Source organism: Dendropsophus ebraccatus, chromosome 8 (assembly GCF_027789765.1).
Source record: "Dendropsophus ebraccatus isolate aDenEbr1 chromosome 8, aDenEbr1.pat, whole genome shotgun sequence".
Classification (NCBI taxonomy): Eukaryota; Metazoa; Chordata; class Amphibia; order Anura; family Hylidae; genus Dendropsophus; species Dendropsophus ebraccatus.
The window spans coordinates 125858036-125930124 of NC_091461.1; the positions used below are offsets into that span (position 1 = coordinate 125858036).

At 50.2% G+C, this 72089-nt stretch overlaps 1 pseudogene; it reads left to right on the forward strand.

The window, feature by feature from the left end:
* The first annotated feature begins 20767 nt into the window (after positions 1-20767).
* On the forward strand, positions 20768-51333 carry LOC138800125 (streptococcal hemagglutinin-like; annotated as a pseudogene).
* Positions 51334-72089: the final 20756 nt, after the last annotated feature.

Below are 72089 nucleotides of genomic sequence, written 5' to 3' on the forward strand. Positions count from 1 at the left end.
CCTTGATCCCCCCACCACAGGGGCCCCATAGCAGCTGCGTGGTCTGCCTTCATGGTAGCTACGCCAGTGCCCGCACCTACATGTTATTATTGGGGGGGGGGGGGCAGTGTGGACCCATCAGCCATTTCCATTCCACATCATAGACTGTTGGATTCTGACGCCTTAGAAATAATGTTTGTTTTCTTCTTTTCTCGCACTTTTTACCTACAGTAAAGCTTTTATTCTCATACTTTTATAAGTCCCTTGATAATGTGGCTTTTTACAGATTCTGGAGAAGAGAAACACAATGGCAACTGCCTCAACTCCCAAAGGTGCGACGTATTTCTCTGCTCTTCCATTATTGGAGCTTTAGTGGAATAGGAAAGTCTGGTAAAAACGTGACTTCTACAAATACGATGAACGTGGGTCACAATCGCCAGGACGCGGGTCACAATCGCCAGGACGTGGGTCACAATCGCCAGGACGCGGGTCACAATCACGGGGACGTGGGTCACAATCGCCAGGACGCGGGTCACAATCACGGGGACGCGGGTCACAATCGCGGGGACGCGGGTCACAATCGCGGGGACGCGGGTCACAATCGCCAGGAGGCGGGTCACAATCACGGAGACGCGGGTCACAATCGCGGGGACGCGGGTCACAAAGGTCACCGCTATCCACATTACTATGACAGCATTTGCTCGTCTTGACCCTCCATTACCTGGATTCATGGATGAAGGTTCAGTATCTATCAGCACAAAGGGAACAGAAGAACTTTGGAAGCCTTTGTTACAAGTCCCATAGAGGTGGAGGCCCCCATGGCTGGGAGTGGAGGGGTATGCATGAGCACCCCGACTAAAAGCTGATCAAACCTTAATAAATCAAGCCAGTACCATTAGTGCTCAGCTGCCACCAAGACAAATGTCACCAAGAAGAAATTACGGCTTTCTGTATCATTCAGTAACAATTGAATCAAGAAGCTTTCAGTGGAAAGAAGAGGTCACGCCGCAGTAAGCGTGTCACACGGGGAAGAGCTCCGAGTCAGGAGACGCATCACACTCAGACAGCAGCACAATAACACAATTACATTCACCTTCTCTCCCATTATAGTAAATAAAATAAAATCACATAATGTTTCTCAAAAAAAAAAAAAAATCTAGAATAGATAAAGCAGCAGATTTCAGTATTCACCCGAGGTTTTTATTCTGCTCAATTTACCGACATTCTACAATAAACGGCAAATACAGACAATGTAAAGTAGTGTGATGGTCCCTGGGAAAGTGCTGCTTACCATGGAGGTGATGAGCCATACAGGTGGGGTATACAGGGGAGGCGTACAGATGAGGTATATAGGAGGGGTATATAGGTAAGGTGTATATGGGAGGCATACAGGTGGGGTATATAGGTGAGGTGTACAGTGGAGGCATACAGGTGGGGTATATAGGTGAGGTGTACAGTGGAGGCATACAGGTGAGGTATATAGGTAAGGTGTACTTGGGAGGCGTAAAGGTGAGGCATACAGGTGAGGAATACAGGTGAGGCGTACAGGTGAGGAATACAGGTGAGGCGTACAGGTGGGGTATACAGGTGAGGTGTACAGGTGGGGTATACAGGTGAGGCATACAGGTGGGGTATATAGATGAGGCGTACAGGTGGGGTATATAGGTAAGGTGTACTTGGGAGAGGCGGCGACCAGCCGACCAGGACAGTATATACCACGGTGAGGCGCCAACCAAGACGGTATATACCACGGAGAGAATTGCGGCCAGCCGACCAGGACGGTATATATCACGGAGAAGCTGCGGCCAGCCAACAAGGACGGTATATACCACGGAGAGGCTGCGGCCAGCCGACCAGGACGGTATATACCACGGAGAGGCTGCGGCCAGCCGACCAGGACGGTATATACCACGGAGAGGCTGCGGCCAGCCGACCAGGACGGTACATACCACGGAGAGGCTGCGGCCAGCCACCAAGGATGGTATATACCACGGAGAGGCTGCAACCAGCCGACCAGGACGGTATATACCACGGAGAAGCGGCGACCAGGACGGTATATATCACGGAGAGGCGGTGACCAGGACGGTATATATCACGGAGAGGCGGCGACCAGCGCACCAGGACGGTATATACCACGGAGAGGCGGCGACGAGGACGGTATATACCACGGAGAGGCGGCGACCAGTGCACCACGACGGCATATACTACACAGAGGCGGCGACCAGCCGACCAGGACAGTATATACCACAGAGAGGCGCCGACCAGGAAAGTATATATCACGGAGAGGCGGCGACCAGCGCACTAGGACGGTATATACCACGGAGAGGCGCCGACCAGGAAGGTATACACCACGGAGAGGCTGCGGCCAGCCGACCAGGACGGTATATACTTCGGAGAGGCGGCAACCAGCGCACCAGGACGGTATATACCACGGTGAGGCGGCGACCAGCCGACCAGGACAGTATATACCACGGAGAGAATTGCGGCCAGCCGACCAGGACGGTATATATCACGGAGAGGCTGCGGCCAGCGCATTTGGCCAAGACGGCTGAGACAGATTAACCAATAATTGCCGCCACATTCCACCACGTTCTCTGTTATTGATGGAAATGGATTCCACGTCCTGTTCTCCTATAGAGGTGAGGACGTCGCCTGATACCTGCGCCAAACAACTCCACGGACATCGCCTGATACCTGCGCCAAACAACTCCACGGACATCGCCTGATACCTGCACCAAACAACTCCACGGACATCGCCTGATACCTGCACCAAACGACTCCACGGACATCGCCTAATACTTGCGCCAAACAACTCCACGGACATCGCCTGATACCTGCACCAAACAACTCCACGGACATCACCTAATACCTGCGCCAAACTCCACGAATGCACTGTGCATCTCAGAGGCTTTAACCCCTCGGTTTCCCGGGCTCACTGTGTCTCTCAGGTTCTTTAACCCCTCGTTTCCCGGACGCACTGTGCATCTCAGAGGCTTTAACCCCTCGGTTTCCCAGAAGCACTGTGCATCTCAGAGGCTTTAACCCCTCGGTTTCCCAGAAGCACTGTGCATCTCATCCTTTTATTGCTCATTTTGTTTCTTACGTCCCCTGACGCAGATGTGAGAGGAAACGAGATGGACTGGTGGGTGTCAGCCCCAATCTCATCAACAACGGGAGAAAATCAAAGCAGCGACAGCCGAGACTCATCCCTCGCCAGGCGTCTCCTCGTCCTTCGGTAAAAAATTGCGTCATAATAAATCAGTGGCCATGTTCTGTATCTGGTGTATACTGTGTATAATGTATACTATAAATCCGGTGTATACTGTGTATAATGTATACTATAAATCCGGTGTATACTGTGTATAATGTATACTATAAATCCGGTGTATATTGTGTATAATGTATACTATAAATCCGGTGTATACTGTGTATAATGTATACTATAAATCCGGTGTATATTGTGTATAATGTATACTATAAATCCGGTGTATATTGTGTATCGGGTTTATATGTTGCATCTGGTGTATCCTGGGTGTACGGTGTATATAGTGTATGCGGTTTATCCGGTGTATACTGTGTATCTGGTATATACTGTGTATCCTGGGTGTACGGTGTATCTGGTGTATTCTGTGTATCTGGTGTATACGGTGTATACGGTGTATCTGGTGTATACGGTGTATCCTCTGTATACTGTATCCGGTGTAGCCTCAGCCGTCGGCTTCTCGCTAATGACGTATTCCATATTCAGATGTGATTACTATGCAAAACACATTGGATGGGAGATACATTGTTTCCACGCCGTCCTCATTAGGAGTCCACACCTGGTGTAACATGGCGGCCGCGCAGCCCAGTCCCGGCCCCGTACCACCAGTTTGCTATTAATAACACTGGCAGAGATAAACGCCGTCCTTATCAGTCCCCGCAATGTAAAATTCAGGTTAACAGCTGTGTTAACATTTGTTACTTTGCCAGTTGTGATGGGTCGTGCGTTATAGATATTCACACCAATCAATAATCCTACCGCAGGGCGATGGCACCAACGCACGCGGTGCCCAGTCCGAACTTCAATAGACGTGAGTGACGGGAGGCAGAGTGTGATCCAGCGGTATTCTACTGGTCTATAGTGTGCGGCCACGTGAGTGTCTATAGTGTGCGGCCACGTGAGTGTCTATAGTGTGCGGCCACGTGGGTGTCTATAGTGTGCGGCCATGTGGGTGTCTATAGTGTGCGGCCACGTGAGTGTCTATAGTGTGCAGCCACGTGAGTGTCTATAGTGTGCGGCCACGTGAGTGTCTATAGTGTGCGGCCACGTGGGTGTCTATAGTGTGCGGCCATGTGGGTGTCTATAGTGTGCGGCCACGTGAGTGTCTATAGTGTGCGGCCACGTGAGTGTCTATAGTGTGCGGCCACGTGAGTGTCTATAGTGTGCAGCCACGTGAGTGTCTATAGTGTGCGGCCACGTGAGTGTCTATAGTGTGCGGCCACATGAATGTTTATAATGTGCGGCCACGTGAGTGTCTATAGTGTGCGGCCATGTGGGTGTCTATAGTGTGCGGCCATGTGGGTGTCTATAGTGTGCGGCCACGTGAGTGTCTATAGTGTGCGGCCATGTGAGTGTCTAAAGTGTGCGGCCATGTGGGTGTCTATAGTGTGCGGCCATGTGGGTGTCTATAGTGTGCGGCCATGTGGGTGTCTATAGTGTGCGGCCATGTGGGTGTCTATAGTGTGCGGCCACGTGAGTGTCTAAAGTGTGCGGCCACGTGAGTGTCTATAGTGTGCGGCCACGTGAGTGTCTAAAGTGTGCGGCCACGTGAGTGTCTATAGTGTGCGGCCACGTGAGTGTCTATAGTGTGCGGCCACATGAGTGTTTATAGTGTGCGGCCACGTGGGTGTCTATAGTATGCGGCCACGTGAGTGTCTATAGTGTGCGGCCACGTGAGTGTCTATCCAGCTGTATCACCCTCGTGCCCTCACCGTGACCACATTATCCTACAGCTGCCCCGGTTCCTGCCTGTTAGCACCATCTATACTGCGGAGTGGCCCCTAGGGGTCAGGGTGCTGCACACCCGCAATGTGTTCTGCTGAGCACGGAACCTATATACTGTATAGCAGCTGCTGAGCACGGTACCTATATAATGTATAGCGGCTGCTGAGCACGGTACCTATATACTGTATAGCAGCTGCTGAGCACGGTACCTATATAATGTATAGCGGCTGCTGAGCACGGTACCTATATACTGTATAGCAGCTGCTGAGCACAGTACCTATATACTGTATAGTGGCTGCTGAGCATGGTACCTATATACTGTATGGCAGCTGCTGAGCACGGTACCTATATACTGTATAGGAGCTGCTGAGCATGGTACCCATATACTGTATAGGAGCTGCTGAGCACGGTACCTATATACTGTATGGCAGCTGCTGAGCACGGTACCTATATACTGTATAGGAGCTGCTGAGCACGGTACCCATATACTGTATAGCGGCTGCTGAGCACGGTACCTATATACTGTATAGCAGCTGCTGAGCACAGTACCTATATACTGTATAGTGGCTGCTGAGCATGGTACCTATATACTGTATGGCAGCTGCTGAGCACGGTACCTATATACTGTATAGGAGCTGCTGAGCACGGTACCCATATACTGTATAGGAGCTGCTGAGCACGGTACCTATATACTGTATGGCAGCTGCTGAGCACGGTACCTATATACTGTATAGGAGCTGCTGAGCACGGTACCCATATACTGTATAGTGGCTGCTGAGCACGGTACCCATATACTGTATAGGAGCTGCTGAGCACGGTACCTATATACTGTATGGCAGCTGCTGAGCACGGTACCTATATACTGTATAGGAGCTGCTGAGCACGGTACCCATATACTGTATAGTGGCTGCTGAGCACGGTACCTATATACTGTATAGGAGCTGCTGAGCACGGTACCCATATACTGTATAGTGGCTGCTGAGCACGGTACCTATATACTGTATAGTGGCTGCTGAGCATGGTACCTATATACTGTATAGCGGCTGCTGAGCACGGTACCTATATACTGTATAGTGGCTGCTGAGCACGGTACCTATATACTGTATAGTGGCTGCTGAGCACAGTACCTATATACTGTATAGTGGCTGCTGAGCACGGTACCTATATACTGTATAGCAGCTGCTGAGCACGGTACCTATATACTGTATAGCGGCTGCTGAGCACGGTACCTATATACTGTATAGTGGCTGCTGAGCACGGTACCTATATACTGTATAGCGGCTGCTGAGCATGGTACCTATATACTGTATAGCAGCTGCTGAGCACGGTACCTATATACTGTATAGCGGCTGCTGAGCACGGTACCTATATACTGTATAGGGGCTGCTGAGCACGGTACCTATATACTGTATAGCGGCTGCTGAGCACGGTACCTATATACTGTATAGCGGCTGCTGAGCACGGTACCTATATACTGTATAGCGGCTGCTGAGCACGGTACCTATATACTGTATAGTGGCTGCTGAGCACGGTACCTATATACTGTATAGGAGCTGCTGAGCACGGTACCTATATACTGTATAGCGGCTGCTGAGCACGGTACCTATATACTGTATAGTGGCTGCTGAGCACGGTACCTATATACTGTATGGCAGCTCCGCACATAATGAACAGAGCGATGTGTTCGGACCTCATCCCCCCAATTATTCATAACCAAGAAGTTAGGGTGATTGGGAGATTGCAGAGGGGCCTGGAGGTCAGAACCCCTGTGACCTCACATTTACCCCCTATCTATGGGATCGGTTGAATCGCCTTTCTATACGGACACGTTCACACGGCTAAAATCCAATCCATAATGGAATCTTCACCAATTCCGTCATCCAGCTCCGCCCATTCCCACATGGATTTGTCTCTTATTGACTTATCGCTGATCACCAACCACTGGGTGTTACACTCCATGAAGACTGCTGTCGGCTGCCCGTTGTTGGAGGAATTCTGTCTTCAGTAGCTAAGAGACAGGAAGTGAGGGCGGGGCTTAGCTAGAGCTATGTACAGGAAAGAGCCGGTACTGTGTAGCCACATCCTGTCAGCCTGTCTACCTCCTCCCGGGGGTCCATGCTGTGTATCTGTACTGGACTGCACCATGTCAGGGACTCTCGCACCGCAGACGCTTCTATCCGCTGCTTGGAGAGCGAACGCAGCAGATGATTTCAGTGTATTCTTCGTACATTTGTCATGTGACCAATCCCTCCTGTATTGTCTGTATTGTAGTCATGTGACGTGTGTCCATAGAGGAACAATAACAGCAAATGCTGAAGGATAAATCCTCATCTCCTGTCAATGATGCAATTAAAGCTGAATAAACACAAGTCACAACGTCCACGAGCATCGTAACGCGGGGACATCAATCTGAAGAACCCCAGTCGGGTCAAGGGAGGCCATTGTATAGCGTACATGTTCTTGTGTAGCCATGGTAACCAGAATGAAAACATCCATTGTTAGCGCTGCTGAGCGGCATTTAGTCCTGGTTGTATAAGGAACGTCCCTGCCTAGACATAGAGACGATATAAGGGCCGACAGAGGGAAGGTGCTACATGGTGACCGGCTTCTGTACTTACCTGTAGCGGCCAGTGAGTGACCCTCAGAGGTAGCCGTAACACAACGCTCCGGGAGCCAATGGCCACACTGGGGGCGGGGGGGGGCATTGTTACTTAGTGATGCCCGTGCCAGGTAGGCACAGAGGTGTGAGGGCACGCCTGCTTTTATTTGACAAGGCCGGTTGTACCTTTTCCCCCTGTGGTCGGTGTCCTGCCGGGCTGCTATCGGGTCCCTTGGGATAGGATGATCACGGATGGCCGGAGTGGTGTAGTGACCCTCCCGGACTATCGGAACCACCACCCATAGAGAGGGGAAGTGTCCCAAGGTTGCGGTGTGTGCTGTGTCGGTGGATAGTGAGAAATCACAGAGTCTTAATGTGGATAAGCTGGGCTTACTAGTTGCAGCAGGTCATACAGAACCAACAGTATGAGGTTTCTCTGGATAAAGCACTTGCTAACACACTTGACAATAGTCCCGACTAAATACTTGATGATACAGCAACCAGATGCAGGGCTGCTTTAACCAGAGGGCACATGGTGCATGGGCACCGGGCCCACTGGTTAAAGGGGCCCACCCTGAGCAGGCCGGCCGTTGCTATGTGCGACCAATGCTGTCGCACAGGGCTCCGGCCACCAGCCTGTCAGGGTGGAGCGCCATGGATGGGTAATCTACTTACCCATCCATGGCGCCCCCTGCAGGGCCCCCCCGCCCGCCGCTGCGCCCCTCCGCCCGGCGCTTCGCCCCTCCGCCCGCCACTGCGCTTCAGCAGGAGCAGCGGTACTGACAGAGAGCGCCATTGGCTCCCTCCCTGTCAGTCACTCTTGTGGCCGCACTTGCTGCGGTCACAAGAGGTCGCACTCTCCCTCTGGCGCCCGACATTACGTCACGGGAGTGTCGGCGCGAGGGTAAGGGGAGTGCAGCCTCTTGTGACCGCTGCAGTGCGGCCACAAGAGGGAAGAGAAGAGGAACGCGAGGACCCGGGTGAGTATAACTGATTTTTTTTTTTTTTCATGTTATATGGGAGGGGGAGCGGGAGCGAACGGGGGGGGGGGGGGGGGGGGGGGGGGTTGCACACAGCAAGGGTGCTATATACTATTGGGGAGGGCACAGGTGGGCTATATACTGTTGGGGAGAGCCCAGGGGGGTATATACTGTTGGGGAGAGCACAGGGGGGGGCTATATACTATTGGGGAGAGCACAGGGGGGCTATATACTGTTGGGGAGAGCCCAGGGGGGTATATACTGTTGGGGAGAGCACAGGGGGGCTATATACTATTGGGGAGGGCACAGGGGGGCTATATACTGTTGGGGAGAGCACAGGGGGGGGGCTATATACTATTGGGGAGAGCACAGGGGGGCTATATACTGTTGGGGAGAGCACATGGGGGCTATATACTATTGGGGAGAGCACAGGGGGGGTTATATACTGTTGGGAAGAGCACATGGGGGCTATATACTATTGGGGAGAGCACAGGGGGGCTATATACTGTTGGGGAGAGCACATGGGGGCTATATACTGTTGGGGAGAGCACAGGGGGGCTATATACTGTTGGGGAGAGCACAGGGGGGCTATATACTGTTGGGGAGAGCACAGGGGGGCTATATACTGTTGGGGAGAGCACATGGGGGCTATATACTATTGGGGAGAGCACAGGGGGGCTATATACTGTTGGGGAGAGCACAGGGGGGCTGTATACTGTTGGGGAGAGCACATGGGGCTATATACTGTTGGGGAGAGCACAGGGGGGTTATATACTGTGGGGGAGAGCACATGGGGGCTATATACTGTTGGGGAGAGCACATGGGGGCTATATACTGTTGGGGAGAGCACAGCGGGCTATATACTGTTGGTGAGAGCACAGGGGGGCTATATACTATTAAGGAGAGCACGGGGGGGCTATATACTGTTGGGGAGAGCACATGGGGGCTATATTCTATTGGGGAGAGCACAGGGGGGTTATATACTGTTGGGGAGAGAACATGGGGGCTATATACTATTGGGGAGAGCACAGGGGGGCTATATACTGTTGGGGAGAGCACATGGGGGCTATATACTGTTGGGGAGAGCACATGGGGGCTATATACTGTTGGGGAGAGCACAGGGGGGCTATATACTGTTGGGGAGAGCACATGGGGGCTATATACTGTTGGGAAGAGCACATGGGGGCTATATACTATTGGGGAGAGCACAGGGGGGCTATATACTGTTGGGGAGAGCACAGGGGGGCTGTATACTGTTGGGGAGAGCACATGGGGGCTATATTCTATTGGGGAGAGCACAGGGGGGGTTATATACTGTTGGGGAGAGCACATGGGGGCTATATACTATTGGGGAGAGCACAGTGGGGCTATATACTGTTGGGGAGAGCACATGGGGGCTATATAGTATTGGAGAGAGCACAGGGGGGGTTATATACTGTTGGGGAGAGCACATGGGGGCTATATACTGTTGGGGAGAGCACAGGGGGTTATATACTGTTGGGGAGAGCACATGGGGGCTATTTACTACTGGGGAGCGCACAGGGGGGCTTTATACTACTGGGGAGTGCACGGGGGGGCTATATACTACTGGGGCGAGCGTACAGGGTGGCTATATACTACTGGGGAGAGCGGATAGGGGGGCTATATACTACTGGGGAGAGCGCACAGGGGGCTGTATACTTCTGGGGGAGTGCACAGAGGGGCTATAGACTACTGGGGAGCGCACAGGGGGCTATATACTACTGGGGAGTGCACGGGGGGCTATATACTACTAGGGATATCGCACAGGGGGGCTATAATCTACTGTGGTAGCACACGGGGGGTCTATATACTACTGGGGAGAGCACACAGGGGGCTATAATCTACTAGGGGGAGCACACGGGGGGTCTATATACTAATGGGGGGGCAGACAGGAGGGCTGTATATAACTGGAGGAGCACACAAGGGTCTATATACTATAGGGACACCTTAAAACTATGGAGGCCAGAGGGGTGTAACTATGTAGGGGTACGGAGGGGTGTAACTACTATATAGGGGTACAGGGGACCTAACTACTGTATGTGTTGGAGCCTAAAATATTTCTCTGGCAGATTCTGGGGAGAAGATTCACAGCCAGGAGAAGACTTCAAGGTGGCCCAGGCTGGATGGAGAGAAAAAGAAAAGGTGACAGACTCTGATCGGAGAAGACGCCCCTGGTGAGTCACTGGATGTAACTGCACTCTGTTATAGGGTTGTAGTGTTAGGGGTCATGGTGTGACGGTATTATGTAATGTTATAATTGGCGATATCTTTGTTTTGTTTAGTGCAGTTTTCATGTAATATGTAATCACTGTATTGTGGAAATAGTGTTATAAGGTAACTACTGTATGTATTGGGGCTCTTAATACAGTGTGGGGGCAAATTCAGTACATTATACCATGTGCCGAAAGGGAAGAGGGGGGCCTACTCTTGAGGGCTGTGCACTGGGCCCACCAATGTATTAAAACGGCCCTGACCAGATGTGTAGTAGAAGTGCAGTGTAGGAGATAGTCGTGCTGACTGAGTAGTACTGAGTGATACCAAGAAGCAGAGTAGCAGAGAGGAGGATGCCGTGAGAGTCTCAACACATGTGGTACTGTGCTCTGCCGGGATGTAAGAGGATGAGGTAAAATACATAGAAGAAGAAGAAGACCTGTGCCTGTGTATTGCACCCCCTACTGCCCCCTAACCCCCCCCCCCCCCCCCCCCCCCCCCCCGCCGCTTCGGGGCCGGGGTGAGCGTCCGACAGCAGCAGCCAGTATCACACAGGCCTGGACCTCACAGCTGCAGCCCTGCGGTACCCCAACCTCTCTCCAGCATATGACGTGGATGCTGCGGGGCTGCAGCTGGGAGGTCCAGGCCTGTGTGATACTGGCTGCTGGTGCCGGACGCTCACCCCGGCCCCCGTAACTGCAATAGGGGGGACCAGCCCAGTCTGCCTCTCTACGCCTGTCCGCCAGTCTTCTCCCTCTGCCCCGTCCGCTTACCTTCCCCCCACATCTTCTCCCTCTGCCCGTCGTCTGCCCGCTGTGACTGATGCTTGTCACCCACAGATTGCAGCCCTCAAGATATGCTGGGAGTTGTAGTGCAGTGTAGACAGATGTATTGCTAAACGTACCAGGCTGATGGTTGTCACCCACAGATTGCAGCCACCAGGAGACTCTGCTTACAGTGGTTTATTATAGGGTTGTCCTCTCAGAGACTACAACTCCCAGCATACCCTGAGAGCTGTATAAGTGGAGGGGGTTCTGTGAGATTTAGTTCCACTGAAAATGTTATTCACAAGAGATACAGATGGATTCAGGAGAGGAGCGGGTCAGCGGGTCGTGTCTCACTGGTTCTATATTGGTGGGCCCCAGGATCATCTCCTCTGGTGGGCCCCAGGATCATTTCCTCTGGTGGGCGCCAGGATCATCTCCTCTGGTGGGCCCCAGGATCATCTCCTCTGGTGGGCCCCAGGATCATCTCCTCTGGTGGGCCCCAGGATCATTTCCTCTGGTGGGCGCCAGGATCATCTCCTCTGGTGGGCCCCAGGATCATCTCCTCTGGTGGGCCCCAGGATCATCTCCTCTGGTGGGCCCCAGGATCATCTCCTCTGGTGGGCCCCAGGATCATCTCCTCTGGTGGGCCCCAGGATCATCTCCTCTGGTGGGCCCCAGGATCATCTCCTCTGGTGGGCCCCAGGATCATTTCCTCTGGAGGGCCCCAGGATCATTTCCTCTGGCGGGCCCCAGGATCATTTCCTCTGGTGGGCCCCAGGATCATCTCCTCTGGTGGGCCCCAGGATCATTTCCTCTGGCGGGCCCAAGGATCATCTCCTCTGGTGGGCCCCAGGATCATCTCCTCTGGTGGGCCCCAGGATCATTTCCTCTGGTGGGCCCCAGGATCATTTCCTCTGGTGGGCCCCAGGATCATCTCCTCTGGTGGGCCCCAGGATCATTTCCTCTGGTGGGCCCCAGGATCATTTCCTCTGGTGGGCCCCATGATCATTTCCTCTGCTGGGCCCCAGAATCATTTCCTCTGTTGGGCCCAAGGATCATTTCCTCTGCTGGGCCCCAGGATCATTTCCTCTTTTGGGCCCCAGGATCATTTCCTCTGGTGGGCCCCAGGATCATTTCCTCTGGTGGGCCCCAGGATCATTTCCTCTGGTGGGCCCCAGGATCATTTTCTCTGGTGGGCCCCAGGATCATCTCCTCTGTTGGGCCCAAGGATCATTTTCTCTGGTGGGCCCCAGGATCATTTCCTCTGGTGGGCCCCAGGATCATTTCCTCTGGTGGGCCCCAGGATCATCTCCTCTGGTGGGCCCCAGGATCATTTCCTCTGGTGGGCCCCAGGATCATCTCCTCTGGTGGGACCCAGGATCATTTCCTCTGGTGGGCCCCAGGATCATCTCCTCTGGTGGGCCCCAGGATCATCTCCTCTGGTGGGCCCCAGGATCATCTCCTCTGTTGGGCCCAAGGATCATTTTCTCTGGTGGGCCCCAGGATCATTTCCTCTGGTGGGCCCCAGGATCATCTCCTCTGGTGGGCCCCAGGATCATTTCCTGTGGTGGGCCCCAGGATTATTTCCTCTGGTGGACCCTTAGGTATCATCTCCTCTGGTGGGCCCCAGGATCATCTCCTCTGGTGGGCCCCAGGATCATCTCCTCTGGTGGGCCCCAGGATCATCTCCTCTGGTGGGCCCCAGGATCATTTCCTCTGGTGGGCCCCAGGATCATTTCCTCTGGTGGGCCCCAGGTACCCCAGTCCGACACTGCTAGATTGCGTCCTTCCTCCACACTGTCCAACACGAAATAACCTTTTGCTCCTCCTCCACCCATGTGACTTACTTCCCTAGCGTAACTAAAGCGCGCTGTGAGTGGGTGAAGAGTGCAACAGAAGACAGAAGAGGAGAGGTGATAGGAGAGAAGAAGGACAGATTCTGGCAACACATGGAGAAACAATAACCCTTTACATCCTTCAGCCGTGCGACTTCCAAATACTCATATACAATACAGTGACATCTAGTGGTGAACTTTAGTACTGATTTCATCACCACACAAGTACAATAAGTACAGATGTTTCAGGGGGCGTATATAACTGTAAAACCTGTGGTAGGACACCACAGTAGCTAGGGCAGGTGGTGGTAGGTAGGGCAGATGGTAATAGCTAGGGCAGGTGCTGATAGCTAGGGCAGGTGCTGGTAGCTAGGGCAGGTGGTTATAGCTAGGGCAGATGGTAATAGGTAGGGCAGGTGCTGGTAGCTAGGGCAGGTGGTAATAGCTAGGGCAGGTGCTGGTAGCTAGGGCAGGTGCTGGTAGCTAGGGCAGGTGGTTATAGCGAGGGCAGATGGTAATAGGTAGGGAAGGTGCTGGTAGCTAGGGCAGGTGGTGGTAGTTAGGGCAGGTGGTGGTTGCTAGGGCAGGTGCTGGTAGCTAGGGCAGGTGGTGGTAGTTAGGGCAGGTGGTGGTAGTTAGGGCAGGCGGTTATAGCTAGGGCAGATGGTAATAGGTAGGGCAGGTGCTGGTGGCTAGGGCAGGTGGTGGTAGTTAGGGCAGGTGGTGGTTGCTAGGGCAGGTGCTGGTAGCTAGGGAAGGTGGTGGTAGTTAGGGCAGGTGGTGGTAGTTAGGGCAGGCGGTTATAGCTAGGGCAGATGGTAATAGGTAGGGCAGGTGCTGGTGGCTAGGGCAGGTGGTGGTAGTTAGGGCAGGTGGTGGTTGCTAGGGCAGGTGCTGGTAGCTAGGGCAGGTGGTGGTAGTTAGGGCAGGTGGTGGTTGCTAGGGCAGGTGCTGGTGGCTAGGGCAGGTGGTGGTAGTTAGGGCAGGTGGTGGTTGCTAGGGCAGGTGCTGGTAGCTAGGGCAGGTGGTGGTAGTTAGGGCAGGTGGTGGTTGCTAGGGCAGGTGTTGTACCTTCTCCGCTCACAGGGCCTGAGTGGTATGTGTCTTCCCCGGGTCCCAGGAACGCGCCTGATGTCAAGGTGCAAAGGAACCACAGAGCCCAGAGTAGACTAAATAGACTAGACTAAATAGACTAAATAACTTCTTAAAAGCGCAGTACACGGTAAATCCCCGTTCCTGCAATAAGGCCATGTTCACACAACGTATGTCTAGCATAAATCACGGCCGTTGTTGCAATTCGCAACAACAGCCATGATTTATGCTAAACATACGTTATATGTAAATGAATGGAATGAATGAATGGCTCCGGCTCCGGCCACACGCTCCATTGTGTGCAGTGGTGACTTGGGATGGGGGCGCCTGCATCCAAATTCGCCAGAAATGAAGATCATCCGGGATGATCTTCAGTAACACCGGCCGTTCTGTGACCCAGCCAGGTCGCAGAACGGCCAGTGTTATATACAATGTGAACATGGCTAAAGGTGCAACAGAAGATTTTTAGGTGGTGGAGTCTGAGTGAGATCCCTTGTGATACGCTCGGTACTTGAAATCCTTTGCACTTTTAATGACTGCCACACGCAGCTATATATATATATATATATATATATATATATATATATATAGAATATTATTAGGAAGATTTAGGTAAAGTCTTTGGTTTCTTTAAGTGAAGACTTGGCAGACAGTGGGCTACTTGTAGGGTGGAGATGTGTCCAGACCCTTGGGTTCTCAACTGGAGGGGCTCTAACTACCTTCAGTCAGTGGCAATAATCTGTGCAATCCCCTATAGTAGAGCCCCCTTCTGTGTAGTCCCCTATAGTAGAGCCCCCTTCTGTGTAGTCCCCTATAGTAGGGCCCCCTTCTGTGTAGTCCCCTATAATGGAGAGCCCCCCTCTGTATAGTCCCCTATAGTAGAGCCCCCTTCTGTGTAGTCCCCTATAATGGAGAGCCCCCCTCTGTATAGTCCCCTAAAGCAGTGGTCCCATATGCAAACCAGAAAGAAACAACTTACAAAGAAACTCACCTGACCGACCTTCCCTGGTAGCTGCTGCTTTTCCTGGACGCTCTTCCCCTTCTGTCTTCCAGCACACGCAGTAGGTCAGAGACATTGCCTTTGCTGTTAATCCCAACCACCTGCATGTCAATTGCATCTTAAAGGCATCCATGCAATTAAATGGTGGATTTCTGGGATGGCCCTGGTGCCATTGAGGCTCACCAGAGGATCATCCGTTTGGTCAGTCTGAGGGGCGCTGCCCGGTCTTGTGGCACTGTGCTGTGTGTGTGTCGCCCAGGTTGAACATCGGTGACGTACATAAGATGTTACTGGTGACGCCACCTCTGTGGTGGGTGGTCGGTTCTCTTGTACAGCTCAGCCAGTGATGGTATAGTGGTGACGCAATGGTCGGTGACCTGCCGGGCTGTGATGGGTCCCTTGGGCTCCTGTCACGGTAGTCCTGAGTGGCAACCTCCCCCCCCTCCCCCCCCCCCCCGCGGACTATCGCTGCCACCACCCACAGAGAGGGGAAAATAACCCAAGGTGTGTTGTGTAGTGTGTATAGGTGCCAGTGCGGAGGTAGAGATGACTGAGTCCCAGTGATATATAAATATAACAGCTTTACCGTACAGTCTCTTAGTAATACAATACACTTTGGCAGCGAATAGATACATTTTTACACAGACTATAGTGCTTAAACTCATTTGTGCTGAGGAGATGCTTGAAGATGTAGAGGTAGTTGTAGCGGTGCTGGAAGAGTTAAAAGTAGAGTAGAGTGGCATAGAGAAGAGGGGTTTGTCATGGGAGTCCTAACCCAATGTAGCATTGTGCTCTGCCTGAACTTGAGAAAGAGAAGTTACTTGTACCCGTGTATAGACTTTAGTTTGACCACCTTCTGCCCTACAGTGTTGAGTCACTCGTCCTCCTAGGGTGATACAAGCCCCAGCCATTGTTACCCGGGTGAAGCTAAGCTCACAAGGATGTCCCAGTTACCTGCACTGCGAGATAGGATACGTAGACCTTCTGGTAGCTTTGTCCTAGTGGAACGGAATGTGAAAGAAAGAAAGAAAGAGTAGAGAGCATCTTCTATAAGTCAGCGAAAGCACATGGTGCACATAAAACAGTAACCCATTCCTAATTACTGACATCTAGTGGTGAAACTCTAAAGTGCAGTCCATCACCACTTAACCTGGAGTAAGAAACTTTTGCAACAGATGCACAAGAGAAAAGAACACACATTGTGGGACACCACAGCTACGGTCAGTGATAATCTTACTGCATGTAAACCCTTTGCTATTAAACTATTGAAACCAAAAGGTAATGAGAAAACCGAATGTAAAACATAAGAATCGTTGGTAAAGAAAGCCGGAAATTACATAACATAACTAGTAAAAAGTGTAAAATTAGAATGTTATCCCTGTGAGAAATAATAGTGGAGGGGGATGAGGAAAAGGCCAATCTATTAAATGTCTTCTTCTCCAGTGTATTTACACAGGAAACTTCACCGACAGGCGACATGATCAGGGATAATGTAAATTCTTCATTAAATGTCACCTGCGTAATCCAGCAAGAACCATAGTGCGGAGCTAAAAACACAAAAACATGTGGAGCCCGAGATGTGGATGACACTTCCTCCGGTTATGGACAGACCTGGAACGTTCCCAGACTGGCACATAGCAAAGGTGGTGCCAACATAGGGAGAAGCTGTAACCACAGAGCAGTGGCACAATGGGCAGTCACACATATCAGACCTGAACGCTGGATGGTTGCAGCTCATTCTAGGTAACTAATATTTCAGAACATTCCAGAACATTAGACAATCTTTATAATACAAGGGGGGAGAATTATGAAGTGTCCGGCAGGGGCGTACACCAGGAAAAAGGTGGAGAGTCGCAATTTTTTACTGGTGTATACTGGGGCTTGCCCAATAGGGGGGCTGGGTCTTCTCACGCCTCACTTATAAAGAATTACGCCTGCTCGGAGGAATGAATCATGACCCAAAGCTACACCTGCTGGAAGCGTGCGCCTCTTGGTGAATTCAGCTGGAGAAAAGGGGGCGGGGCCTCTTCATAAATCCCCCCCCCCCCCAGGAATATAACTTATTCTCTCCAATCATTGTCGCAGAAACCTCAGGTCAGACGTAACGTCACAATACGTCACAATCTGATAACAATCCTTTCTGTATGTAAACAGGAGGACGGCCACTGCTTTACCCGGCCCGCATCCTACGAGACCTTTCTCATCCAATTCATGAACCAAAGATCCCAGGACTGAACCAACTAGGCCCCAGTACAGACCCAGAGCAGCCATGGTTCTCCAGCTCCCTGGCCCCACCAGACTGGTGCTCCCTCCTTAGGTGAAGCCTTCAGGTAGGCCCTCACCACCCAACCAGTCTTGTTCCCCATGGGCTGATCTATAGCAGTCCCAGCAGATGCCCTAGAACTGACATTGTGCCCAATCCACAACATTTCCACCAAGACCATTTACTTCCAAGTAGAAGGAAGTTTCAGCAGCTCAGAGTCCAACTATATTTTATTCAAGTTTTACATAAAATCAACATGAATCAATCTGCTGACGCACTTTGATTGTGACTGATCTAAGTCATAGGATAGTGTGCATAGCATTTCCACCAAGACCATTTCCACCATCTGCAGCTACACTATCTCAGTCTTCTAGGCCCAAGCAGTAATGGATCCTTAGGTCTTTGGGACACTCTCCAGGTCTTTCTAGTAAAATCTGTATGACATCTCGAACCTAATAGATCTCTAGGTGGTTGTGAGGTGACTGTATCCAGTGGCCGTGCAAAACGCTTTTACATGGTTCTCAGCACACGGCCACTTCCATGGGGTATAAGCCACTCCGGAGCTCCCATCCAGCCCACTCGTACACCAAGGTAATCTGTCTCCTATTTATCTATTTCAACCACAACTGGTTATTCTGTTATTTTTATGGTCTTGCAGCTAGGACACAGTTTTCATCCGGCTACTCCCATCCTTAAACCCAGCAGTCTCATCCGGCTACTCCCATCCTTAAACCCAGCAGTCTCATCCGGCTACTCCCATCCTTAAACCCAGCAGGCTCATCCGGCTACTCCCATCCTTAAACCCAGAAGGCTCATCCGGCTACTCCCATCCTTAAACCCAGCAGGCTCATCCGGCTACTCCCATCCTTAAACCCAGCAGGCTCATCCGGCTACTCCCATCCTTAAACCCAGCAGGCTCATCCGGCTACTCCCATCCTTAAACCCAGCAGTGTCCAAATATTCTGCACAGAGGTCGGCAAGATAACAAAAATAATATACAACTGTTTCTCCTTTTTTCAAATTCTGGTGGTCACAGGACCTGTATCGGCTATCCACCCTCCCCACTCCTCCTCCCTACCCCCACACCCTTCCAACCTCGCCCATCCTCTCTACCCCACCCCGCCTTCCTACCCCACATCCTACCTACCCCACCCATCCTCCCTACCCCACCCCCTTCTCCTTACCCAATACCCTCCCCACCCTTCCTCCCTACCCCACCCCCTTCTCCTTACCCAATACCCTCCCCACCCTTCCTCCCTACCCCACCCCCTTCTCCTTACCCAATACCCTCCCCACCCTTCCTCCCTACCCCATACCTTCCTCCCTACTCCATACCCTCCCCACCCCTCCTTCCTACCCCACACCCTCCCCACCCCTCCTCCCTACCCCACACCCTCATCCCCACCCCCTACTTCCTACCCCACACCCTCCACACCCCTCCTCCCTACCCCACCCTTCCTCCCTATCCCATACCTATCCCACCCCTACTCCATACCCTCCCCACCCCTCCTCCCTACCCCATACCTATCCCATCCCTCCTCCCTACCCCACACCCTCCCTACCCCATATCTATCCCACCCCTCCTCCCTACCACACACCCTCCCCACCCCTCCTTCCTACCCCACACCCTCCCCACCCCTCCTCCCTACCCCATACCCTCCTCCCCACCCCTCCTCCCTACCCCATACCTATCCCACCCCTCCTCCCTACCCCATACCTATCCCACCCCTCCTCCCTACCACACACCCTCCCCACCCCTCCTCCCTACCCCATACCTTTCCCACCCCTCCTTCCTACCCCACACCCTCCCCACCCCTCCTCCCTACTCCACACCTTTCCCTCCTCCCTACCCCACACCTTCCCCACCCCTCCTCCCTACCCCATACCCTCCCCACCCCTCCTCCCTACCCCATACCTATCCCACCCCTCCTTCCTACCCCACACCCTCCCCACCCCTCCTCCCTACCCCATACCTATCCCACCCCTCCTCCCTACCCCATACCTATCCCACCCCTCCTCCCTACCCCATACCTATCCCACCCCTCCTCCCTACCACACACCCTCCCCACCCCTCCTCCCTACCACACACCCTCCCCACCCCTCCTCCCTACCCCACACCCTCCCCACCCCTCCTCCCTACTCCACACCTTTCCCTCCTCCCTACCCCACACCTTTCCCACCCCTCCTCCCTACCCCATACCCTCCCCCCCTCCTCCCTACCCCATACCTATCCCACCCCTCCTTCCTACCCCACACCCTCCCCACCCTTCCCCCCACACCCCGGGGGTGATTATAGGGCATTCCTGTGGGGTGTTGGGGTGTAGCATCCTGATCCTTCAGACACATATAGGAAAGCTTCTATATATTTTATAAGCTGGACCCCCCCTTTAATTGCCCTTACATCACATCCCCAGGAACAGCAGAGCATTACACAATGAGCAGTGAAATCGATAGACTGTCCTTATGATGCATGGTAATGCAGCGCACCGGCGGCCTCCGGAGTCTCTGACTAATCTACGACAGTTCTGAACCAGGATCGCTCTCTAATAACTCACCATGCTCTAATAGACTATCTGATCATTGATTTTCTAAACCATGCAGCTTTAATATATAACAATCTGATCGGATCAATGGCTTCTTATCGATGACGAGAATGCTGAGGTGGGCAGATGACCCGATGCCCGACGCCGGACAGGTCCATCCAAGGCGGCCATAGAATTTATGATGCAATTAGACAGCGTCTTGCCCCGGGCCCTCCATCATTGTCTCTCGTGTCTATCACCGATCCGGCACGGACTTTCTACCCATTGGAAGGAACAAGCTGCCATTCACACTGCCAGGCAGCTATATCTGAGTGATAGGAGGATTGCAGAATAATTTATAGCTCCGATGTGTGGATCCTGATGCCGGTGACATTAGCATAATGATATATGGAGTAATGTGTCAGCGGGAGGAGGCGACTCCTAGTCAGCGACCGATTCCACAGCCTGAAAATAAACAGCAGCTTGAAAACAAAGCTCCAAGGAGAGAAGCATGGAGACCGGTGGGACGCCGCGCCAACAAGACGGAAGGAAAGGCAAGCCCCCAGGTCATGTGACTGCTTCCCGCTCCCCTCTTCTAGGTATAAGGAATAAATGCATGAAAACTGGAGGAAAACTCATGAAAAATGAAGCGGATCTTTTCCTGAGGGGCATTTCCCACATGCTGAGGATTGTGGGTTAGAACGCCAGGTTCTCTTGTTTCTCTTGTTTATTCCTATTTATTCAGCCTCTGATCCTTATTCTGCCGCTTTACACTTTGTTTTCTCATGTTATTAGTTATATCTGGAGAACACAGATGGAAAGATAGAAACCTGGAGAATATTATCAACCTGAGCGCAGAATACAGCGAATCCAGGAGCCAAAGGGGTAAAAGCCATAACAGCAGCATATGGTCATCTCCAGCCAATGTATACGCCTTACTGGTCCAAGCTGGTGGGGAGGATATATGTAAGGACTGGTGGGGAGGATATACTGTATGTAAGGACTGGTGGGGAGGATATATGTGAGGACTGGTGGGGAGGATATACTGTATGTAAGGACTGGTGGGGAGGATATATGTGAGGACTGGTGGGGAGGATATATGTGAGGACTGGTGGGGAGGATATATGTAAGGACTGGTGGGGAGGATATACTGTATGTAAGGACTGGTGGGGAGGATATACTGTATGTAAGGACTGGTGGAGAGGATATACTGTATGTAAGGACTGGTGGGGAGGATATATGTAAGGACTGGTGGAGAGGATATACTGTATGTAAGGACTGGTGGGGAGGATATATGTAAGGACTGGTGGGGAGGATATACTGTATGTAAGGACTGGTGGGGAGGATATATGTGAGGACTGGTGGGGAGGATATATGTGAGGACTGGTGGAGAGGATATATGTAAGGACTGGTGGGGAGGATATATATGAGGACTGGTGGAGAGGATATACTGTATGTAAGGACTGGTGGGGAGGATATACTGTATGTAAGGACTGGTGGGGAGGATATACTGTATGTAAGGACTGGTGGGGAGGATATACTGTATGTAAGGACTGGTGGGGAGGATATATGTGAGGACTGGTGGGGAGGATATATATGAGGACTGGTGGGGAGGATATATGTGAGGACTGGTGGGGAGGATATATATGAGGACTGGTGGGGAGGATATACTGTATGTAAGGACTGGTGGGGAGGATATATGTGAGGACTGGTGGGGAGGATATATATGAGGACTGGTGGAGAGGATATATGTGAGGACTGGTGGAGAGGATATATATGAGGACTGGTGGGGAGGATATATGTGAGGACTGGTGGGGAGGATATATGTGAGGACTGGTGGGGAGGATATATGTGAGGACTGGTGGGGAGGATATACTGTATGTAAGGACTGGTGGGGAGGATATACTGTATGTAAGGACTGGTGGGGAGGATATATGCGAGGACTGGTGGGGAGGATATATGTGAGGACTGGTGGAGAGGATATATGTGAGGACTGGTGGGGAGGATATACTGTATGTGAGGACTGGTGGGGGGATATATGTGAGGACTGGTGGAGTGGATATATATGAGGACTGGTGGGGAGGATATATGTGAGGACTGGTGGGGAGGATATATGTGAGGACTGGTGGGGAGGATATATATGAGGACTGGTGGAGAGGATATATGTAAGGACTGGTGGGGAGGATATACTGTATGTAAGGACTGGTGGGGAGGATATACTGTATGTAAAAACTGGTGGGGAGGATATATGTGAGGACTGGTGGGGAGGATATATGTGAGGACTGGTGGGGAGGATATATGTGAGGACTGGTGGGGAGGATATATATGAGGACTGGTGGGGAGGATATATGCGAGGACTGGAGGGGAGGATATATGCGAGGACTGGTGGGGAGGATATATGTGAGGACTGGTGGAGCGGATATATATGAGGACTGGTGGGGAGGATATATGTGAGGACTGGTGGGGAGGATATACTGTATGTAAGGACTGGTGGGGAGGATATATGTGAGGACTGGTGGGGAGGATATATATGAGGACTGGTGGGGAGGATATATGTGAGGACTGGTGGGGAGGATATATGTAAGGACTGGTGGAGAGGATATACTGTATGTAAGGACTGGTGGGGAGGATATACTGTATGTAAGGACTGGTGGGGAGGATATACTGTATGTAAGGACTGGTGGGGAGGATATACTGTATGTAAGGACTGGTGGAGAGGATATATGTGAGGACTGGTGGGGAGAATATATGTGAGGACTGGTGGAGAGGATATACTGTATGTAAGGACTGGTGGAGAGGATATATATGAGGACTGGTGGAGAGGATATATGTAAGGACTGGTGGAGAGGATATATGTGAGGACTGGTGGAGTCGATATATGTGAGGACTGGTGGAGAGGATATATGTGAGGACTGGTGGGGAGGATATATGTGAGGACTGGTGGGGAGGATATATGTGAGGACTGGTGGGGAGGATATATGTGAGGACTGGTGGGGAGGATATATGTAAGGACTGGTGGAGAGGATATATGTGAGGACTGGTGGAGAGGATATATATGAGGACTGGTGGGGAGGATATATGTGAGGACTGGTGGAGAGGATATATGTGAGGACTGGTGGGGAGGATATATATGAGGACTGGTGGAGAGGATATATATGAGGACTGGTGGGGAGGATATATATGAGGACTGGTGGAGAGGATATATATGAGGACTGGTGGGGAGGATATATGTGAGGACTGGTGGAGAGGATATATGTGAGGACTGGTGGGGAGGATATATGCGAGGACTGGTGGGGAGGATATATATGAGGACTGGTGGGGAGGATATATGTGAGGACTGGTGGAGAGGATATAAATGAGGACTGGTGGAAAGGATATATATGAGGACTGGTGGGGAGGATATATGTGAGGACTGGTGGAGAGGATATATGTGAGGACTGGTGGGGAGGATATATGTGAGGACTGGTGGGGAGGATATATGCGAGGACTGGTGGGGAGGATATATGCGAGGACTGGTGGGGAGGATATATGTGAGGACTGGTGGGGAGGATATATGTGAGGACTGGTGGAGAGGATATATATGAGGACTGGTGGGGAGGATATATGTGAGGACTGGTGGAGAGGATATATGTGAGGACTGGTGGGGAGGATATATGTGAGGACTGGTGGGGAGGATATACTGTATGTGAGGACTGGTGGGGAGGATATACTGTATGTGAGGACTGGTGGGGAGGATATACTGTATGTAAGGACTGGTGGGGAGGATATACTGTATGTAAGGACTGGTGGGGAGGATATACTGTATGTGAGGACTGGTGGGGAGGATATATGTGAGGACTGGTGGGGAGGATATATGTGAGGACTGGTGGGGAGGATATACTGTATGTAAGGACTGGTGGAGAGGATATATATGAGGACTGGTGGGGAGGATATATGTGAGGACTGGTGGAGAGGATATACTGTATGTAAGGACTGGTGGAGAGGATATATATGAGGACTGGTGGAGAGGATATATGTAAGGACTGGTGGAGAGGATATATGTGAGGACTGGTGGAGTCGATATATGTGAGGACTGGTGGAGAGGATATATGTGAGGACTGGTGGGGAGGATATATGTGAGGACTGGTGGGGAGGATATATGTGAGGACTGGTGGGGAGGATATATGTGAGGACTGGTGGGGAGGATATATGTAAGGACTGGTGGAGAGGATATATGTGAGGACTGGTGGAGAGGATATATATGAGGACTGGTGGGGAGGATATATATGAGGACTGGTGGGGAGGATATATGTGAGGACTGGTGGAGAGGATATATGTGAGGACTGGTGGGGAGGATATATGCGAGGACTGGTGGGGAGGATATATGTGAGGACTGGTGGAGAGGATATATGTGAGGACTGGTGGAGTGGATATATATGAGGACTGGTGGGGAGGATATATGTGAGGACTGGTGGAGAGGATATATATGAGGACTGGTGGAAAGGATATATATGAGGACTGGTGGGGAGGATATATGTGAGGACTGGTGGAGAGGATATATGTGAGGACTGGTGGGGAGGATATATGTGAGGACTGGTGGGGAGGATATATGCGAGGACTGGTGGGGAGGATATATGCGAGGACTGGTGGGGAGGATATATGTGAGGACTGGTGGGGAGGATATATGCGAGGACTGGTGGGGAGGATATATGCGAGGACTGGTGGGGAGGATATATGCGAGGACTGGTGGGGAGGATATATGTGAGGACTGGTGGAGAGGATATATATGAGGACTGGTGGGGAGGATATATGTGAGGACTGGTGGAGAGGATATATGCGAGGACTGGTGGAGAGGATATATGTGAGGACTGGTGGAGAGGATATATATGAGGACTGGTGGGGAGGATATATGTGAGGACTGGTGGGGAGGATATATGCGAGGACTGGTGGGGAGGATATATGTGACTAGGACTGGTGGAGAGGATATATGTGAGGACTGGTGGGGAGGATATATGTGAGGACTGGTGGAGTGGATATATGTGAGGACTGGTGGGGAGGATATATGCGAGGACTGGTGGGGAGGATATATGTGAGGACTGGTGGAGAGGATATATGTGAGGACTGGTGGGGAGGATATATGTGAGGACTGGTGGAGAGGATATATGTGAGGACTGGTGGGGAGGATATATGTAAGGACTGGTGGGGAGGATATATGTGAGGACTGGTGGGGAGGATATATGTGAGGACTGGTGGGGAGGATATATGTGAGGACTGGTGGGGAGGATATATGTGAGGACTGGTGGGGAGGATATATGTGAGGACTGGTGGGGAGGATATATGTGAGGACTGGTGGAGAGGATATATGTGAGGACTGGTGGGGAGGATATATGTGAGGACTGGTGGGGAGGATATATGTGAGGACTGGTGGGGAGGATATATGTGAGGACTGGTGGGGAGGATATATGTGAGGACTGGTGGAGAGGATATATGTGAGGACTGGTGGAGAGGATATATATGAGGACTGGTGGGGAGGATATATGTGAGGACTGGTGGACCAGGAGCATGAGGAGGGGCTGAGACTCACCTCGTCCGTCTAAGCTCCATGGTGTCCTGTCTATACCGTGAGCCTGAGGCCTGGTCTCCTGCTGGGACTATTGGTTTTGGTGGAGGGAGCTGGAGTACATTCTTCCTGGCTCGCGTCCAGCCCTTGGTGGTCTGGAAGCCTAATCCGTTTTAGGGTGCAGTCTCCAGGCAAAGAGTGGGACAGAGCGAGACTTGTCGGACCATTACGGTCGCCTCGAGGAAATGGCATCTCCAGTGCAGCATTCAAGGATCATCCATCGCGGGAACGGCTTTGGGAAACCCTGTGAGAGAGGGTTTGATTTTTGCCTGTCGTAGCAAGCTGCCTAGCGGACTAGAGGTCAGAGGATGCCAAGTCCCTAAGGAGGGAAGGTAACGAGTACAGTATGATGACTGTGTTGGCCCTATGGTAATATTCGTGTAATACGTAGAACCTAAAAGTTTGGTTTGGGAGAGAGATTGCTGCTGGTGTGTCTCCTATCTACTCAATACCAAGTGTCCTGACAAGGTGGATAAACCAACCCTCCTTATAGACAACTAATGTGGAGAGACTAATATATATATATGAATATAAAGGATTGACTTTGATTAACCTTACATAACCTTGCTAAACTTTACACTTTGTCTGCTGCTACTCTGTTCCTGACAACTTTATTGGCGTGGTAGTGCTGTTATGATTAAGAAGAAGGTTGGACGTACAATCTCGGCTTATTGGGCCGTATGGTTATGGTGAGCGGTATTCTGGACAGTCTTGTGTACTAACTTATTTAATACCAACTACGTGGGTGTAAATTTGGAGGACTGTATCAGGCTTGCGGGTAACAATTGCCTAATTAAGTAATTGATGGAGACGTGGATGGAGTAAAAGTGGAACTTTACTTAAAAGGGGACTGCTCGAGGTGTCTAATGATACTGCTGCAGGTTACCTGCTGGTCTGGGGTCATATAAGAAAGACAGGGGTCATCGGGGTGAACTGTGTCTGAACTCTTTAGATGATATTAAGTGTTGGTGTTTAAAAAGGAGGACAGAAAAGACTACAAGATGAGCCAGAAGGCTAACAAAGCTGCAAGCCCTATGAAAGACCCTAAAGAATAGCCCTCTGGGAAGATTGAGAAGAGTTTCTTCTCACCAGGAAGGAAGGAGCTAAGGGGGGAGGAAGAGCTTATAGGTATGGCCGGGAAAGGGGATGGTGAAAAAGCCAGTTGGCTAAGGGAAATGCCATACAAAAATGTGATTCCTCCATTACTGGCCCTGCCTGCCGGGTTGGGTCCCTGAGTTCTGAGACCTCCATAATGCGCTCAGACATGAATAAAATGAGAGAGATGTTTGGTGAGGCAGAAAAAAGGATTATTAGTTTGGAAAAGGATGTGAAAACAATAAAGGGGGGCTGGGAGGGGATGAAGGACAATTACCAGAGTCTTAAAAGAAAAACCACAGACCTAGAGGATAGAGCTAGGAGGAGTCATATGAGATTAGTAGGGTTCAGAAGGCACAGAAGGCAAGGATCCGATAGGGTACAGTACACACAACAGTGGTAGCTTCCATAATAGGTCGGATAGGTTATCTGGAAATGTTTGTATTGAGCGTGCCCGCAGGGTGCCAGCAAAGCCTCCTGCTCCAAGGGGGAATCCCAGACCACTTATGGTGAAGCTCCTAAGTTTCAGGGACCGGGAGACGATTGTAAAAAGGAGTCGAGAGCTGCGGGAAATAATGGTTAACAGCAGCAAGATCTTTATATTCCCAGACTATTACACAGGAACCCCGAAGAAAAGAGCAGCCTTTATGGGAGGTAAGAAGCGCCTGAGGCAAAAAATGTAAAATATTCTTTAATATTTTCGGCAAAATTGAGGGTTATCTATGAGTCTTATATTTTTGAGCACCTGGAGGAGGCCAATCGGTGGTTGGAGACTAAAGGATGTAATAGGCATTAAGTATTTTTGCAAGGAGGCTTGGAGGATACCTAGAAGCTGTATGGGGGGAGGGGAGGGAGGGGAGGTGATCCGCTGGTGGGGAGGGGTTCCTTTTTTAAAAATTGTCATTCTTTCTTCCGTTCCCTCTCTCCTGAATGAAAGGTGTAAAAGGGTGGGTGTTTTGAACTATATACGGAACTATATGCCTGGTATTGTCTCCTTGTTGGAAACTCACTTAATAGCAGAAACGGAGTATAAATTACATAAGCTTTGGTGGATTAAAGAATATCACTCAGTTTACTCTAATTTTTCAAGGGGGATGTCGGTGATGGTCCATAGAGGGGTAAACTGGCATGCCATGGATGTGAAGGTGGAGATGGAGGGTCGGTAATAATAATAATTTTTATTTATATAGCGCCAACAGATTCCGCAGCACTTTACATATTCTTTCATTGTAAGATCGATGGATTAGTATGTATTTTAGCTTTTGTTTAGGTTCCTCCTCCAAGTCAGAAGTGTTTGAAATATTATTTGGGTATGGCCAACGATTTCCAAATTGCCCGTTGTTGGTAGTCAGGGATCTCGGATCATGCACCATCTTTAGTAGTAATTAAACCAAATAGGGTGGTGACAACACGTAGATTTAGGATAAATTCGCATTGGCTACAACTATTAGAAGATAAGGAAAAGATTGTTAATGAGCTTAAGATTTAAGATTGGGATATAAATAAGGGCACTGCATCTCCACAGTGGGGGTGGGATACTTTAAAAGCAGGTTTACGGGAATTTTATTTGGGGGCAATATGTAATATTAAAAATAAGTTTAAAGCTGAGGGATTTAGTGGGAAAGTTAGAGGGAGAATTTGTTAAAACAGGTTCACTTAATACACACGAAGAATTGAAAAAGGGGCAAGATGAATTGGTTGGGGATTTGTTGGAAAAAGGAAATATAAGGTGTCAGGTACATTAAGGGTTATTTGCACTGATTAGAAATCAAGAGGGTAGAAATGGGATAGACGTCATTAGAACTGAACAGGGGGACGTTTCAAATAATGAAGTTGTGATTATGGAGGAATTTAGGAAGTTTTATGCAAGCTTATACACATCTGAGGTCGACCAAACCGGATCAGAAATGGAGGATTTGTTTAGGGGGCTGGAGATTCCAAAAATCTCTCGGTTGCAGGCGGATGATAAACCTCCTTGGCAGAACTGGCTAGAGCTTTGGACTCTTCGGGGGGGAATTCGGCCCCAGGAAATGACGGGCTTCCCTTTGGTATACATAGGGAGCATAAAGATTTGCTTCTACTGGCATTGTTGGAGACGAGAATATGCAGCTGGTATTGGAGCCAGTGGCCCACTCAATCCTCTCGTTGGATGCTGTGAAAGCCTTGGACAGGGTGGAGTGGGAATACCTTTGGGAAACTTTGCGGCAATTTGGTATTGGATCAGGCTTCATACAGATGGTTAAGCTACTCTACACAGAGGCTATTGCGGTGGTGTCAATAGAGGGAGGGTCGTCAGGCCTATTTATTTTAAGTAGAGGCACTCGCCAGGGTTGTCCCCTCTCTCCCTTGCTCTTCGCCTTAAGTATTGGGCCATTAACAATTAAGATAAGAGCTGAGGTGGAGGTGGTTGGCTTTGGGGCAAGGGTTTTTTAAAAGATCTGAAGGTAACTGTGCCTAGAGTTAGAGATGGTAGAGGAAGTTGGCAAGGTGTCTGGCCTGGCAATCAGCTGGACAAAATCTGTATTTATGCCCCTGGAAGAGAACTTAATTCTGGAGTTTCCCCCTTTGAGAGTCCCAGAGAAAGAGGGGTCATTCAGGTCTGGGCCTTCCAGATATAAAAGGGTATTGGTTGTCTTCTCAAATCTATTGGTTGTTATATCACAAAGAAAGCAGATTCTTTGATCTATTGGTGGAGGTTCCAGAGAAGTTGAGGTGGGATATATTTCAGAGGTTCCAGAGAAGTTGAGGTGGGATATATTTCAGAGGTTCCAGAGAAGTTGAGATGGGAAATATTTCAGAAACTTGAAGCTGGAGCAATGGAGAAGTGAAGATGTAAAAACTGGAGAAAGGTTAAAAACTTAGTGAAGGTATGGAGGCACCTGAAGACGATGCATTAAAGTTGAGGAGTTGGTGACTTTGCCCCTTTGTGGGGAAACCAATGTTTATTGGAGACGACTAAGGGTACTATTACACCAAGCAATTTTCCGACGACTAAAGATTAACGATAAACGATCTTAAACGACCACTAAGGCAAACAACCCGAAATCGTTCGCCCAAGTACACAAAACGATGATCGTTATTTATGATCGTTTTTGCGGTCGTTTAGTCGTCGCTATTTTGTACGTTTCAGCTGTGAATTCTTATTCCACCGAACGATATGCGAACGATGTGCGAACGATGAGCTAATGATCAAACGATAAAAATAGGTCCGGATCCTATTAAACGATCAACGATTTCTTGTTGGTCGTTTAATCGTTGCCTGCTATTACACGAAATGATTATCGTTCAAATCCGAACGATTTAACGAGTTTTTGAACGATAATCGTTCCGTGTGATACCACCCTAAGTTAGAGGTTTCATAAGTGTTATGGAGAGGTGGTATCCAGAAAATTGGAGATATATGGGGGGGGGCAAGGAGGTTGCCAGCTGGGAAACGGTAAGGGTTAAGTTTAATATTAATAATGGGGCATGGCTGCATTATGAGATGTTGAGATCAGCACTGAAGACAGACATGGGGGAGAACTCGCTGCAGCTTGCAGGACAGGATTGGCTAGTTGGGAAAATAATAGGACTACAAATAATAAAAAAGAGATCTCCCATATATATAACCATTTGGGGTTGAATTCTGGTTGAAGACTGGTGGAGAGGATATATGTGAGGACTGGTGGGGAGGATATATGTGAGGACTGGTGGGGAGGATATATATGAGGACTGGTGGAGTGGATATATGTGAGGACTGGTGGGGAGGATATATGTGAGGACTGGTGGAGTGGATATATATGAGGACTGGTGGAGAGGATATATGCGAGGACTGGTGGGGAGGATATATGCGAGGACTGGTGGGGAGGATATATATGAGGACTGGTGGGGAGGATATATGTGAGGACTGGTGGGGAGGATATATGTGAGGACTGGTGGGGAGGATATATGTGAGGACTGGTGGGGAGGATATATATGAGGACTGGTGGGGAGGATATATGTTCACACTACGTAAATCTACGGCCGTAGTTCTCGCCGCAGGGGTGGAACATAGCATTATTTGCTATGGGATTCCGACTGGAGCGTACACACATCGTATACACCCCGGCCGGTTCCCATACGGCGCAGCAAACAACTGACAAGTCCATTATTTGCGGGCGGAATTCAATGAATTCCGCCCGCAGAAAGACCTGTCAGTTCACACAGTGAAGCGAGCGGCTCCGGCTGCTTGCTTCACTGTGCGCTATGGGAAGCTCTGATGCGGCCGCGCTGATGCGCCCGCATCAGAGCTCTGCGGCTGGAAAGATCATCCGGCCGGTACTTAAGTAGCGGCCGAGATGATCTGGGCTGAGACCGGCCTTTTTGTGACCCGGCCGGAGTTACGGAACGGCCGGTCAAATACGTAGTGTGAACATAGCCTAAGGCTATGTTGACACTACGTAAGAGATCGGCCGTTATGTGACCCTGGCCGGGTCACGGAACGGCCGGTCTCTGGACGGATCATCTCGGCCGCATCAGAGCTTCCCATAGCGCACAGTGAAGCGAGCCATATAACGGTAAATAACTTCCATTATTTCAATATAACAGCCATTGTTTTAAAATAACAGCAAATATTTGCCATTAAATGGCGGCCATCCACTCAATTACACCATTATGTGGACAGATCCTTTCTGTGCTCTCAATCCACTCCTGGTTTTGGTTGCGATGAGGAAATGACATGAGGACCAAATACTGCCTGAAATATACTGTGTGTGAACCCAGCCTGAGTGGTGATGGGTGGTGGTCTGAGAGCCGGGGTCTCCATCAGTAATGACAACTGAGCTGCAGTGACTGCTGCTCCATCAACTTCTATGGGAGTGATGGAGATCACAGCCAGCAACCTCTGTCCATCCCTGAGCGATGAGCGGAGGTCAGCCACTGTCACCTCATGCACAGAGGACACACAGGAGCCCCGGTTCTCCTGATGGGTAGGGGGCACTGACAGCTGGATCTCCAGCAACCGCCCTGTACATAGGAAGTCAATGATTTTGGAGGGAAACCAGTTTAAGTGTTGACTGTTTGGCGCATGCGGTGTACTTGATCCAGAAGGGGTTTGCGCTGCGGCACCTGGAAGCTCTGGCGGTTTTGTAATTAGTTACTTTTGTCTCCCAATTGTCTGGAGACGGATGATTCAGTACATGGCGATTACTTGAATATCTCAGAAGGTGCCGCTATTTTTTTGTAACCTTTTATAGAGAAGCTTCACACGTTGTTGCGGTGGGTTTGATGCACATGTACGTTGGATTTATCCAGAAACCTTGGACAGGAGTTTTGTGCTTCTGTTCCTTTCTTTGACGAGAAGATTTGATGTTTTGGTTTGTTTTGAGACTTAAAAGCCAGAAGCGAAGCCGAGCGGCTCCTGTAACGTGTTTCGTCTTGTAAAGAAACAAAACAACATATTGTGGAGACTGTAAGGAGACGGGATACATCGCCGCCGCTGTTATCACACTGGGACCTGGATGTTTTTGGCCGTTCCAGGATTTGCTGTTGGCCGAGGATTATTTGCCCTTTACACAAATTTATTGTGATTTTCCTGAAAAGAAAAAAAAACCAGTGACCTGTGGGTTCAGTCTGGAGTATTGCTGGATCCTGCGATCAATCTGGCAGAAGACTGAATCGTCTCATTGTGGCCGTCACAGTCCTATGAGTGCGACGGCCGAAGAAGTCATTTACATCGGCACTGAAGCTCACAACCTTTCCATAAAGTCTGATAGACATATTGGAAGGTCCGATCAGTCTAAGGGCCCGATCCCCCGTTGATGGTTTGCAAATCATTTGCGCATCGTTCTGTGTAATAAGATGTCGTTCGGTCATTCGCAGGAGCAATGAATGCAGTAGCGACGATAGGGCGACCGCAAGAACGATCATAAGTAACAATCATCATTCTGTGTAATTCAGAGAACAATTTAAGGTCGTTCGCCGTAGCGGTTGTTTGAGATCGTTTATTGTTAAACCTCGAAAAATTGCTTTGTGGAATAGGACCCTAAGTGTCTGGGCAGGAGAAGTTCTTCCAGTGACCACCACCCTGTACTACCAGTGACCACCACCCTGTATTACCAGTGACCACCACCCTGTACTACCAGTGACCACCACCCTGTACTACCAGTGACCACCACCCTGTATTACCAGTAACCACCACCCTGTATTACCAGTGACCACCACCCTGTACTACCAGTGACTACCACCCTGTACTACCAGTAACCACCACCCTGTATTACCAGTGACCACCACCCTGTACTACCAGTGACCACCACCCTGTACTACCAGAGACCACCACCCTGTATTACCAGTGACCACCACCCTGTACTACCAGTGACCACCACCCTGTACTACCAGTGACCACCACCCTGTATTACCAGTAACCACCACCCTGTATTACCAGTGACCACCACCCTGTACTACCAGTGACTACCACCCTGTACTACCAGTAACCACCACCCTGTATTACCAGTGACCACCACCCTGTACTACCAGTGACCACCACCCTGTACTACCAGTGACCACCACCCTGTATTACCAGTGACCACCACCCTGTATTACCAGTGACCACCACCCTGTACTACCAGTGACCACCACCCTGTATTACCAGTGACCACCACCCTGTACTACCAGTGACCACCACCCTGTATTACCAGTGACCACCACCCTGTACTACCAGCGACCACCACCCTGTACTACCAGTGGCCACCACTATGTATTACCAAAGACCACTACCCTGTATTACCAGTGACCACCACCCTGTATTACCAGTGTCCACCACCCTGTATTACCAGTGACTACCACCCTGTACTACCAGTGACCACCACCCTATACTACCAGTGACCACCACCCTGTACTACCAGTGACCACCACCCTGTACTACCAGTGACCACCACCCTGTATTACCAGTGACTACCACCCTGTACTACCAGTGACTACCACCCTGTACTACCAGTGACCACCACCCTGTACTACCAGTGACCACCACCCTGTATTACCAGTGACCACCACCCTGTACTACCAGTGACCACCACCCTGTACTACCAGTGACCACCACCCTGTATTACCAGTGACCACCACCATGTATTACCAAAGACTACCACCCTGTACTACCAGTGACCACCACTATGTATTACCAGTGACCACCACCCTGTACTACCAGTGACCACCACTATGTATTACCAATGACCACCACCCTGTACTACCAGTGACCACCATGTATTACCAGTGACCACCACCCTGTACTACCAGTGATCAACATCCTGTATTACCAGTGACCCCCCCGTATTACCAGTGACCATCACCCTGTATTACCAGTGACCACCACCCTGTATTAGCAGTGACCACCACCCTGTATTAGCAGTGACCACCACCCTGTATTAGCAGTGACAACCACCCTGTATTAGCAGTGACAACCACCCTGTACTACCAGTAACCACCACCCTATACTACCAGTGACCACCACCCTGTACTACCAGTGACCACCACCCTATACTACCAGTAACCACCACTCTGTATTATCAGTGACTACCACCCTGTACTACCAGTGACCACCACCCTATACTACCAGTGACCACCACCCTGTACTACCAGTGACCACCACCCTGTACTACCAGTAACCACCACTCTGTATTATCCGTGACTACCACCCTGTACTACCAGTGACCACCACCCTGTACTACCAGTGACCACCACCCTGTACTTCCAGTGACCACCACCCTATACTACTAGTGACCACCACCCTGTATTACCAGTGACCACCACCCTATACTACCAGTGACCACCACCCTGTACTACCAGTGACCACCACCCTGTACTACCAGTAACCACCACCCTATACTACCAGTGACCACCACCCTGTACTACCAGTGACCACCACCCTGTACTACCAGTGACCACCACCCTGTACTACCAGTGACCACCACTATGTATTACCAAAGACCACCACCCTGTATTACCAGTGACCACCACTATGTATTACCAAAGACCACCACCCTGTATTACCAGTGACCACCACCATGTATTACCAGTGACCACCACCCTGTACTACCAGTGACCACCACCCTGTATTACCAGTGACCACCACCCTGTACTACCAGTGACCACCACCCTGTATTACCAGTGACCACCACCATGTATTACCAAAGACCACCACCCTGTACTACCAGTGACCACCACCCTGTACTACCAGTGACCACCACCCTGTACTACCAGTAACCACCACTCTGTATTATCCGTGACTACCACCCTGTACTACCAGTGACCACCACCCTGTACTACCAGTGACCACCACCCTGTACTTCCAGTGACCACCACCCTATACTACTAGTGACCACCACCCTGTATTACCAGTGACCACCACCCTATACTACCAGTGACCACCACCCTGTACTACCAGTGACCACCACCCTGTACTACCAGTAACCACCACCCTATACTACCAGTGAACACCACCCTGTACTACCAGTGACCACCACCCTGTACTACCAGTGACCACCACCCTGTACTACCAGTGACCACCACTATGTATTACCAAAGACCACCACCCTGTATTACCAGTGACCACCACTATGTATTACCAAAGACCACCACCCTGTATTACCAGTGACCACCACCATGTATTACCAGTGACCACCACCCTGTACTACCAGTGACCACCACCCTGTATTACCAGTGACCACCACCCTGTACTACCAGTGACCACCACCCTGTACTACCAGTGACCACCACCCTATACAACCAGTGACCACCACCCTGTATTACCAGTGTCCACCACCCTGTATTACCAGTAACCACCACCCTGTATTACCAGTGTCCACCACCCTGTATTACCAGTGACCACCACCCTATACTACCAGTGACCACCACCCTGTATTACCAGTGTCCACCACCCTATACTACCAGTGACCACCACCCTGTATTACCAGTGACCACCACCCTATACTACCAGTGAACACCACCCTGTATTACCAGTGTCCACCACCCTATACTACCAGTGACCACCACCCTATACTACCAGTGACCACCACCCTGTATTAGCAGTGACCACCACCCTGTTTTACCAGTGACCACCACCCTTTATTACCAGTAACCACCACCCTGTATTGCCAGTGACCACCACCCTATACTACCAGTGACCACCACCCTGTATTAGCAGTGACAACCACCCTATACTACCAGTGACCACCACCCTATACTACCAGTGACCACCACCCTGTATTAGCAGTGACCACCACCCTGTTTTACCAGTGACCACCACCCTGTATTACCAGTGACCACCACCCTGTACTACCAGTGACCACCACCCTATACTACCAGTGACCACAGCCCTATACTACCAGTGACCACCACCCTGTACTACCAGTAACCACCACTCTGTATTACCAGTGACTACCACCCTGTACTACCAGTAACCACCACCCTGTACTACCAGTGACCACCACCCTGTATTACCAGTGACCACACCCTGTACTACCAGTGACCACCATCCTGTATTACCAGTGACCACCACCCTGTATTACCAGTGACCACCGCCCTATACTACCAGTGACCACCGCCCTATACTACCAGTGACCACCACCCTGTACTATCAGTAACCACCATCCTGAACTACCAGTGACCACTACCCTATACTTCCAGTGACCACCACGCTGTATTACAAGTGACCACCACCCTGCTGTATTACCAGTGACTACCACCCTGTACTACCAGTGACCACCACCCTGTATTACCAGTAACCACCACCCTGTACTACCAGTGACCACCACCCTGTATTACCAGTGACCACCACCCTGTACTACCAGTGACCACCACCCTGTATTACCAGTGACCACCACCCTGTACTACCAGTGACCACCACTCTGTATTACCAGTGACCACCACCCTGTACTACCAGTAACTACCACCCTGTACTACCAGAGATCACCACCCTGAACTACCAGTGACCACCACCCTGCTGTATTACCAGTGACCACCCCCTGTATTATCAATGACCACTACTGTGGTGTGTGTTCAACCAGTCACCAGTGGAGTTGTTCCGGGTGACACCCCTTCTATGGTGGTTGGTCGGAGGAGTATAGCTCAGCCAGGTGGTCGGTTGTCGTCGGTTGTGACGCTAGTGCTGAATCAGCACACAGGTATGGAGGCACACCTGCTTTTAGTTTTTGGAGGCGAGCTATACCCTTGCACGCTTATCACTGTGGTCCGGAGTGGAGTTATAACCCACCCAGACTGTCGGCACCGCCACCCACAGAAAAGGGAGATGACCCAAGGACGGTGTAGCTGCTGTGTAGGTGCTGGTGCAATAACCACTGAGTCCTGGTAGAATAAATAAACTCTTCTTTACTGAAGGAATACTTTAGCATACAAGCGGACAATAAACCTTGGACTAGACTAGATCTGCGCTGAGAACTGTAGATTTGGATTAGCAGTGCTGACTTGGTTGCATGCTGAGAAGGTAGAGTGATTTCAGAGTAAAAAAGAGGAGTTTGTCTTGAGAGTTCAGGATAGTGGAGAGGAGTTTGTCTTGAGAGTCCCAACCAAAGTAGTACTGCGCTCTTCCAGAACTTTAGAAGTAAAAGAATACTTGAGAGAAGAATACTTGTGCCCGTGTTTTGACCTTTTGTCACTATACTACCTTTTGCCCTGCAGTGTCAGAGGACCCGTCCTAACAAGGTGACACAAGCCCAAGTCCTACCTGGGTTGAGCGAAATTTCCGAGCATTTCCCGGTGCCACCTGCATTGCAAGGTAGAGTACATAGGCGTGTGGCAACTTTGCTCTATCCAGGTCAGCTCCTCAGCTTATAGGATACAGTCCTGCACCTTTAGAGATGTTCTCGGCATGGTTTGGGGTGATCCCTGACTTGTCCTCTCTTTAGTGGTTTAGCACTGCATGGTAAGAATAAGTGTTGCTTTTAAGGAAAGAGTCTCTGTGTCTTTCATGAGTGTCTGTACACTACAGCTGGTCTGTCCCGGAGGGGGAACCTGGCAGAGCCAGGCTCCATGCTAAACTCTGCAGGAGACTCTGGTCTGTGTGTCTTGCCTCTACAAAATCCAGAGAAGAACTCCCACGCTCCAGAGAAGAGAAGTGTGACTCTACAACTTCCTACAGGGTACGTAACAGCTCCTGTGAGTGGTGGAGAAGAGAGTGCAAAGAGAGAAAAGGATAAGGATAGGTGAAAGGGAAGAATAGCTCCCATTGATGCGCAGATCACTAACAAACAGTAACCCTTTGTTCACTACAGCTGTGCAATATACATACATGAACACACATAACACTGACATCTAGTGGCAATACTTAAACAAGACTTCATTACCACTTCACTTTGAGTACAGGCTTTTGAGAGGGGTGTCTAAAGTAGCAACACCCGTGGTGGGACACCACATAACCCTGTACCACCAGGGACCACCACCCTGTATTACCAGTGACATCCACCCTGTACTAGCAGGTCAGGCTCTTAAGCTGCCGATGCCCTATGTGGATGAAGCCACACCCAGATTTATTAGCCAATAGTAATACAGCTATTTTAGCAGTATAGTCATGTGGGTGTGGCCTCATCTTCCTGTGATAGTTTGTGATTACACAGTGTCTCAGTTTTATCTAGACTCCCCCTTTAAGTGTTCTGTAATGTAAATGGTCGCTCTCTATCACTTATCGTGTCCGGGTTCATTTATTTGGGAAATTCAGGAAGAGAGAAACATGTGAGGTGAATCCGGAGGTCGTCTCTCCATATCCCATAAGGAAGTTCCCCCCAGGGAATCCCATCGGCTTCTGGAATCCTCCGGGATAATGCGCTCTCATTAACCCTTCGATCGTCCTCGTTCCCTCCTGGATTACGTTTCCTCTTTCCGGTTAATATAATCGCCACGTTTGTGCGGTGCGAGCGGCCAGGAATGGATGATGATAAATTCTTTGTTATAAAAAACATTTATCAGAGCAACTAAGTTTAGCTGTGATTTATATATAGTGTACGTGTGTCATCCATCTCCGGCGCGCTCTAATTAGCCGAACCCGCTCAGATCCAGACAATAGAAATCACAGCCCTGAGCATTGTAGCAGGAAGAAGCCGAGACCGTCGTCTGCGATAAAACATCAGGACGCGGCTGACAATCACTACACGTCCCAGCCAATAAATCCTCCATCACAGGACGGGGAACAGAAGAGATACATGGAGGGAATGAGGAAAACTGGGTATATAGTGTACAGTATATATAACGGGAGAGATACATGGGGGGAATGAGGAAAACTGGGTATATAGTATATATAATGGGAGAGATACATGGGGGGAATGAGGAAAACTGGGTATATAGTATATATAACGGGAGAGATACATGGGGGGAATGAGGAAAACTGGGTATATAGTATATATAATGGGAGGGAATGAGGAAAACTGAGTATATAGTGTACAGTATATATAACGGGAGAGATACATGGGGGGAATGAGGAAAACTGGGTATATAGTGTACAGTATATATAACGGGAGAGATACATGGGGGGAATGAGGAAAACTGGGTATATAGTATATATAACGGGAGAGATACATGGGGGGAATGAGGAAAACTGGGTATATAGTGTACAGTATATATAACGGGAGAGATACATGGGGGGAATGAGGAAAACTGGGTATATAGTATATATAACGGGAGAGATACATGGGGGGAATGAGGAAAACTGGGTATATAGTATATATAACGGGAGGGAATGAGGAAAACTGAGTATATAGTATATATAACGGGAGAGATACATGGGGGGAATGAGGAAAACTGGGTATATAGTATATATAACGGGAGAGATACATGGGGGGAATGAGGAAAACTGGGTATATAGTATATATAACGGGAGAGATACAGGGGGGGAATGAGGAAAACTGGGTATATAGTATATATAACGGGAGAGATACAGGGGGGGAATGAGGAAAACTGGGTATATAGTATATATAACGGGAGAGATACATGGGGGGAATGAGGAAAACTGGGTATATAGTGTACAGTATACATAACAGGAGAGATACATGGGGGAATGAGGAAAACTGGGTATATAGTGTACAGTATATATAACGGGAGAGATACATGGGGGGAATGAGGAAAACTGGGTATATAGTATATATAACGGGAGGGAATGAGGAAAACTGAGTATATAGTATATATAACGGGAGAGATACATGGGGGGAATGAGGAAAACTTGGTATATAGTATATATAACGGGAGGGAATGAGGAAAACTGAGTATATAGTATATATAACGGGAGAGATACATGGGGGGAATGAGGAAAACTGGGTATATAGTATATATAACGGGAGAGATACAGGGGGGAATGAGGAAAACTGGGTATATAGTATATATAACGGGAGAGATACAGGGGGGAATGAGGAAAACTGGGTATATAGTATATATAACGGGAGAGATACATGGGGGGAATGAGGAAAACTGAGTATATAGTATATATAACGGGAGAGATACATGGGGGGAATGAGGAAAACTGGGTATATAGTATATATAACGGGAGAGATACATGGGGGGAATGAGGAAAACTGGGTATATAGTATATATAACGGGAGGGAATGAGGAAAACTGAGTATATAGTATATATAACGGGAGAGATATATAGGAGAACACGATAGAAACTGGGTATATAGTGTACAGTATACATAACAGGAGAGATACATGGGGAATGAGGAAAACTGGGTATATAGTGTACAGTATATATAACGGGAGAGATACATGGGGGGAATGAGGAAAACTGGGTATATAGTGTACAGTATATAACGGGAGAGATATATAGGAGGACACGATAGAAACTGGGTATATGGTGTACAGTATACATAACAGGAGAGATACATGGGGGGAATGAGGAAAACTATCCAATCTTCTGTTCTTCATATCTCACTAGGAATAAGGGGAATATAGTGCTAAAGCTTCTCAAATCAACTCTAAATAATTATATATCCGACAACTAAAAAGATGCTGGTCAATAATCTTAGATCATTAGATTAAATCAATACTTTATTGTTACATGCAGAAAAGATATTTAAAACCATGTTAAAAACAGGGAGGCAGAGAAAATGATACAGAACATACATCAGGTGATAGAATAATGTATGCTCTATATAATGTAGTACATCAAAGGGGTAGTGCAGCGCTAAACAATTATTCACTAAATAACACACATTAAAAAGTTATACAACTTTGTAATGTATGTTATGTTAGTGAATGGCCCCCTTCTCCGTGTTCCCCCACCCGGAAGTGTAGTGCTCTATACATACCTGCCTCTTTCCGACCCCCGTCCGCCATCTTGTGCCAATGATGTCATCTTCGGACGGACGGCCGAACCGCTCCGACCGTCCCTAGTGCCGGCCGCCCTCTGCCGCGTCATCAGCTGCTCAGCCGCGATTGGCTGAGCATAACTGCCTTGTAAACCACCTGATGTATGTTCTGTATCATTTTCTCTGCCTCCCTGTTTTTAACATGGTTTTAAATATCTTTTCTGCATGTAACAATAAAGTATTGATGTAATCTAACGATCTAAGATTATTGTCCAGCATCTTTTTAGTGGTCAGATATATATATAGTGATTGATGCATATGAATTTCAGTGATTAAAAGTCCTATTTAGGTTACTTAACTCTAAATAATTGATATATATGGGACATTGTAACGCCTGGACTAGTGGATCCACTGGACCGTCACCAGCGATGGCACTAACCTCACCAGGGAGCGGAGTCTAAGGGGCCGCTGGTTTTCACCAGAGCCCGCCGCAAGGCGGGATGAACTTGCTGCGGCAGGCGACCCCCAGGTCGCTACCCCTGGCTTGGTTGCTAGTGACGGCAGGCGAGGCGTGGCAGGAGCAGTAGGCAGGAGAAGGTGCTGGCAGAGGTCTGTAGGCGTAATCGCAGGTGGCAGGCTGAACACAGGAGCAATAGTGTAACAGAGGAGCAGGAACCAGGAACAAGGACTAGGGACCAGGTAGCGGATAGGAATCAGGAACAAGGACTAGGGACCAGGTAGCGGACAGGAATCAGGAACAAGGACTAGGGACCAGATAGGGGACAGGAATCAGGAACAACAGGGAGCTGGGCCAAACGCTATGGGAAGCATGTAGAGGCTCCAACACCTGGAAGGGGGCAGAGCTGGAACTTATAGGGGAGTGATTGACATACAGGCCGATTAGGAGCGCACTGCCCCTTTAAATCTGAGACAGCCAGCGCACGAGCGCCCTAGGAGGCGGGAACGCTCGCGCCGGCCGGCACAGCGACGGACAGGAGCGCGGTGAGGTGAGGCGCCCCCCGGGGCCGAAGCAACAGCAGCGCCGGGTCCCTGCCTATGGACACCGGCTGCTGCAGATGCAGGAGAGAGGGTGCGGCGGCGGTCCGAAGCACGGGACGCCGCCGTGGCCCTAACAGACATATAGTATACAGTACAGTATATGGGATTAAACAGATGAGAAGAAGAAGAGAGGACATGGGATCTGTGCTGAAGAATGCTATCTGCCGGGATCCAAGCAAAGAATTGTGGTGGATAGATCTCCACGCTCCACGTTATCCTCCCATACTGGAGAGGTAAAGTCCACATCTTAAGGCTATGTTCCCACAACGTGAGACTCCAGCCTCTCCAGTGGGAAGCCAAGTTTGGGGACCACCGATCTAACAGATGGGAAGCAAAGTTTGGAGACCACTGATCTAACACATGGGAAGCAAAGTTTGGGGGGCAAGATCTAACACATGGGAAGCAAAGTTTGGAGACCACCAATCTAACAGATGGGAAGCCAAGTTTGGAGACCACTGATCTAATGGAATGCCAAATTGGGAGACCACCGATCAAACAAATGGGGAGCCAAGTTTGGAGACCACCGATCAAACAGATGGGAAATCAGATTTAGGGACCACCGATCTGAAGCTGTCGATGATGAAAGCTGCATCAGAAAAGAAGAAGGGTTGCTTTGATTCACAATACGAATCTGTGCGCAGCAGCTTTTTTTAGAGAACATCTGGAGATGGCGGTCCATCATCAATGTGGCGTGCTGCCAATATTGCACTGATTTATATTCATGTAGATTACAATGGTGAACATAGCGTATCATGCTGATAGCACCCAAGGAAACAAAATGTCAACTTAATGTTGTAGATTCATAATCCACTCATGTGCAGAACGTCTTCCCGTCATCTATCATCATCACATAACACCTGAACTTCTCCTACTAGTTTTCAAGCATTTTTGTAAGGGATCAGCGTCGTCGTTCTGTACCTCACCGGTAGCAGAGTGACAGCGATGGATGATCCTGTCTATTTTAATTTGATCCAAACACCTGTTCATTTATAAGAGACAGCCATTACAGGCGCCGTAACCTCAAAATGTAATTGTACAGTAGTGTCTATAATCCAGACACTGAGATCCTGCTGGGACGTCCTTATGTGTGTGGGAATTCTAGAAAACCTGGTTTAATAAGCCTCACGTGTAAATGACACAGCCACTGCTGGTTGCCTTGGGGTTCAGGGTCTCGATCCAACCAAGGGCATCATTTGACTGGAGTTTTTATGTTCTCCGCATGTTTGTGTCTGTTTCCTCTCGGTAGCATACATTGAACACCTACCAAATAACAGGGCCCCCTTTTTAGGCATTCTCTTTGGGGGAACACAATGCGCAGGGTGGCGAACATCCTCCATGCTCGGCTGGATCCATGCCTGCTGTAGTAGCCTCCTCAGTTGATGGACATTTCTTCTTCAGCTTGGGAGCAAACATCACAGCCCAAACATATTCAGCTACAGTTCTATGACTTTGGGGACCGAGGCAGCATAGTGTATTAACCAGTCCCTAGTGATGTGAGCCCGATGACAGAGCATCGTCCTACTGATGGCCCTGTGGTTGTAGATTACTTCCAGAAGATATGGGTGCAGACTAGCTAACAAGTGGGATGATGACCAATGGTCCTAGGTCATGGCAGGAAAATGCTCCCCAGACTATGATACCTCCACCAGCCTGTCAAACCCCAATAGTGCATCTATGAGCTATGGCTTCATGTTATTAAATTCAGACCAGGCTATATAGTTCGGCAAGAAACAGGCTCCAGGTTTCTTCTGCCTTCAGCATTTTTCCTTAGCCCATGCAAGGTGTTGTTTGCCATTATGCGGAGTCATCAGGGGCAGTCCTTGCATGCTACACTACAAGGTTATTATTGTGGACTTTTGCTTGATTTGTATGCTGTAGTTCTGCTGGGTCGGGTCGGTCCATTGTGGTTTCATTGCTGAATTACCAAACATGCCACCTGCTACTTGCGGCTTGGATCAACCAATGGAATCAACCCAATAGAATGTGGGGGACAAGAAATGCAGGTCCATAATGGGCAGTACAGTGGATTCCACGTATCGTTCATCCCACTTAAAGGGGTTCATCTGGGCAAAATTGATTAGAAAGGTCATTGATCACTGATGGGCGCAATCTAGCACCGGCATTGATCGGCTGTTCAGTCCCCGCACTATGCAGCGAACAGGGGTTGAAGAACTGTCTCCATTTACTGTTTTGTAACCGCACCTGGTTACTGCCATTCACTTGATCCGGAGCTGATCTGCAGTTACAAGTCCCCTCACACTATCACTAATGCCGCCCTGCGGGATCGTCCCCTACACACTGAATGGGGACAAACTGCTTTCGAGACGTTCAGGGGCTGAATGGCTGAGTAGAGGTGTCAGCCAGGTGACAGCCCCTCGTTTTATAGGACTTGTGCTTGGATCTCACTAGGCGTCATATTACCTCAAAGGGACCATGTCTACACCTCATGCATCTACCTTAAGGCCACAATCACACAACGTATCGTTTGTATTAATCGCGGCCATTGTTGCAAATATTCATGGCACCATTTCCCAGGGCTCCGCAGAGAGGGGGTGGAGTCTCATCACTGCAGATCAGCCAATGAGATCCACCGAATCACTTGGCTGCAGCCAGAGCTTAGAAGAGGGTTGGCGTCAGTTCACACCATGTGCAGTATGTAGAATATCACTGCAAAGAGAAAGAAAAGCACAACTTAGATGTTATATGAAGAGTTGAAGTCTTTAAGCTTTGTTCTTATGTTGCATTTTTGCTACATCTGTTCTGTGTTTGACCATGGCTGTGGTTAGCTGCCGAGAAGGATGGGATGGGTGATGATGTCATCAGCTGACCCCGGAGCGACCACTTCCTCAGACACATAAACCCTTGTTGTTTTCTGGTGGTCTGAGTCCTGGTCACATGACTCATCTCCAATAATGAAAGTAAAGAAATAAAAACCTAAAGCCCTTTTCTCCCTCTAACCATTTCCTCATTTTATAACCTCATTGAGTGTTTGAGCCGTTACGATTTCTGATTGTTCTTTATAGACTTATTCAGAGTTCACAAAGTTATAGAAGATTCTGATTGTCCTTTGCCGCCACCAGATGGAGCCAATGAGCTCCCAGTATATGGTTTTATTATTTGTGGTAAGCGCCCTCTAGTGGAGGAGGCTGGCAGACAGAACCATGTAACTGTCTATATCTCTGCATGAGATTTGGAGCTTTGTGTCAGTAAAGTTCCCGCCTCATTGAGATACATGAAGACATGAAGAAATGAAGGCCAGACCAGGGAGGGAAGAGAGGGAATCATGTCGGCTCTCCATGAATGTTTACCGAGAAGTAAATAAGACAAATCTGAGACGTTTTAATGATGTAGGAAAACGTTCGGCTAACGACGAATCCTTTTATTGACTTCTTCCCGGTCAGAAAAATAACAAGTGACTGATAGAAGGTGCCGGCTGCCCGTCCTCCTCCGCCGTCTCCTCTGCCTGGTTTGTTGGCTGATGGTCGGGGCTCAGTGATCCGGTGACTTTCTAGCCGGGAGACCTCCACATAGCCGGTCATGCACTAATTGTTCGGCTTTTCATTTTCCCACCTGACTGCACAATCGGTTCGGCTCCTGACCGAGTCGCTGTCTGTGCTCCACGTATTTATCATGCACCCTCCGGAGCCCGGGAATATTTCTATGTTTAATAGGTCACTCCATCCCATCCTTCATTATAGATGCAGCTGGGATGGAAATGAGAGCGCGGCTCCTTTAAATGGGGATCGGGTTAATTGTAAGGGGCCTGTTAGCGTTCTCCGGCTGCTGTCATCTTGGACTTGTGCCCTGTAAGAAGATGTATTGTCTGCGAGAGAAACGCACTGATTACCCCACAAGTCATTTTTCTTTCAGAGACTTTTGCAGAACGTCGCATCCCTGACCTATCACTAATGCCGCCCTGCGGGATCGGTGCTGGCACTGCCACAAACATTTACTTTGTGTCTATTGTAAGCGTCCGGCCCTCTAGCCTTCCCGGCCCCCACCGTCCCAGCCCTCCAGCCATCCCAGCTCTCCGGCCATCCCGGCCCTCCAGCCATCCCAGCTCTCCGGCCATCCCGGCCCCCACCATCCCAGCCCTCCAGCCATCCCGGCCCCCACCATCCCAGCCCTCCAGCCATCCCAGCTCTCCGGCCATCCCGGCCCTCCAGCCATCCCAGCTCTCTGGCCATCCCGGCCCCCACCATCCCAGCCCTCCAGCCATCCCGGCCCCCACCATCCCAGCCCTCCAGCCATCCCAGCTCTCCGGCCATCCCGGCCCTCCAGCCATCCCAGCTCTCTGGCCATCCCAGCCCTCACCATCCCAGCCCTCCAGCCATCCCGGCCCCCACCGTCCCAGCCCTCCAGCCATCCCAGCCCTCCGGCCATCCCAGCTCTCCGGCCATCCCAGCCCTCACCATCCCAGCCCTCCAGCCATCCCGGCCCCCACCGTCCCAGCCCTCCAGCCATCCCGGCCCCCACCGTCCCAGCCCTCCAGCCATCCCAGCCCTCCGGCCATCCCAGCTCTCCGGCCATCCCAGCCCCCACCATCCCAGCCCTCCAGCCATCCCGGCCCCCACCGTCCCAGCCCTCCAGCCATCCCAGCCCTCCGGCCATCCCAGCTCTCCGGCCATCCCAGCCCCCACCATCCCAGCCCTCCAGCCATCCCGGCCCCCACCGTCCCAGCCCTCCAGCCATCCCAGCCCTCCGGCCATCCCAGCTCTCCGGCCATCCCAGCCCCCACCATCCCAGCCCTCCAGCCATCCCGGCCCTCCGGCCATCCCAGCTCTCCGGCCATCCCAGCCCCCACCATCCCAGCCCTCCAGCCATCCCGGCCCTCCCGCCATCCCAGCTCTCCGGCCATCCCAGCCCCCACCATCCCAGCCCTCCAGCCCTCCCGGCCCCCACCATCCCAGCCCTCCGGCCTTCCCAGCCCCTATATAGAACACATACAGCCCCTATATAGAGCACATAGAGCCCCTATATAGAGCACATAGAGCCCCTATATAGAACACATACAGCCCCTATATAGAGCACATAGAGCCCCTATATAGAGCACATAGAGCCCCTATATAGACAACATAGAGCCCCTATATAGAGCACATAGAGCCCCTATATAGAGCACATAGAGCCCCTATATAGAACATATACAGCCCCTATACAGAACACATACAGCCCCTATACAGAACACAGAGCCCCTATATAGAACACACAGAGCCCCTATATAGAGCACATAGAGCCCCTATATAGAGCACATAGAGCCCCTATATAGAGCACATAGAGCCCCTATATAGAGCACATAGAGCCCCTATATAGAACATATACAGCACCTATATAGAACACATAGAGCCCCTATATAGAGCACATAGAGCCCCTATATAGAACACATAGAGCCCCTATATAGAGGGCATAGAGCCCCTATACAGAACACATAGAGCCCCTATATAGAGCACATAGAGCCCCTATATAGAGCACATAGAGCCCCTATATAGAGCACATAGAGCCCCTATATAGAGGGCATAGAGCCCCTATACAGAACACATAGAGCCCCTATATAGAGCACATAGAGCCCCTATATAGAACACATAGAGCCCCTATATAGAACATATACAGCACCTATACAGAACACATAGAGCCCCTATATAGAACACATAGAGCCCCTATATAGAACACATAGAGCCCCTACAGTATATTAATGTCTATAGCGGCTCCATCCCTCCCAGGTGGCGGATACATGAATGAGCAGAGCGGCAGAGCGCGGCGCCTGGGTAAGCGGAGCGCGGTATTCAGCGCACACATTATTCTTATCAAAGGAAACATTAATGGCAGAAAGAACGAATCGTCGGCACTACAAGCTCCAGATAACCTTTGATAGAAGGAACAAAGACGGCCACTTAGGCGCTGGCTCTCTGACACATTACGGAACGCGACGCCTTTGATTCCTCCGCTGTCAGACGCAACCTCGCTGTAATTTTCCATTTGTCTTACATTTCCGCATTAGCCGACCTTGTACTTTGCTTTTAAGTCGCATTGACTCACAAAGTCACCACCAGATTGTATTGTATGTCAAATCTCTCACTTTTACTGTAGACGTCCGGCTCTCTGCATACGTCCGGCTCACCCCAGTGTGGTGCAGGGAAATGGAGGGGAAGTTATCATAAAGCAGTGTGTTACATATTAAAGGGCCACTCCGGCCAAAATCTTTTTCTTTCAAATCAACAGGTGTCAGAAAGTTATATAGATTTGTACTACTTACCAGCTGCTGTATGTCCTGCAGGAAGTGGTATATTCTCTCCCGTTTTCCAGTACTTATAAGCTGCTGTATGTCCTGCAGGAAGTGGTGTATTGTCTCCAGTCTGACACCGCGCTCTCTGCTGCCACCTCTGTCCATGTCAGGAACTGTCCAGAGCAGGAGAGGTTTTCTATAGGAATTTGCTGCTGCTCTGGACAGTTCCTGACATGGACAGAGGTGGCAGCAGAGAGCACTGTGTCAGACTGGAGAGAATACACCACTTCCTGCAGGACATACAGCAGTTGATAAGTACTGACCAGACCCACAATAGTCTGACTCAGGTTTCAGGTTGCTCTACAGTTGCTCTTCAGGTCTTTAACCCTTCCATGACCATTCAGTCTTTCTTGTTGAGTTCTTTGTTACCTTCTAGTATTGGTTCGTGCTTTGTATGTTGTTTTTTTGTGTCAGCTTGTCATACAGTTTGGCTCCACTAAAGTCCTGGGGGTATCCGAGTAGTCGGGGCATCAGAACCCAGGTAAATTGACCAGCAGGCATCACTGTATATGCGTCCGTTTCCTTAGTATCCTATTACGTGAAAACGTCCTTTTACATGGAGCAGCAGGATCCCGTGTGGCCGAGCGCTTTGAAATTTGTGATTGTGGCGAAGTAACAGAATAGAACAATCAGTAATGAGGGAAATCATCTCACTATCCAGAAGACGCTTCATGTATCATGTATGACATCATCGTCCGCGGAGCCGAGCGCAGAGCTGACCGCAGAGGGGACCACAGAGCCGAGTGCGGAGCTGACTGCAGAGCCGAGTGTGGAGCCGAGCGCAGAGCCGACCGCTGAGCGCAGAGCTAAGCGGGGAGCCAAGCGCAGAGCTGACCACAGAGCCGAGTGCGCAGCTGACTGCAGAGCCGAGCGCAGAGCTGACCGCAGAGCTGACCGCAGAGCCGACCGCAGAGCCAAGCGCGGAGCTGACCACAGAGCCGAGTGCGGAGCTGACTGCAGAGCCGAGTGCGGAGCTGACTGCAGAGCCGAGTGCGGAGCTGACTGCAGAGCCGAGTGCGGAGCCGAGCGCAGAGCCGACCGCTGAGCGCAGAGCTAAGCGCGGAGCCGAGCGCAGAGCTGACTGCAGAGCCGAGCGCAGAGCTGACCGCAGAGCCGACCACAGAGCCGACCGCAGAGCCAAGCGCGGAGCTGACCGCAGAGCCGAGTGCGGAGCTGACTGCAGAGCCGAGTGCGGAGCCGAGCGCAGAGCCGACCACTGAGCGCAGAGCTAAGCGCGGAGCCGAGCGCAGAGCTGACCGCAGAGCCAAGCGTGGAGCTGACCGCAGAGCCGAGTGCGGAGCTGACTGCAGAGCCGAGTGCGGAGCTGACTGCAGAGCCGAGTGCGGAGCCGACCGCTGACCGCAGAGCCGAGTGTGGAGCTGACTGCAGAGCCAAGCGCAGAGCTGACCGCAGAGCTCACCGCGGAGCCGAGGGCGGAAGCCGAGCGCAGAGCTGACCGCAGAGCCGAGCGCAGAGCCGACCGCAGAGCCAAGCGCGGAGCTGACCGCAGAGCCGAGTGCGGAGCTGACTGCAGAGCCGAGTGCGGAGCCGAGCGCAGAGCCGACCACTGAGCGCAGAGCTAAGCGCAGAGCCGAGCGCAGAGCTGACCGCAGAGCCAAGCGTGGAGCTGACCGCAGAGCCGAGTGCGGAGCTGACTGCAGAGCCGAGTGCGGAGCTGACTGCAGAGCCGAGTGCGGAGCCGACCGCTGAGCGCAGAGCTAAGCGCGGAGCCGAGCGCAGAGCTGACCGCAGAGCCGAGTGTGGAGCTGACTGCAGAGCCAAGCGCAGAGCTGACCGCAGAGCTCACCGCGGAGCCGAGGGCGGAAGCCGAGCGCAGAGCTGACCGCAGAGCCGAGCGCAGAGCCGACCGCAGAGCCAAGCGCGGAGCTGACCGCAGAGCCAAGCGCGGAGCTGACCGCAGAGCCGAGCCAGAGGTGACCGCTGAGCGCAGAGCCGAGTGCGAAGCTGACTGCAGAGCCGAGCGCAGATCCGAGCGCGGAGCCGAGCGCAGAGCCGAGCTGACCTCAGAGCCGAGTGCAGAGATGACAGCAGAGCTGACCGCAGAGCCGAGTGCAGAGCTGACCGCAGAGCCGAGTGCAGAGATGACCGCAGAGCCGAGCGCAGAGCTGACCGCAGAGCTGACCGCAGAGCCGAGCGCAGAGCTGACCGCAGAGCTGTCCGCAGAGCCGAGCCAAACGCGGAGCTGACCGGAGAGCCGAGCGCAGAGCCGACCGCTGAGCGCAGAGCCGATCGCAGAGCTGACCACAGAGCCGAGCGCAGAGCTGACCACAGAGCAGAGTGCGGAGCTGACTGCAGAGCCGAGTGCGGAGCTGAGCGCAGAGCTAAGCGCGGAGCCGAGCGCAGAGCTGACTGCAGAACCAAGCGCAGATCCGACCGCGGAGCTGACCGCAGAGCCGAGCGCGGAGCTGACCGCAGAGCCGACCGCAGAGTCGAGCGCAGAGCCGACCGCAGAGTCGAGCGCAGAGCCAAGCGCAGAGCCGAGTGTGGAGCTGACTGCAGAGCCGAGGGCAGATCCGAGCACAGAGCCGAGTGCAGAGCTGACTGCAGAGCTGAGCGCAGAGCGGACCGCAGAGCCGAGCGCAGAGCTGATCGCAGAGCCGAGCGCAGAGCTGACCGCAGAGCTGATCGCAGAGCCGAGGGCAGAAGGCGAACGTAGAGCTGACCGCAGAGCCGAGCGCGGAGCCGACCACAGAGCTGACCGCAGAGCCGAGCGCGGAGCCGACCACAGAGCTGACCGCAGAGCCGAGGGCAGAAGGCGAACGTAGAGCCGAGCGCAGAGCCGAGATCAGGAAAATAATCAGAAATCTCTCTAATAAACCTGTATGATCCCGGTGACCCAAGGTGTGAAGAACGCGCGAGGACGTAGGAGCTGCCAGATCCTCAGGCTTCTAATACACAGAACGTGATTGACAGGTTAGAATAATGGACGCGGCAAATAGAAACAATCGCCTTGAAATTGAGTCACAAACCGAAACTAAAGGAAAAAAAGGTTTATAAAAAATCCCATAATAAAGTTTTCCAAACAATAATTACTAACCGGGGGATATAAGCTGTAGCTGGCATCAAATTATACGCCACCATATCACCGTGCTGTCCCTTGGAGAAAGGTTTTTCTAACGCCCCTTTACCCCTTTAAAAACAACTCAGGCAAGATGGCCGCCCCCAAAACAATGTACAAAAAGTGAAATACATACAGAGAGGAAATAGAAAAAGATTAGGTGACACTTTGTCTTTACGGGGCCGAAACTTTCACCACCAACACGTAGTTACAGTATTCCCTCCCCGACTGTATTCACTGAGATAAAAGATTTTGGGGTGGACTCCATCTTATCCGTAGTCTCCTGACCACATTTCTTCATTGACGCCTTCCCTGACCTACTGCTCATTTCTTATAGTGCAACGCTCCACCAGCTGTATCCCCCCCTGCCCACACTCCACCAGCTGTATCCCCCCCTGCCCACACTCCACCAGCTGTATCCCCCCCTGCCCACACTCCACCAGCTGTATCCCCCCCTGCCCACACTCCACCAGCTGTATCCCCCCCTGCCCACACTCCACCAGCTGTATCCCCCCCTGCCCACACTCCACCAGCTGTATCCCCCCCTGCCCACACTCCACCAGCTGTATCCCCCCCTGCCCACACTCCACCAGCTGTATCCCCCCCCTGCCCACACTCCACCAGCTGTATCCCCCCCTGCCCACACTCCACCAGCTGTATCCCCCTGCCCACACTCCACCAGCTGTATCCCCCCCTGCCCACACTCCACCAGCTGTATCTCCCCTCCTGCCCACACTCCACCAGCTGTATCTCCCCTCCTGCCCACACTCCACCAGCTGTATCTCCCCTCCTGCCCACACTCCACCAGCTGTATCTCCCCTCCTGCCCACACTCCACCAGCTGTATCCCCCCTGCCCACACTCCACCAGCTGTATCTCCCCTCCTGCCCACACTCCACCAGCTGTATCTCCCCTCCTGCCCACGCTCCACCAGCTGTATCCCCCCCTGCCCACACTCCACCAGCTGTATCCCCCCCTGCCCACACTCCACCAGCTGTATCCCCCCTGCCCACACTCCACCAGCTGTATCCCCCCCTGCCCACACTCCACCAGCTGTATCCCCCCTGCCCACACTCCACCAGCTGTATCCCCCCTACCCACACTCCACCAGCTGTATCCCCCCCTGCCCACACTCCACCAGCTGTATCTCCCCCCTGCCCACACTCCACCAGCTGTATCCCCCCCCTGCCCACACTCCACCAGCTGTATCCCCCCTGCCCACACTCCACCAGCTGTATCCCCCCCCTGCCCACACTCCACCAGCTGTATCCCCCCTGCCCACACTCCACCAGCTGTATCCCCCCCTGCCCACACTCCACCAGCTGTATCCCCCTGCCCACACTCCACCAGCTGTATCCCCCCCTGCCCACACTCCACCAGCTGTATCCCCCCCTGCCCACACTCCACCAGCTGTATCCCCCCCCCTGCCCACACTCCACCAGCTGTATCCCCCCCCTGCCCACACTCCACCAGCTGTATCCCCCCCCTGCCCACACTCCACCAGCTGTATCCCCCCCCCTGCCCACACTCCACCAGCTGTATCCCCCCCTGCCCACACTCCACCAGCTGTATCCCCCCCCCTGCCCACACTCCACCAGCTGTATCCCCCCCCTGCCCACACTCCACCAGCTGTATCCCCCCCTGCCCACACTCCACCAGCTGTATCCCCCCCTGCCCACACTCCACCAGCTGTATCCCCCCCTGCCCACACTCCACCAGCTGTATCCCCCCCCCTGCCCACACTACACCAGCTGTATCCCCCCCCTGCCCACGCTCCACCAGCTGTATCCCCCCCCCTGCCCACACTCCACCAGCTGTATCCCCCCCTGCCCACACTCCACCAGCTGTATCCCCCCCTGCCCACACTCCACCAGCTGTATCCCCCCTGCCCACACTCCACCAGCTGTATCCCCCTGCCCACACTCCACCAGCTGTATCCCCCCCTGCCCACACTCCACCATGTCACATGTGACATGTGACCATGTGACTATTTGACTGCTACTATGTGACCATGTGACTGTTACTATGTGACCATGTGACTGTTACTACGTGACCATGTGACTATTACTATGTGACCATGTGACTATTACTATGTGACTGTTACTATGTGACTATGTGACTGTTACTATGTGACTGTTGACCATGTGACTGTTACTATGTGACTATGTTACTATGTGACTGTTACTATGTGACCATGTGACTTACCATGTGACTGTTACTATGTGACTGTTACTATGTGACTGTTACTATGTGACCATGTGACTGTTACTATGTGACTGTTACTATGTGACCATGTGACCATGTGACTGTCACTCGGGGGCGGATTAAGGATACCATGGGCCCCGGGCGGTTCACAAATTGTGGGCCCCTTAACAACCATGCTCCCTCTAGCCCTGTCCTCACCTCACTAACCTGACTGAGGGGGGCTATAGAATATATAAGCTGGCCATTAAGCTTATCAATTAGCACAGCATTTAGAGATCACCTGTTTGTGAAGGTTTAATATAATTGTTGTTACCAGCTGATGTTTCAGCTCAGTTCTATTGAAGTAGGAGGAGCCAGGTTGTAATACACACAGACTGAGCATTATAATCTAATAATTTTATTACTAACTGAGGTGTCATAGAGAAGGACTAAGACCTGCTGCTGTCTATGTGACACTCCATTATACTGACTACTGTACAGGATGCTAGGAAAGCTGGGTGACCTCCATATACTGACTACTATACAAGATGCTAGGAAAGCTGGGTGACCTCCATTATACTGACTACAATACAAGATGCTAGGAAAGCTGGGTGACTTCCATTATACGGACTACTATACAAGATGCTAGAAAAGCTGGGTGACCTCCATATACTGTCTACTATACAGGATGCTAGGAAAGCTGGGTGACCTCCATTATACTGACTACTATACAAGATGCTGGGAAAGCTGGGTGACTTTCATTATACGGACTACTATACAAGATGCTAGGAAAGCTGGGTGACCTCCATTATACTGACTACTATACAAGATGCTGGGAAAGCTGGGTGACCTCCATTATACTGACTACTATACAAGATGCTAGGAAAGCTGGGTGACCTCCATTATACTGACTACTATACAAGATGCTGGGAAAGCTGGGTGACCTCCATTATACTGACTAGTATACAGGATGCTGGGAAAGCTGGGTGACCGCCATTATACTGACTACTATACAAGATGCTGGGAAAGCTGGGTGACTTCCATTATACGGACTACTATACAAGATGCTAGAAAAGCTGGGTGACCTCCATATACTGACTACTATACAAGATGCTAGGAAAGCTGGGTGACCGCCATTATACTGACTACTATACAAGATGCTGGGAAAGCTGGGTGACCGCCATTATACTGACTACTATACAAGATGCTAGAAAAGCTGGGTGACCTCCATATACTGTCTACTATACAGGATGCTAGGAAAGCTGGGTGACCTCCATTATACTGACTACTATACAAGATGCTAGGAAAGCTGGGTGACCTCCATTATACTGACTACTATACAAGATGCTGGGAAAGCTGGGTGACCGCCATTATACAGACTACTATACAAGATGCTAGGAAAGCTGGGTGACCTCCATTATACTGACTACTATACAAGATGCTAGGAAAGCTGGGTGATTTCCATTATACTGACTACTATACAAGATGCTAGGAAAGCTAGGGGACCTCCATATACTGAGTACTATACAAGATGCTAGGAAAGCTGGGTGACTGATATTATACTGACTACTATACAAGATGCTAGGAAAGCTGGGTGACCGCCATTATACAGACTACTATACAAGATGCTGGAAAGCTGGGTGACCTCCATTATACTGACTACTATACAAGATGCTTGAAAGCTGGGTGACCTCCATTATACTGACTACTATACAAGATGCTAGGAAAGCTGGGTGATTTCCATTATACTGACTACTATACAAGATGCTAGGAAAGCTGGGGGACCTCCATTATACATGATGCTCAGAAAGCTGGGTGACCTTAATGTGCTGTACAGCCCCGCTCTCCTTAAGCCCTGTGCAGTCTGTCAGTGATACAGTTAATATCCCTTTAGTAGCCAGAGCAGGGGGTAGGGCTTGCCAGGACAGTTCTGTCTCCCTCCTTCCAGGTCAGACTATGCTGAGGGGGTCCTATGAGCAGCCTTCCTGTACACATACTGTACAGGGGGTATTGTGACAGTGTCCTAACCATGTACAGCCCCCTCCCCAGCTCCTCTTACCTCCTATCAGTTACTGTGCAGAGGATAAGCACAGGCGTCCCCTGCCCCCAGCCTTGGGCTGCTCTCCACCTGTTCCCTGCTCTGCTGGGGTCAGCTCTCCTCCTCCCCCCTGGCCCCTTGGCTGTTCCTTGTGTGCTCGGTGCTCTGCTTCTAATATGCCGCCCGGCTCATTGGTCACAGGTCACTCCTGATGGCAGTCACCATCAACCAACAGGACGTACAAGGCACACTGACTGCTGGTTATCAGTGTATGTACGTCCTGTTGGGCCCTATCACAGTGCAGACCATAATAACTAGTTAGCGGCAATCATTATAGCTGCTCCTGTCACCCGATCTCTCTTCCCCAGCTCACATAGGAGGAGGACATTGCCTGGCTCTCTGAGGGTCCTCCATGTGACTCACCTCTTCTACCAAAAGCCCGCTGCTGTGGTGGAGGAGCTCGCCGAGGGCAAGAGGGGAAGGTTATGCACTGGACCCCTGCGCACAACTGAGGTCCCGCGCCTCACACTGTGAGAAGCGTGGGTTTAATGCGGCAGAGCGGGGAGAGGTGAGAGGCAGCAGCATTATTATGAGGGCAATCTCACTTGGGCCCCAGGCGATTGCCCTCATTATAATCTGCCCCTGCGTACAGTGTACACACTATGCAGGGTCCAGGGAGCTAAGAGCCTCGGGCCCCGGGCGGCCGCCCAAAACGCCCACATTATAATCCGCCACTGCTGTTACTATTACTACGTGACCATGTGACTATGTGACTGTTGCTATGTGACTGTTACTACGCGACCATGTGACTATGTAACTGTTACTATGCGACCATGTGACCATGTGACTATTACTATGCGACCATGTGACTGTTACTTTGACCATGTGACTATGTGACCATCTGACTATGTTATTATAGACGGACACAATTGATGAATAATCGGAGGCCTCTGACGTCTTATCTACAATCGGCGTCTAATCTGGATCATTACTGGAACGTTGCTCGTTTTCCTCGCAGACACAGCGGATCCGGCCAGATCTGTATAAATCCGCCACTCTGGACCAATTTACTGGAAACATATTTACATTTCAGCATTTAGCGATGGCAGAAAGAAGCGCGGCGCTCGCCAAACTCCTCGGCACCCTAAGGCCAGGGCCGGATTTGCCTGATGCTTGTTAGTAAATCCTAGATACATAACAGATGCTGGAGACACAGAGCGAGCGCCCGACCCGTCACTCCATCGGGGAGGATATCTCACCGCTCATTCCACTCACCGTAACCCCAATATATATCTCCTCCTACTGCTCTCATAGCCAGCCGCACCCTCCTCGTAGCCAGCCGCACCTTCCTCGTAGCCAGATAGATAGATAGGAGATAGTGTCAGGACCGTAAGGTGCAAACACGACAAGACAGTGGGCCCTAGGTCTGTACCCACCCACTGTCCCTACCTGCCTGCCTCGATCGGCCCTAGGCGGCCGTGGACAACCACGTAGACGTTCCCTACGCTGATTACGCGCACACAGAACGAGACGGACAATCATACATAAGAATAGTCTACAAGCCGGGTCAAAACCAAAACAGGCAGCAAAGTATAAAATCAGCAGGCAAAGGGATCGTCAAATAGTCAGGCAGAAGGTCAGATAACAAGTCGAGTCAAACAGAGGGATTAGGAGAGGGGTTCGCAGGAATAGACGGGGGAGCTGGAGCCAGGAGTGAACCTAATAGCCAGCGCTGGAACTCTGCCTTAGCTTTGCTTTATACTGAGCAAGAGCCCGGTCTGGATCCTCATTGGACCGGCGCTCTGATCCTCCAGGCTGCAGACAGGCAGAGAAACCTGTCAATCACAGAGACCAGACAGGTGTAAAATCAAGTCCAGAAGCTTCTCAGCTTAACTCCTGCAAAGCCAGAAGCTGAGAAGCAATCGGGTGTGGCACACAAAAGCAAAACACCAGGCCCAGTTCAGACCAGGCTACTGCAGATTCCTGACAGTACCCCCCCTCTTATGAGGGGCCTCAGGACCCTTATTGAACGGACCTGGCTTAGAAGAATTACGCGCGTTAAATTGTCGAACTAGGCGAGGAGCATGCATGTCCCTAGCAGCAACCCATGTACGTTCTTCCGGGCCGAAGCCCTTCCAATGGACCAGATACTGCAATGAGCCCTGTACCCAACGAGAGTTTAAAATCTTTTCAACCTCATATTCCAACTCACCCTGAATGATGAGCGGAGCAGGTGGAGGCGACGGGGTCACTGGTGGAACATACCTTTTTAACAGAGCTTTATGGAAAACATTGTGAATACGGAGTGATACAGGCAATTGTAATCTAAAAGTCACAGGATTAATTACTTCTACAATGGTATAGGGACCAATATACTTGGGTGCTAGTTTGCCGGATTGTACTCTTAATTTTAGGTTTCTGGTTGAGAGCCATACTTTCTCCCCTAGTACATACTGATGGCCAGGTATGCGTCTTTTATTGGCATGCTTTTGGTGAAGTTCTTGGGCTTTAACCAAGCTCTGGTGCACAGTTTAGAGAACAGAGCTTCGGCTGAGGGGTTAACTGATTCCGCGGAGTGAGTGGAAGAGTACCTAGGGTTAAAACCATAGTTGCAAAAGAATGGTGACATTTTAATAGAACGTTGCTCCTGTCGGAGACAATGTTCTCTGGGACACCATGTAAACGTAGAATGTGGTTGATAAACAGTGTGGCTAGGGTACGAGCATTAGGGAGTTTACACAGAGGGATAAAATGGCACATCTTAGAAAACCTATCCACCACCACCCAAATTACCGTCTTCCCCTTGGACAGTGGTAGGTCCGTGATAAAATCCATAGAAATGTGTGTCCACGGTCTCGTGGGCACCGGCAGAGGGTGTAACAGACCTTCCGGTGGCCTACGAGGGACCTTGGATCGAGCACAAGTTTTACAAGCATCAACAAAATGTTTCACGTCTCGAGCCCAGGACGGCCACCAGTAGTGGCGTGAGAGCAAATACTTAGTCCCCGCCACCCCCGGGTGACCAGCTAACACAGAACTATGAATCTCTTCCAAGACCCGAAGGTGTAGATTTGGGGATACAAATAGGAGGGATTCCAGAGTATTATGGGGTGCCAGGGTCTGAGACTCCGCGATCTGCTTTACCAAGTCTGGTTGTAGGACTGACACAACAACACCGGGGCTCAGTATAGTATCAGGCTGGTTCCTAGGAGAACTCTCTATGTCAAAGCTGCGCGACAAGGCGTCAGCTTTGTTTTCATTAGCCTTGTTTATCTATTTCCCCTTCACTCAACTCCAGTCCCCACCCACCCCATGTACTACACCTGCTACTAGGAATTGCTAAATCCCTATATATTCTGGACTCTGGGTCATCTGTGAGTCCATCTAAGTGAGCCATTTTAAGTGTGAAAAATGAATTAATACCAGAATTGAAACCAAAGGTAACACTCCGCCATATTCTCACCCCCGCTCCCTCTCTTTGCTCACAATTATTTCGGCTTTCACCTTTGCTTCCATTATCCTCAAACTCTGTGTTAACCCTCCACTCCCCACACCAAGTAACAATCTCTTTATTTCTCCAGCTCTTTTACCCGCTGATCTCACCCCTCCTTTTATCCTCTTTCCATACACTAAAACCTTTACCTCCAAATGCTCTCAATGTCCGCGCCCTCTTACCTCCTCACACCTACTGTCTCTGTCTCTGCTACTTCTCACTGCTGGAGACATTTCACCAAATCCTGGCCCTCCCCACCTGAACTCATCTACTCCACTGCCCTCCTCTCGTCCACATTCTTCTAGATCACGGCGGCGCCCCTCTAACACCATCCGCATCCATCCTGACCCCCCTCCCCCTGTCCCTTTCTCTGCTGCTCTCTGGAACGCACGTTCTGTCTGCAATAAACCTACATTCATACACGATCTCTTTCTTTACCACAACCTCTTCTTCCTGGGCATAACTGAAACATGGCTGACCCCTACTGACACTGCTTCCCCTGCTGCACTTTCCTACGGTGGGCTCCAGTTTACTCACACCCCTCGCCCTGGCAATAAGCCGGGTGGCGGGGTTGGCCTGCTGCTAATGGACAACTGCTCCTTTACGCCAAGCCCTCCTCTCCCTGCTCTCACCCTCACCTCCTTTGAAGTACACTCTATCCGTATCTATTCCCCCTCTAACCTCCAAGTAGCCGTCATCTACCGACCACCAGGCTCCGCAACCACCTTCCTTGACCAGTTCAACACTTGGCTGTTGCATTTCCTTTCAACAGATATTCCCACCATCATCATGGGCGACTTCAACATCCCCATCGACACGACCAAATCACCCGCCTCTAAACTCCTATCACTAGCCTCCTCCTTTGGCCTTACACAGTGGTCCTCCATGGCCACTCACAAAAAGGGCCACACACTGGACCTCATCTTCTCCCGCCTCTGCCCCATATTTCATCTCACCAGCACATCTCTCCGCATCTCTGACCACAACCTCCTAACTTTCTCGTTTCTCCTCTCTTCATCTGCCCCCCCAGTCCAGAACCTTGGCCACCCTCGCAGGAACCTCAGAAACTTCAACACTCAAACACTCTCTGACTCCCTTCTGCCTCTCTCCACCATACACTCTCTGAACGACACTGACACAGTCGCAACCTTCTACAATTCCACAATAACCTCAGCCCTCGACTCTGTTGCCCCTCTCACGAAAAAGAAAACACGAAGCACGAACAGACAGCCCTGGCACACCGACCTAACCAAACAACTAAGGCGAGTGTCCAGAGCTGCTGAACGGCGCTGGAAGAAGACCGACTCTGAGGAACACTTCCAAACATACAGGAGAGCACTCCTTGAGTTCAAATCTGCCCTCACCTCTGCTAAACAGGACTACTTTTCTTCCCTCATATCTTCCTTATCTCATAACCCTAGGCAACTGTTTAACACCTTCAACTCTCTTCTCCGCCCCCCACATCTCTCATCTCTGCCCCCCCCCCACACACATCTCTCATCTCTGCCCCTCCCCCCACATCTCTCATCTCTGCCCCCCCACACACATCTCTCATCTCTGCCCCTCCCCCCACATCTCTCATCTCTGCCCCTCCCCCCACATCTCTCATCTCTGCCCCTCCCCCCACATCTCTCATCTCTGCCCCCCCCACACACACACACATCTCTCATCTCTGCCCCTCCCCCCACATCTCTCATCTCTGCCCCCCCACACACACACATCTCTCATCTCTGCCCCTCCCCCCACATCTCTCATCTCTGCTGAGGACTTTGCCACATTCTTCAAGCAGAAAATCGACGACATCAGAGTAAGCTTCAACTCACAGTCCCCTCAGCCCCCCCTAATGCCTGCCTACTGCCCGTCCCCACTAACTCACCTCTCCACCATCACAGAAGAACATCTCTCCAAACTACTCTCCACATCGCACCTCACCACCTGCGCACTTGACCTTATTCCATCCCACCTTATCCCCAACCTCTCCTCAGCACTTGTCCCAGCACTTACCCATCTCTTCAATCTATCACTAACTTCTGGCATCTTCCCATCTCCATATAAACATGCAACCATCACACCCGTCCTTACACACCCATCCCTTGACCCTACCTCCTTTTGCCTCAAAACTCCTGGAACAACATGTCTACCATGAACTTTCCTCACATTTTTCATCCAACTCGCTTTTTGACTCCCTGCAATCCGGTTTCCGCTCCCACCACTCCACAGAGACTGCCCTCACCAAAGTGGCCAATGACCTGCTGACTGCCAAAACCTGGCGCCACTACTCTGTGCTCCTTCTCCTTGACCTATCTTCTGCCTTCGACACAGTTGACCATTCTCTCCTCTTACAAATCCTCTCATCCCTTGGTGTCACTAGCCTAGCCCTCTCCTGGATCTCCTCTTACCTCTCCAACCGCACTTTTAGTGTCTCCCACTCCCACACCACCTCCTCTCCTCGTCCCCTTACTGTTGGTGTTCCCCAAGGCTCTGTACTCGGGCCTCTTCTCTTCTCCATCTATACCTCTGGCCTGGGACATATCATAGAATCCCATGGCTTCAGGTACCATCTTTATGCCGATGATACTCAGATCTACCTCTCTGGTCCGGATGTCACCTCTTTGCTATCCAGGATTCCAGAGTGTCTATCGGCCATATCCTCCTTCTTCTCCTCCCGCTTTCTAAAACTCAACATGGACAAAACAGAACTTATCATCTTTCCCCCATCTCACTCCACCCCGCCGTCTAACCTGTCAATCACTATCAATGGCTGCTCTCTGTCCCCCAAGTCCGCTGCCTTGGGGTCACCTTTGACTCTGCCCTGTCCTTTAAACGACATATTCAGGCCCTGACCACCTCCTGCTGCCTTCACCTCAAAAACCTTTCCAGAATCCGCTCTTTCCTCACCCCTGACTCCACCAAACTGCTGGTCCATGCTCTCATTATCTCCCGCTTGGACTACTGTAACATCCTCCTCTCTGGCCTTCCAGCTAACTCCCTTGATCCCCTCCAGTCTATCCTTAACTCTGCCAGCCCAAATAATCCACCTCTCCCCCTCACTTTGCCTCTGCCTCTCCCCTCTGCCAATCCCTCCACTGTCTCCCATTGCCCAACGTATTCACTTTAAATAGTTGACCATGACGTACAAGGCCATCCACAACCTGTCCCCTCCGTACATCTCTGACCTGATATCCCGCTACCGTCCCTCACGCAACCTCCGATCCTCCAGTGACCTCAGTCTCCGCTCCCCCCTTGTTTGTACCTCACACAACCGCCTCCAAGACTTTGCCCGAGCCTCCCCCATACTCTGGAACTCACTACCCCGACACATCCGGCTCTCATCCACCATCAAGTCCTTCAAAAGTAACCGGAAAACCCATCTCTTCAAACAAGGCTACAACCTACAATAACTCTGCATCACACTGACTGGCTGCACTTTACCTCCTGTTTCTCTCCCTATACCCCATAGATTGTGAGCCCTCGCGGGCAGGGTCCTCTTCCCCCATGTACCAGTCTGCCATCTGCCTTCATGTAATGTTTTCTGATCTTGTATTGTTCCTGCCTGTTGCCTATCTATTGTATAGCGCTCTGGAACTAAGGGCACTTTATAAATAAATAATAATAATAATAATAATAATAATAATAATCCCCGTACTATATATATGCCAGTTCTATATATATATCCCCATACTATACATATCTCTGTACTATATATATATATGCCAGCTCTATATATATATTCCCATACTATATATATCCCCATACTATATATATCCCCGTACTATATATATCCCAGTACTATATTTCCTTGTACTATATATATCTCCGTACTATATATATCCCAGTTCTATATATATCCCTGTTCTATATATATCCCCGTACTATATATATATATCCCAATACTATATATATATATATATATATATATATCCCAATACTATATATATATCCCAATACTATATATATCCCCGTACTATATATACATACATACATATATATATATATCTCCGTACTATATATATATGCCAGTTCTATATATATCCCCGTACTATATATATCCCCGTACTATATATATCCCAGTTCTATATATATCCCCGTACTATATTTCCCTGTACTATATATATCCCCGTACTATATACATCCCAGTACTATATTTCCATGTACTATATATATCCCCGTACTATATATATATCCCAGTTCTATATATATCCCCATACTATATTTCCCTGTACTATATATATCCCCGTACTATATACATCCCAGTACTATATTTCCCTGTACTATATATATCCCAGTTCTATATATATCCCCATACTATATTTCCCTGTACTATATATATCCCCGTACTATATATATCCCAGTACTATATTTCCTTGTACTATATATATCTCCGTACTATATATATCCCAGTTCTATATATATCCCTGTTCTATATATATCCCCGTACTATATATATATATCCCAATACTATATATATATATATATATATATATATATATATATCCCAATACTATATATATCCCCGTACTATATATACATACATACATATATATATATATATCTCCGTACTATATATATATGCCAGTTCTATATATATCCCCATACTATATATATCCCAGTTCTATATATATCCCCATACTATATATATCCCCGTACTATATATATCCCAGTTCTATATATATCCCCATACTATATTTCCCTGTACTATATATATCCCCGTACTATATACATCCCCGTACTATATTTCCATGTACTATATATATCCCCGTACTATATTTCCCTGTACTATATATATCCCCGTACTATATTTCCATGTACTATATATATCCCCGTACTATATTTCCCTGTACTATATATATCCCGGTGAGTTATTAATCAGGAGCCATTAGGAGTTTTTATTAGATCTGAATTGACTGGAGTAATTAATCATCTTTGATCAGCGTATTACTCCCTGGGACGTGAGGTAATTGCACAATAATGGAGCACATGCTGTACGTCTGGAAACCAATGACTATGGCCGTTCCCTCACAGCTCGCTCATTTCCAGGTGGCTGTGCCAGTGGTGAGGTAATCTGAGGGGAAACCTTCTGACCACAGACCTACACTATGTAATGTAACTATAAGATACATATATACAGGGGCGTAGCTAAAGGCTGATGGGCCCTGGTGCACAATGTTAGCTTGGGGCCCCCCCATCTCACCCGATCAGGCAAAGTCCTATCTAACGTTATATCCAATTACTCTAATGTGCCACCATGTTCTAATGCCCTGTCACTGCCTCCACCTCATGTACTGCACTACGGCCCCCTATAGATAATGCCCTGTCACTGCCTCCACCTCATGTACTGCACTACGGCCCCCTATAGATAATGCCCTGTCACTGCCTCCACCTCATGTACTGCACTACTGCCCCCTATAGATAATGCCCTGTCACTGCCTCCACCTCATGTACTGCACTACTGCCCCCTATAGATAATGCCCTGTCACTGCCTCCACCTCATGTACTGCACTACTGCCCCCTATAGATAATGGACTGTACTGTGTCATTGTCTAATCATTGTATTCCAATCTTTGACTCTACAGCTGAAAAACTACAACTCTCATCATAAACTGCCAGTTAGAAACGATGGGGGTTGTAGTGCTGCAACCTGAAGAGCCACATGCTGCAAAACTACAACTCCCATAATAAACTGTCAGCAGGGCATGATGAAGTTTGAACTTCTGCAACCTGGAGAAATCACCTGATATCACCTGCAGTCCTATGTAACACCACAGATAACAGTGATATCCCTCTGAGTACAGATGATGTAATAGTCACCTGCAGTCCTATGTAACAGCACAGATAACACAGTGATATCTCTGAGTACAGATAATGTAGTAGATGTCCCCTGCAGTCCTATGTAACACCACAGATAACACAGTGATATCTCTGAGTACAGATAATGTAGATGTCACCTGCAGTCCTATGTAACACCACAGATAACACAGTGATATCTCTGAGTACAGATAATGTAGTAGATGTCCCCTGCAGTCCTATGTAACACCACAGATAACACAGTGATATCTCTGAGTACAGATAATGTAGATGCAGCACAAGCTGGAGCTCAACGCGGTAAAGATACGGCCATAGGACACAGCTTGGGCCGCCAAGGCAGATGTCTGGAGGAGGGGGCGCTGGTACTTGCTGTCATCTGATTAGGTAAGAGGCCCAATCAGATGACAGCATGTGCCAGCGGGCGCAGCGGGACAGATTAGCGCAGTGCTTCCCAACCTTTTCCACCTCGGGGCACCCCTACTAAATGATGTTCTACAAAATAAGAAAACCGTCGTACAGTGACTGACAGGTGACGTCTTCTTTGATCTGAGGCGTCACTTTCCCTTTTCCTCTCCATCCGGCCCAGACCTCCAGGATGATTCCTTCCAGATACGTTTCATCTTTTCAGAACCCGCGAGACAAACAATTTAGGCTCCGCACATTTCTAGCAGCTTCCTTCCCTTTCTGCCCCCTGTAGGCTCCCATAGTAACTGCACTGTTTGGTGTTATGTGCAGTAAAGCGAGTAGGAATGTGGGATGCCCCCTGTATGTAGGATCCCCTGCTGTGCCCCCTGTATGTAGGATCCCCTGCTGTGCCCCCTGTATGTAGGATCCCCTGCTGTGCCCCCTGTATGTAGGATCCCCCGCTGTGCCCCCTGTATGTAGGATCCCCCGCTGTGCCCCCTGTATGTAGGATCCCCAGCTGTGCCCCCATGAGCTAATAATGCCCCCAGAGGTGCCCCCATACAATAATAATGCCCCCAGAGGTGCCCCCATACAATAATAATGCCCCCAGAGGTGCCCCCATGAGCTAATTATGCCCCCAGAGGTGCCCCCATGAACAAATAATGGCCCCAGAGGTGCCCTCATGAGCTAATAATGCCCCCAGAGGTGCCCCCATGGACTAATAATGCCCCCAGAGGTGCCCCCATCAACTAATAATGCCCCCAGAGGTGCCCTCATGAGCTAATAATGCCCCCAGAGGTGCCCCCATGGACTAATAATGCCCCCAGAGGTGCCCCCATCAACTAATAATGCCCCCAGAGGTGCCCCCATGAACTAATAATGCCCCCAGAGGTGCCCCCATGAACTAATAATGCCCCCAGAGGTGCCCCCATGGGCTAATAATGCCCCCAGAGGTGGCCCCCATGAGCTAAAAATGCCCCCAGAGGTGCCCCCATGAACTAATAATGCCCCCAGAGGTGCCCCCATATACTAATAATGCCCCCAGAGGTGCCCCCATACAATAATAATGCCCCCAGAGGTGCCCCCATGAACTAATAATGCCCCCAGAGGTGCCCCCATATACTAATAATGCCCCCAGAGGTGCCCCCATGAGCTAATAATGCCCCCAGAGGTGCCCCCATATACTAATAATGCCCCCAGAGGTGCCCCCAAGAACTAATAATGCCCCCAGAGGTGCCCCCAAGAACTAATAATGCCCCCAAAGGTGCCCACATGAGCTAATAGTGCCCCCAAGAACTAATAATGCCCCCAGAGGTGCCCCCATACAATAATAATGCCCCCAGAGGTGCCCCCAAGAACTAATAATGCCCCCAGAGGTGCCCCCATACAATAATAATGCCCCAGAGGTGCCCCCATGAGCTAATAATGCCCCCAGAGGTGCCCCCATATACTAATAATGCCCCCAGAGGTGCCCCCATATACTAATAATGCCCCCAGAGGTGCCCCCATACAATAATAATGCCCCCAGAGGTGCCCCCATACACTAAATGCCCCCAGAGGTGCCCACATGAGCTTATAGTGCCCCCAGAGGTGCCCCCATATACTAATAATGCCCCCAGAGGTGCCCCCATACAATAATGCCCCCAGAGGTGCCCCCATACACTAATAATGCCCCCAGAGGTGCCCCCATACAATAATGCCCCCAGAGGTGCCCCCATACACTAATAATGCCCCCAGAGGTGCCCCCATACACTAATAATGCCCCCAGAGGTGCCCCCATACACTAATAATGCCCCCAGAGGTGCCCCTAAAAAAACAAACATCCTACTCACCTAATCGGCGCTGTGCAGGCAGCAGCTCTTCCTCCTCCTCTTCTGGCTCCATCTTGCGAGCCGCAGGGACGGGACTTCCGGCAGGCGTGATGACGTCACATGATCACGCCTGCCGGAGAGGTCACGGCCCGGCCTCCCATAGGCTGCTGGTATGAAGTGCCGGCAGCCTATGGGAGGGAATGCAGGAGGAGGACGCTGACAGGTCCTGCTCCTGTATTCTGATCGCTTTAATGTTCTGCCCGCTTACTGTGCTCACTGTGCGGGCGGAACATCAAAGCGATCGGGATGCTTAAAGTGACACTGTCACAAGTGGCAAGGGGGGGCCGTGCGGGCCCCCCTAGCGTAGGGGCCCGGTCAACATGGCGACCCCGGCGACCCCTATAGCTACGCCACTGCATATATACTTACACTATGTAATGTTTAATATATATATATATATATATATGCTATAAGATACATATAGCGTACACTATGTAATGTTATATACACTAGCGTTCAAAAGTTTGGGGTCACATTGAAATGTCCTTATTTTTGAAGGAAAAGCTCTGTACCTTTCAATGAAAATAACGTTAAACTAGTCCTAACTTTAAACCAATCCCCTCTATACATTGCTAATGTGGTAACTGACTATTCTAGCTGCAAATGTCCGGTGTTTGGTGCAATATCTACATAGGTGTATAGAGGCCCATTTCCAGCAACTATCACTCCAGTCTTCTAATGGTACAAGGTGTTTGCTCATTGGCTCAGAAGGCTAATTGATGATTAGAAAACCCTTGTGCAATCATGTTCACACATCTGAAAACAGTCTAGCTGGTTACAGAAGCTACAAAACTGACCTTCCTTTGAGCAGATTGTGTTTCTGGAGCATCACATTTGTGGGGTCAATTAAACGCTCAAAATAGCAAGAAAAAGAGAACTTTCATCTGAAACTCGACAGTCTATTCTTGTTCTTAGAAATGAAGGCTATTCCATGCCAGAAATTGCTAAGAAATTGAAGATTTCCTACAATGGTGTGTACTACTCCCTTCAGAGGACAGCACAAACAGGCTCTAACCAGAGTAGAAAAAGAAGTGGGAGGCCGCGTTGCACAACTAAGCAAAAAGATAAGCACATTAGAGTCTCTAGTTTGAGAAACAGACGCCTCACAGGTCCCCAACTGGCATCTTCATTACATAGTAGCCGCAAAACCCTAGTGTCACCATCTACAGTGATGAGGCGGCTGCCGGATTTTGGCCTTCGGGGCAGAGTGGCAAAGAAAAAGCCATATCTGAGACTGGCCAATAAAAGAAAAAGATTAAGATGGGCAAAAGAACACAGAGATTGGGCAGAGGAAGACTGGAAAAAAGTGTTGTGGACGGATGAATCCAAGTTTGAGGTGTTTGGATGACAAAGAAGAAGGTTTGTGAGACGCAGAAGAAATGAGAAGATGCTGGAAGAATGCCTGACGCCATCTGTTATACATGGTGGAGGTCATGTGATGGTCTGGGGTTGGTGCTGGTAAGGTGGGAGATTTGTACAGGGTAATAGGGATTGTGAATAAGGAAGGCCATCACTCTGCACCGCCATGCCATACCCAGTGGGCAGCGCTTGGTTGGAGCCAATTTCATCCTACAACAGGACAATGACCCTAAACACCTCCAAATTGTGCAAGAACTATTTCCAGCAGAAGCGGCAGCTGGTATTCTATCATAGGTAATGGAGTGGCCAGCGCAGTCACCAGATCACCACCCCATTGTGGGAGCAGCTGGACCGTATGGTACGCCAGAAGTGCCCATCCAACCAATCCAACTTGTGGGAGCTGCTTCTAGAAGCGTGGGGGGCAATTTCTCCAGCTTACCCCAACAGATTAATAGCTAGAATGCCAAAGGTGGGCAATGCTGGAATTGCTGCAAAAGGAGGATTCTGGGACGGAAGCAAAGTGTGATGGAAGAACAATGTTATCTATATCATAAAAATCAAAGTCTGTCTGTCCTTCTGTCTGTCCTTCCGTCTGTCTGTCTGTCTGTCCTCTATAGACTTCCAAACGCCTGAACCGTTTGACCCCAAATTTGGCCCACAGATACATTGGGTGCCCGGGAAGGTTATTGCGAAGGTCCCGTCCCCGCCAGATGTACAGGAGGGGAGGGGGAGGGGAAAGAGCGGCGCCCCATAGAGATGAATGGGAAAATCTCCTCACTGCAAACACAGGTGATATAATTAGCTGCAGCAGACACGGCAGTTGGAGCCTTAGCAACCAATAGGATTACTGCTCTCATTTTCACAGGGAGCAATGGTTGCTAGGGAAGCTGCCTCACAACATCCACAGTAATAACTGGTAGACCCCCTACTCCAACTATACAGTACAGGTATACAGGACCCCCTACTCCATCTATACAGTACAGGTATATACAGGACCCCCTACTCCATCCATACAGTACATGTATACAGGACCCCCTACTCCATCTATACAGTACATGTATACAGGACCCCCTACTCCATCTATACAGTACATGTATATACAGGACCCCCTACTCCATCTATACAGTACATGTATATACAGGACCCCCTACTCCATCTATACAGTACATGTATATACAGGGCCCCCTACTCCATCTATACAGTACATGTATATACAGGGCCCCCTACTCCATCTATACAGTACATGTATATACAGGGCCCCCTACTCCATCTATACAGTACATGTATATACAGGAGCCCCTACTCCATCTATACAGTACATGTATATACAGGAGCCCCTACTCCATCTATACAGTACATGTATATACAGGAGCCCCTACTCCATCTATACAGTACATGTATATACAGGGCACTACAGGTATACCAAACTGTGACTGGGTAACACCGCCACACCAGACCAGACCAATACCGCTATACTGTGCTGGATAACACCGTCATACCAGACCTGACCAATACCGCCATACTGTGACTGGATAACACCATCATACTAGACCTGACCAATACCGCCATACTGTGACTGTGTAACATCGCCACACCAGACCTGACCAATACCGCCATACTGTGACTGGATAACACCATCATATCAGACCTGACCAATACCGCCATACTGTGACTGGATAACACCGCCACACCAGAACTGACCAATACCGCCATACTGTGACTGGATAACACCGCCATACCAGACCTGACCAATACCACCATACCGTGACTGGATAACACTGCCATACTAGACCTGACCAATACCACCATACCGTGACTGGATCACACCGCCACACCAGAACTAACCAATCACGCCGTACTGTGACTGGATAACACCGCCACACCAGACCTGACCAATACCGACACACTGTGACTGAATAACACTGCCATACGGGTAAATACAACCCTGCACGTATACAGGACACTACAGGTATACAGGACCCCAAAACTATACACTACAGGTATACAGGACCCTAAAACTATACACTACAGGTATACAGGAACTCCACCAACTATATACTACAGGTATATAGGACCCCAAACTATACACTACAGGTATACAGGACCTCAAAACTATACACTACAGGTATACAGGACCTACACCAACTCTATAATACAGGTATACAGCACCTTCACCAACTCTATACTACAAGTATACAGGACCCCAAAGCTATATACTACAGGTATACAGGAACTCCACCAGCTATATACTACAGGTGTATAGGACCCCAAACTATACACTACAGGTATACAGGACCTCCACCAACTATACTATAGTTATACAGGACCCTCAAACTATTCACTACAGGCATACAGGACCCCCGAACTGTATACTACAGGTATACAAGACCTCCACCAATTATACACTACAGGTATCCAGGACCCTCAAACTATAAACTACAGGTATACAAGACCTCCACCAACTATACATTACAGGTATACAGCACCAACTATATACTACAGGTATACAGGACCCCCGAACTATACAGTACAGGTATACAGGACCTTCACCAACTGTACACTGCAGGTATACAGGACCTCCCTCAACTATACACTACTCCATCCATACAGTACATGTATATACAGGACCCCCTACTCCATCCATACAGTACATGTATACAGGACCTCCTACTCCATCTATACAGTACAGGTATACAGGACCCCCTACTCCATCTATACAGTACATGTATACAGGGCCCCTACTCCAACTATACAGTACATGTATACAGGACCTCCTACTCCATCTATACAGTACAGGTATACAGGACCCCCTACTCCATCTATACAGTACATGTATACAGGGCCCCCTACTCCAACTATACAGTACATGTATATACAGGACCCCCTACTCCATCTATACAGTACATGTATATACAGGACCCCCTACTCCATCCATACAGTACATGTATATACAGGACCTCCTACTCCATCTATACAGTACAGGTATACAGGACCCCCTACTCCATCTATACAGTACATGTATACAGGGCCCCCTACTCCATCTATACAGTACAGGTATATACAGGACCCCCTACTCCATCCATACAGTACATGTATACAGGACCCCCTACTCCATCTATACAGTACGTGTATATACAGGGCACAACAGGTATACCAAACTGTGACTGGGTAACACTGCTACACCAGACCTGACCAATACCGCCATACTGTGACTGGATAACACTGCCAGACCTGACCAATACCGCCATACTGTGACTGGATAACACCTCCATACCAGACCTGACCAATACCGCCATCCTGTGACTGGAT